The sequence below is a fragment of the Balaenoptera acutorostrata genome, chromosome 17, assembly GCF_949987535.1.
Source record: "Balaenoptera acutorostrata chromosome 17, mBalAcu1.1, whole genome shotgun sequence".
NCBI lineage: Eukaryota > Metazoa > Chordata > Mammalia > Artiodactyla > Balaenopteridae > Balaenoptera > Balaenoptera acutorostrata.
The window spans coordinates 21,695,758-21,767,846 of record NC_080080.1 but is presented as its reverse complement, the minus strand read 5'-3'; the positions used below and the strand labels follow the sequence as shown (position 1 = coordinate 21,767,846).

General features: G+C 39.7%; 1 protein-coding gene across 1 annotated transcript; it reads left to right on the top strand.

Annotated features, from left to right (window-relative positions):
• Window positions 1-28,695: 28,695 nt before the first annotated feature.
• SLC30A8 (solute carrier family 30 member 8) lies at window positions 28,696-65,416 on the top strand. Its single transcript, XM_007188922.3, has 8 exons — window positions 28,696-28,766; window positions 40,192-40,391; window positions 49,938-50,084; window positions 53,189-53,342; window positions 57,227-57,377; window positions 59,027-59,132; window positions 63,851-63,985; window positions 65,271-65,416. Exons 1-8 carry the CDS (start codon window positions 28,696-28,698, stop codon window positions 65,414-65,416), a joined length of 1,110 nt encoding a protein of 369 aa, XP_007188984.2.
• The last annotated feature ends 6,673 nt before the right edge of the window (window positions 65,417-72,089 follow it).

Sequence of the window (72,089 nt, the reverse complement as noted above, 5' to 3'; positions counted from 1 at the left end):
TAATTTAAGGGAAGGAGGCAATACTATCTCTTGGTGCAGAGTTTTATTATTTGGGGCCTGCCTTTCCAATCCACTATCTGTGATTGACACAACAATCCGAGTTCCATCGATCCTCTGAGAGGTGAGTTGTCCATCCATGGCTATCAGAGAACCAAATTTAGATTGGATGTTTGAGCCATAGGCTCAACTCCTCCAAATCTGCTCAGCTAAAAAAAAAAAAAGCAATAACTAACACTGAAAAAAATCTATGGGATAAGTCAAGCCATTACAAAATCAACTACAATTTAAAGATAGCGGTTTGGGGTTAGGATAATTATTTTTTATTTTGTTTTTATAGAAAAGGCTCAAGAGTTATAGTAAGTACAGCAAAACCAAGTTAATTCAAATGACCTCTCCTTCACTCATTCTGTTACTAACCAGCTTGCTCTGAAATAAAGAGTTAGTGAGGTATAGGGTGCCTGACATTTTAGGGAAAAAAGCTTTAAGAGACTTTATTGTTTAATATTTATCAGCATCATTTTATATTTGTATAAAGTTTTATTTTGACGAGTTAAAACTACCTTTCTCCCTAAACCAGCCCTGGGGCACCAGTGGAACAATTACAACATTTAAAATAATCATCAGTAGTAAGCATAAAATATCAGCCACCTCCTAACAATATTTCATGTTTAAAACTTTTAGTAGGGCTTCCCTGGTGGCGCAGTGGTTGAGAATCTGCCTGCCAATGCAGGGGACACGGGTTCGAGCCCTGGTCTGGGAGGATCCCGCATGCTGCGGAGCAACTAGGCCCGTGAGCCACAACTACTGAGCCTGTGTGACTGGAGCCTGTGCTCCGCAACAAGAGAGGCCACGATAGTGAGAGGCCCGCGCACCGCGATGAAGAGTAGCCCCCGCTTGCTGCAACTAGAGAAAGCCCTCGCACAGAAACGAAGACCCAACACAGCCAATAAATAAATAAATTAATTAATTAAAAAAAAAAAAAGAAGTTAATGGGAGCTTCGCCTGCACAAGGACTGCTGGATGGACAATCTATAGAGGCCAATATTTAAACAGGCAAATTAAAATCAGATGCTCCCAGATGACAAGAATAAACAGAATGGTGTTTAGAGTGATATGCAACAATGGCCACAGCAGGTCTAATATGTTATATGCAGACTTTTCCAATTTTATTTGTATAGTAACTCCAGAAATGGCTTCAAGGAGTGAATTGCCAGTGCTGCTTTGGCAAGGGAGTGCAGGATGCTCGGAGGGGGTGCCCAGCTGAACTGATGAATGGAGAATGACTCCTCCCCTCACTGGCTCATGAGATCCTCACAGCTGTCCTAAAAAATGTTTAGAAAACCACCACTACCCCTCCTTCGCAGATGATGAAGCCAAAGCGAAGGTCAGGTATGTAGTCTGCCTCACTCATACAGCTTCTTTGCGACAGATAGAGGATTCCAAAAGTTGCTGAGAAACCTTGAAGTTGGGTGGATAAGCATGGACCTCTGGCTTTTAGTCCTGTTGGCTCCACCGTACAAGATAACCCAATTCTCGGGATGTTGAGCAGAATTTCTAAGAGTTGAGCAACACAAGATTTAAAATGTCCTTATCGACTCCACTAACAAATTGAGTATCTACTGTGAACAATCCTATCTAGGGGATGCTGGGTATCTGAAATCTACATTTCTGGTTTCAGTGTCACCATTTTATTTGATAATTTTCTTTCCTCTGTGTCAGTGTCACTCTCTGGCAGGCCCTCTCCATGAGGTGGCATCCCATGGCTCTAGCCTTCATTCTCCTAAACTGGGTAACGCACGGAAAGAGAATGTGTCTTGACTGATGATTCCAGTAGAAGTCCTGAGGCTGAATGTTACTGGATTGATCTGCATCATATGCTCATACCTGAACCAATCACAGTGGTCAGCGGGATTGAACACTGACTGGTCAGGCCTGTGTCATACACCTATCCTTAAGTGAAGGGTGTATGGGGACAGCCCCATATAAATTTCATTAGCATGGGGAAGGAATGATTCTCCAAAGAAAATTAAGGTATCATTATCAGAAAAAGGAGGATATAATGATGGGCAGGCAATAACTGTCCTCTAGAGGTAAGTTAAAACAGTCTTCATTTTATAAATGAGAAAACTGAGGCTCAGAGGGGTCAAGTAGCTTGACTAAGGACAGTGGTGATCGGTAGAGACAAAGTCCTTAACTTCTAGCTCTTGAGAAAATCTTCCCAGAGCATCCATCACATCACTGATCACTGAGGTTAAGAAAAAGTGTTCTATTCACATTTTTTTTTTAATTTTATTTATTTATTTATTTATTTATGCTGTGTTGGGTCTTCGTTTCTGTGTGAGGGCTTTCTCTAGTTGCGGCAAGCGGGGGCCACTCTTCATCGCGGTGCGCGGGCCTTTCACTATCGCGGCCTTTCTTGTTGCGGAGCACAGGCTCCAGACGCGCAGGCTCAGTAATTGTGGCTCACGGGCCCAGCCGCTCCGCGGCATGTGGGATCCTCCCAGGCCAGGGCTCGAACCCGTGTCCCCTGCATTGGCAGGCGGACTCTCAACCACTGCGCCACCAGGGAAGCCCTCTATTCACATTTTTTTTTTTTTTTTTTGATTTTTTGGCTGTGTTGGGTCTTCGTTTATGTGCGAGGGCTTTCTCCAGTTGTGGCAAGTGGGGGCCACTCTTCATCACGGTGCACGGGCCTCTCACTATCGCGGCCTCTCTTGTTGCAGAGCACAGGCTCCAGACGCGCAGGCTCAGTAGTTGTGGCTCACGGGCCTAGCCGTTCCGCGGCATGTGGGATCTTCCCGGACCGGGGCACGAACCCATGTCCCCTGCATTGGCAAGCGGACTCTCAACCACTGCGCCACCAGGGAAGCCCTCTATTCACATTTTAAACCCATCCACTGCAAATAGGAAAAAACAAGAGAAGTAACTAATCAGATTTTATAAATATTTGATACTCAAATTTATTTTGGCTGAAAAGTTGTTTGTTCACTTGTGTTTAGTGAATGGCCACTTATTTGACAATGCTGAAACACTCATTTAAACTACAACACCTGTATTTACGTTTGCTGCAGACACGCTGTTATTAAGTTGAAAAATTGCTGTCTCCACAGTCTTGTATGCTTTCAACTTTGTCTACCAAGGTAAAAAGTCTTTAACAAAAAGGCTTAGTGCTGTTAAGGACAAATACTGAGAATTCAAAGAAGACATTCTTTTGAGGGGATGATCTAAGAAGAATTACCACCCTGGATACCACTCAGGAAACAGCTTCACAGAAGAGCCAGCTCAGCATTTATAGTGATTAAGATGCTTACAATTACCCTTTCTTTATTGACATTTCCAAGCCCTCTCTGTTCTGAAAAACTAAGCTGAAGTGCAAAGCATTTTGTTCACTTAAAGTGTTTCTGAAAAATTTTATATCCCCATTATAGCTTGTAAGATAGGTATACCTGGTAAGATTATTAGAATAAAAATATGTTGATTAAAAACCCTCCTTGAGAAGATGACAGAAGACCTGGCTGCTATTGATGTTTGGGGTGGGCTCCAGAGGGACATGCTGAGACTTGTCCAAATTCTGTCTACTCCTGTGAATTTTATAGGAATTCAGCAACATTCACTTAAAGAAAAGCCATCAAATAGGTGGAAACTGTAGTCTAACCATGGGCATTCTGTCACTTGCTCATTCAGGGTGACAGACTGAGGACTTCTTTCCAGTCCTATGGGTGTAAATGCCAAAAAGATAACACAAGCAGGAGCAATGGCATAAGGTTACCGTGTGTCCCGGTGCACTGCGGGGTAGAGCACGGTGACCCAGAGAACAGCAAGATGTTCTCCCAGGGGTGGACATCAGACTTGCAGAGCAGGATTGTATGAAAAGCTGAGAGTGGGGGATATTCAGGAGGCGGTGGGACACCAGGACACACATGTGGCATACAATGAATCTCCTCCTCTTAGAGGGATAAAGTACACTGAGTCCCAGAGTATTTGAGAGGATCAGGGAACTGGCTGAAAAGGGTGTGTGTTCTTGGCAAAGCTAGAAGTAAGTGACTATGGGAACTGGTGGGGTGTATGTATTTCTATATTCAAATTTATACCCATATCTGTAATTTTGCTTGATTATATAAGGAATAATCATAATCACAATGCTACATGTACATCACCTTATTGGATCTCACAGTAGCCCTAAGAGATGAGATAGGCAGATCAGGGCAGGTACCACCATTCTCATTTTACAGGTGAGGATGCTAAGGTCTGAGGACATTAAGTGATTTGCCAGCATTTATTGTAGACAAGTCCATGAAAGCATAGCCAGGCAACACAGCACGGTGATTAATTACTTAGACTCTGAAATCAAACAGAACTTTATATCCTGGTTCTCCCATAATTGTCATGTTAGCTTAGGAAAGCTACCTCAGTCTGAGCCCCAGTTTTCCCAACTAAACATGGAGTTATGAAACACACATCTTCAGGTGTTCGTAATGATAAAATTACATATACTATAGAATGCACTTAGCACAAGTTATGGCACAAAGCAAGTATTTGGTAAACATGACTAGCTATTATTACTGTTGTTTGGAGGCAGGTTGCCAAGACGGCACCCAGATACAGGAAAGAGAGGTAGTCAGTTATCAGAAATGGTGTTCAGGTTAGGTACCGGGTTTTGGAACCTAGCAGAAACCTAGTTATCAGAATTCAGACAAAATGTAAGATCAGACTTAGTAGCAGACCTCTCTTGCTTGCCTGTGCACCATCCCTTCCCTCTTCTTTTAGTCACAGCACCCCAAGTATCCTTTGGGGTACTACTCCTTCCAAGGTCTTGGTGGCTGTGCTTCAGTGGGGCTCGACACTCCAGCCCCGGAGGGGGCATTCCCCCAGGCCCAACTAAGTAGAAGCCACGCTCTCTGGCTCTGGTGATGGGTTTAGCCTTGGGCAGCTGGACGAGGCTAACCCAATTAGAGTGAGTCCTGGGACTTCTGTGCAAACTACTAGACAAAGAGGCCCTTTCTCTCCCACTGGGGCTGCCGAGCTAGTACAACATAGGTCTGAGGGGCTGGAGGCCACCTTGCCACCCGAGGGGACACCTTCCTGATAGTGAGGTCAACCTGGAGAAATGTGGAGCTGACAGATGTAGGGAAACTGAGTCCTGATTACACGGTTCGAGGCAGCTAGACAGCAAACCAGCTCTGCTCCTGGTTGAGGCTTTTTTTTTTCCTCTTTATAACTGGAGAGTTTTTGATTCTCAGTTCCAAAATGTCTTTCTTGCTCATCATCTGGAAATGTCCTGGATAATGAGGCTAGTCTGTGTGCCAGGTGGGTGAGAGGAAGACTGCAGGGATCAGCCAAGCAGCAGGAGCACCCACGCTGGGTCCCTCTGTAAAGAGGGGGTGACATTCCGCCCCCTCTCTTCTAGTTATTGTTCGCCCTGACCCTGCCAACCCCATTTCCTGAAAAAAATGTATCTGCTACTAAGAGTTTGTGAAAGTAACACCGTTCCTGGGTTAATTTATAAATGACAAGTGCTTTCATGATCTCCTGAGACAGATTCCAAGTGTGAGAGTGTCTTGTGCCCCAGACCTTGAGAAATGGGATTCCTAGAAAATGGTTTAATGTGCTTTGTATTGTTTTATCTCACCAACTATTAAGAGCATTTTAATTAAGCTCTGTTGTATGCATCCCTTACTCTTACTAAAACCCTTTATTTCATAACTCAGTCCAGAACAATTAAATATTTCATTTGAAGTGCAATCCCGCATTCACCACCCTGCCTTATTGTGCAGATAAAGGAGTTGGGGTATATGAAAAACTCCTTGAGACTCAGCCGAGTGTCATGATCTGGGATGAGAGGCAGAAAGCCAGGGCTCTAATTTCAGCACTGCCTGAGAGGCTGGGACAGCTCAGACTTCTTTTCCAGAGCAAAAATGAGAATGCTGAAATTGGTTTACTTCACTGAGCTTTGGCAGGAAGTATTAGGGAGACAGTGTCTTCAAAGCACAAAACGAACTTGGGAAAAAAAACTTCACATTACTTATGAGGTCAAGAAGATATTCTGATGGATGCAATTACATAAGCAAAATGCGTTATTATGGACTCAAAAGCTAGCACAGGGAGAACACTGGAGTGTGTCCCAAGAATGCTCCTGCTCTAGAAGTACTTTATTTTTCTATCAATTATGATCACATGGAGTTCTACACAGTCAGCACTTTGTTTCATTGACTGCTCCATTAATTCATTAATTCACTACTTATTTCCTGAGTGTTTTACTATTTATGCAGCACTAGAGACACCCAAAGTAGCTCAAGCAAGGTTGGTCATTCATTATTTCATTAAGCCAACAAATATTTATTGAGCATGTACTATGTGCCAAGCAATGGAGAAATGAAGATGTGAAGACCAGAGGCATCAACATCCCCTAGGAGTTTGTCAGAAATACAGAATTTTGGGTACTACCTCAGACATAGTGAATCAGAATTTGTGTATTCACAAGATCCTCAGGCAATCTGTATGCACGTGAAACTATGAAAAGTGCAGCATTAGGAAGGCATATGTCATAATGGAGTTTAGCGGGAAAAGAATGGACTACTAGTCCAGAAGCCTGGGTGCTACTGGCTGCCAACTTTCTGCTCTGATGCTTGCTATGGAACTGAAACAAGTCACTTATTTATGTTATGACTCATCATATTATCTTCAAAATGGAGATAATAATATCTGCCCTTCCTCTCTCAGGTGCTATTGTGAAGATCAGATGAGAAAATAGTTGCAAAAGTGTTAGTGCCATCCAAAAGCAAGGTATTGTTATTGTATATGACATTGAAGGTTTGGAGAAATTTCTGTGTATCGTGCCTGGCTTATTGCCAGGAACTGGGATTTGATTCTGATTTAACAATTTCCTGCATTATGACTCTATGTTAAAGCATTCTTATTTCTAGGATTCAGAGATGTGAATAATGGGTTTGTTAAGGTGCCAGCGTGCTGTCAGGTTCTAGTGCTTTTTAACAAACATATACAGAGATTGTCGTGGTAGACATTTTATGTATTCAACTCATTTTTGTAAAACTTATTATGGGCTTGACTACTGGGAAAAACTGTTGGGTATGGCAGGCTTGGTTTCCGCCCCCCCGCCACCCCACGGAAAGTTTATTTTAGGATGGTGATGTAATATACAAAATAATTAAAATTCATGGTACAATAATTTAGTTGCTCTGGGAGAGGTTCAGACAATAGGTGAGGACACCAGTAGATGAATAAAGCAAAGAGATTTGTAAAACCAGAACATGACAGATTTTAGAGACTATATTTTTCTCACTTGCTTCTTTAGCAAGCTCTCAGGGCAGATGGGGCATAGGACATCCACAGGTGCTGGAGAAAACCATCACTAGATCACTAGAAAGTGATGACCCAGCTCCAGGTGGGAACGGATACCTTGTCTTAGCCATCATTAAATTAGAGAATTCAAACACATATCACTTAAAAACAGGGGCTCTTTTCTTTCCTATGATTTATAAAGTTTCTGCAGAAAAAGTGCTGTCATACTGCCTGTCTACAGCTAGAAATGATTGTTAGGGGAAATTAGATTAGGATTTGGATGAGAAAAACAATGCTCATGTTCAACTGAAAGGACTGTCGGGGAACCCCTGCATTCCTGGTTCATAGCCCCCTTCCCCCTTGCCCTTCTTCTGAATTGCTAATCAGATTCCACAGCAGGGCATTGGAACCCAAGGGAGTATACTTGGTGGAGTAGCAATGATCTGGTGATGATAGAGCCTGGAAAATCAATCTGGAGGAATTAAGTTTTGTGACTGAACACTTAAGCTGTGGGGTAATCAACTAGAGCGAATTCCCCCATCAAAGGTTAAGCTGAACCCTGTCAGCTTTAAATCCCTAGCCCTCCTATTACACAGTGTTTTGTTTTAAAAAAGTGAATTAATTAGCTGTTTCATGAGCCAGAGGCTCATGATTCCTACTTCAGCAGATTCTCAGCCATGTGAGACCCAGAGACTGGAGGATACTGAGAAAATAAGTGGGGATGGGGGTGACAGAAAGCCATCCTTTTGTAGGCTATGCTTCTCCGGCCATAGACTATCCCATAGCTGTGTGAAAAATGACCAAGTCAGCCCTCCACAATGACAGCTAGAGAGACCTCAGAAATAAGAATGAGATCTGAGTTATATTCTAGGCTGTATGAGATAACCACCTTCTTTGTTTCTCTAAATGGAAAACCAGCAAGAGGAACTGCTCTAGTGAGCATGTGTTGAACGCAAACTTGTAAACAGCTAAAGGTTATCTTTGCCAAGTATTATCCCTACCTGCCACTCTGCCGTCCCATCAGTCTTCCGTTCCAGTTCTCTTGGTTCATTCTAGGGTACTTACTTCTTCCCCTGTGCACCCTTCACCCTGGATCCTCCTGGTCACACCCCGAAGTCCTCCAAGAGCTTTGCACTATTTTTTAATAGAAGTAAGTATTCGTGTTACAAGCATTCTTTCGTGACTGTAGTTTTCTTTTACTCCACAAGTAGGCATTGAGCACCTACTAAGTGTTAGAAGACAAGGTCCTTTCTCTCCCTGAGATTCTTTCTGGGCAAGGGAGGCAGATGCCAAATAAATCGACAGATGAAATCAGTTCATTTCATTAGCAACAAGTGGAAGAAAGACAGTTCTTTTGACTGAAGATGGGGTATGGGTTGGGAGCCAGTTTCTAGAGCATTGGGTAAATGCTCATTGAGGCTGTGGGAGATGAGCTGAGAAGTAAATGATGAGAAGGGGCCAGTCATCCTGAGACCTGGAGAAAACCATTCCAGACAGAGGAATGGCAGATGCAAAGCCATTGGCTGGTTTTAATACAGAAAGTGCTTGGGTGTAGGCTGATAGGAAGGGGGGTTTCAGGATTTACTGGAAGCTGCATTTGCAGAGTAAACACATTCTTTTTGCTTATATTGTGTTGATTGTGTGCTTTTATTGTGAGTGGCTTGGGGAAGATTTATAGAGATTTTTATGAGCAGGGAAGAGCTCTCTTGTCAGTGACACATGTGTGACTTCTGCTCAGAAGGGCTATGGCTTAGATATACTACAGGGTAGAATATGGGCCATTCCAAGTGTCCAAGCTATAAAGTCCGCTCTTTTCTGATCTGCTCCAAAAAAATACCAGAATGCATGAGTGGCATAATTATGGGTATTACTTTCAAGTGTGCCTCTAATTTTTTTACATAAAAAATTAGAATTATTAATTACACATTATTCCCAGCATACCTCACAAACCGGTAGGTAGTCTGGCTGTCCTCTAGATCACTCTTTTTTCTTGCCGCCATTAAAATTTCTTCTCAGGTAGCTATTACAGTGAAACTGGAAAAATTCTGATGGCTTAGTTTGCACTCAGGTGTCCTGGGAAATAGTGACTGAAGATGTTCATTCTCCAAATATATGTATTTGAAGAGGGACAATGGTTTGACCAGCAGAAAGTGTTTGGACATGGGTGAGTTCACACATAAGTCAGGATTGTAGAAGACCAATATTCGGGCAAGAGTCCTTCCTAGAACTCCTGAAACTACGTCCTGTAGCTCTTTTCCATCCATACAGTGTTGCCTACGATGCTAACGTTTTAGAACACTGCTCCTTCCCCCTACTACTTTGTGGGCTTTAGGCTCTTGAAGATTAATGTTGTGTCATTCTAGAAATGCTTAAGATTCATAAAGTAATGAAAAACAATTTTTTAGCTATCATCATTTTTGTCCTCCTACAAGGGCTTTTCCTTTGGAGAATTTCTCATTTGTGTGAAGTAAAAAGGTTCTGCTGAATAACGCAAAAACATAACAATGATAACAATAGCCAGCACGTGTAGTGTTTTCTGTTTGCCAGGCTCTATTCTGAGCACTTCATTCATATTGACTCGTTTAATCCTGTGTAGTGGGTACTACTGCCCATCTCCATTTTATGAATGAAAAAATAGAGACACTTATGCTAAATTCCAACACTTGTAAATGGGTGGATAATTTGGGAACTCTGAATATGTAATGTCACCTCCATGAGAGCTTCAACCATGGAGTCACATGCTGGAGGATAGGATTTACTAATCACTAAACTCATTCCTGCAGAATATGCCAACGGCTCCTCCCATCCTGGGAGGAGGATGCCTTATCAAGAAAATGTATTCTCGATAGAGAGTGCTATAAAGCTACAGAGAGGTTTTTGACTTTTAATTATTAACCAGTGACATAGAATTTCAGATGACTCCCTCAGATGTAGTTTATATTGTAATGTTTTATATTGCTTTATGTACAGAAGTCAGGAAAGATGGCTCTCAATGAGCTTTATAGGACTAAGGGAGAGCTAGAGGTCTCAGCTTAGCGATGAAGGCCCTCTGGCTTCATCTCAGCAGGGAGCCACCAGCATCTCAAGAACCAAGATGATGAAATCTTCATTGAAACCTGAAAAGGTCAGAGGTACAAGGCCTTTCAACCTAAATATTTGGCTTTTAAGGGAAAATTGCAAGTTAATGCTAACAGCAAGGTATGTCTCATTTCTTTTCTTTTTATATTTGCCCTTTCTTATGAACATGACCAAGAATTCATTTCCTAGAGGTTACCAAAATTGTGTAATTGCTTTTATACTACCTTTGTAAAGACTTTTAACTCTTGCAAATGTAACTCAGAAACCTTCTGGGTCCAGATATTGTACCCGCTCTCCCTTTTTCTCTCTCTCTCTCAAAAAAAAAGGAAAAAAAGCCTTTCAAAACAACAGTTGCTCACAAATAAAATAAAAGCAACTGCCCATCTGTCATTATTAGTCTTTTAAAACTATAAGTTGTCTTTCTAATTTCTCTTCAACTTTTGACATACAACTCAAAACATCTTTTCACAGACAGGTTACGTGGTTATTTCAAATACTGTCTAAAAACTCTATAAGGAGATTTAATTAAATTCAAAGCACAGATGACTGATACTCTTAAAATAACTGCTGTCTTACTGATTCAACACAGGAACCTGCTGTTTATTGCACTTTTAAGTGAACTAATCTAAATTAAAATCTTCTAAGATCAATAGATCATTTTTTTAAAACCACAGAGTATTCTCAATGCATTACCAGACTGGGTAAGTCATATTTTCAGAACTTGAAAGCCTACAGCAATCCAAAGCTAATGTAGATTTGGGGTAATATTTTACAGCAGGTCCCCCCTTTTTATTATTATTATTATTATTATTATTATTATTATTATTATTATTATTAGGCTGCGCCACGCAGCATGCGGGATCTTAGTTCCCCAATCAGGGATCGAAACTGTGTCCCCTGCAGGGGAAGCGCAGAATCCTAAACACTGGACCACCAGGGAATTCCTCTACTCCCCCATACATTTTTTGCACAAACATATTAAAAGAGATCAGCCGTCCAAAGTGTAAATGTCTCTAAACATTCCTGTTCATTCTCTAAGCATACCTCCTCACTTGAAAGACATCATCTCCTTCTGATGTATGAAAGTACTCATCAGCCTGGTCTTTTATTACCTGAATAATAATTTGAGTCATTCATCTTCTCACTGCTGTTAGGTGAAGGTAAAATTTTGCTGAATTTATAGAGAGAAAATAGTGGAAACCATTCAGTTAAAGTTGAAAGTCACTCAGAGTTTGGAAATCAGGCAAATACTTCTGAGCCTCTGAGACAGGCCCAACGTCCACAGAGACTCAGAGTTGGTAGAAGTCAAGTATAGCAGCCCCCTTTTCTTGGCTTCCATGGCAAGCAATATTGAAGCCTTAATTTGGAAAGGACAGATCCAAGTTTTGATCACCTTTGTCAGTAAGAGTGTTCTGAAAAGTCTCCAGCCAGGTTCTATTTACAAGCTAAGAGAAACTTGAATGTATAATAAACTGTGAGATTAGCAGCTAAGAGTGTTTTCTAAACAATAATCTCAGAGTTCCACCGTATTCACAAAGCACTTCACAGCATTAGCTATTGTCTCTCACCCCCTTAGTTCATTCACTTTGTGTTAAGGAAACATTTGAGACCAGCTCTGAGCTAGAATTCTTTGGGAGTCAGTCCATGCTGCCTCTTTTCCATGTTCATAATTTAGACAGAGTTTGCAAACAAGAAAGAAGACTCCTGGCCAATGCCTGGGTTCTGGCTGCTGAAGTAACCCTCTTCATTTGCAACATTCACTTTAGTCAAAGAGGAAGCTAAGGGAAATGTGAGAAGAATACATTCTCTTAAGAATTATTCTACTATCTTAACCTGACCACCCATTCAGCCCTTCTTCCTTCCTCTGTACTGCAACCTTCCCTGCCCCCCAGTGTTATTTCACATCATCTGGTCATAAGTGTGGTCATTAAGCCTAAGTTTCATTCTGCGTGGCTTACACCCCATCCTTAAGATGCTCTCAGGAGGCCTAGTGTCTTGAGAAGTGGTAGAAGCTATAGTACTGGGAAGGCACAGTGCTATATGAACGTAAAATGTCAAGTGTTCTTACAGCATCATCTATGGCATGTGGACTTTTACTGAAATGGAAAGCAGGGTATCAGAGTTGTCATTTACATTTGATGTGAGTCATTGGGTATTTATACTCAAGCTGATTACTTATTAGTAAATAAGGTTTAGAAGCAATGATAAGACTAGCTTTTGTCTGGCCTGTAGACTCACTCTAATTGGTTTACAGTAGGATCTTAATGTGGGGAAATGAGATCAAGAGATCTATTTGCTGCTGCAAAGATTGGGCCCTGGCATCTTTAATAATAGGCAACACATTAAGAGTTTGTGGAGGGTTAGGCAATATTCTAAGCACTGTTCATATATTATCTCATTTAATAATCACAACAATCCAATAAATTAGATTCTATTATAATCATTGACATTTTACACCTAAAGACACTGATTACACCACTTGCCCAAAGTTGCCTAGCTCACGCGTGGCAGAGCTGGGATTCCAACCCAGGTTTTCTGCCGCCAGGGCTCATACCCTTCACCACTGCCATACAGACCCTCCTTGTCTGTACTCATCACAGCCTCCAACAGCTAGGCTCACCATCTATAAGGACTCTACATCTGAGGTCTGACATCCAGAGGGCCCCAGATGAAGTCACAGTTGAGGCAGGAGAATTCAAAGATTCTCACACTCTCATGTAGTAGGACTTGGTACTAGGATCTACACCACGCTCAATCTCTGTGTGTTCCACTGAAGACCTCTGAGCTGCCTGATCCCTGCCTGATCCTTCATCGAAGTCTAAGTTTCCCTTCTGACAAGTGAGGACCACAGAGTCTTGTGTTCTTGTTGAGGATCACGCTCTGCCTTTATTCCACAGAGGACCTCAGTCTCCCTTCCCCTCCATGGGGCTCTGCTCCTCTGTATGGGAATCCTTGAATCAATTGCTCCTTAAATCATGACTAAGTTTGCATGGTTTTTGACATTGTCCTGGGCATTCCTCTTTACCATGAGAATACACACTCCATAGGAGAGAGACCTGCTGGGCTTGGTTACCATTGCAGGCAGCAATGAGCACATTTCTTGGCATAGAGTAGGCATGCAACAGACATTTGTCAAATGAACGAAAGGGAAGCTTCTGCATCTTCTGTCTCAAGTTAGAGGGCAGGCTTCAGGCCAGGCTCTGTCTCCTCTACCTACACTATTTGCTTCTTGCCACTGAGAAATTAACCATCCTCTCCTGGGCCTAAGTTTTAAAACGTGACAATAGACAGAATGTGCCAACATTTAAGCTTTCCCATGTTTTAAAAAAATTTTTATGTATTTATTTTATTTTTGGTTGCAGTGGGTCTTCATTGCTGCGCGCGGGCTTTACCTAGTTGCGGTGAGCAGGGCTACTCTTCATTGCGGTGAGGTGGTGTCTCTTGTTGCGGAGCCCAGGCTCTAGGCATGTGGGCTTCAGTAGTTGTGGCACGTGGGCTCAGTAGTTGTGGCTCATGGGCTCTAGAGCGCAGGCTCAGTAGTTGTGGTGCATGGGCTTAGCTGCTCTGCGGCATGTGGGATCTTCCCGGACCAGGGCTCAAACCTGTGTCCCCTGCATTGGCAGGCAGATTCTTAACCACTGCGCCACCAGGGAAGCCCAAGCTTTTCCATTTTACTCAGATGACACAGAGACTAAAGGTCTATTCCCCTGACCACAAGCCTTCATATTTTACAAATGTGACCTCCCTGATTTTATGCAACGAATAAACAAACGTCGGAATAAGACTAACGATGACATTTACATAAATAGGCCATCAATATTAAAATAACACACGATGGATGGAATCTTTAAATGTAAATTATTTAGAAACCTGAACTAATTTCATTACTAGTCATTAAAACCTGGGGGAGGGGCTTCCCTGGTGGCACAGTGGTTGGGAATCTGCCTGCCAATGCAGGGGACATGGGTTCGAGCCCTGGTCTGGGAAGATCCCACATGCCACGGAGCAACTGGGCCCGTGAGCCACAATTACTGAGCCTGCGCGTCTGGAGCCTGTGCTCCGCAACAAGAGAGGCCGCGATAGTGAGAGGCCCGCGCACCGCGATGAAGAGTGGTCCCCACTTGCCGCAACTAGAGAAAGCCCTCGCACAGAAGCGAAGACTCAACACAGTCATAAATAAATAAATAAATAAATAAATAAATAAATAAATAAAAGAACGTGAATTAAAAAAAAAAAAAACCTGGGGGATATGAGCATACTTCTTGAAATACTGAAATGAAAGTTTATGGTATCTTTTGTGTGTAAAGTAATATGAAAGTTTCATAACATAAAGAAGTATTTGGTTTTTAAAATTATAATTTTTTTAAAGAAATCATATATTTCACTTTGTCATTTTTAAGATATTTGAGCTTTGATTTACCACTTGTTTTATGTAGTCACTTCAAGGCTTTTTAGTACATCTATACAGATATGCAATATCGTCACTTTCTAATTAGAACATAACATGTCATTCTTAATATACCTTACATACAAGATAGTTGCTTATTTTAATTTCTCAATTCACTTTGAGATGTGGTGGTACAGAAAGGACACTAAGACATTGGGAACTACTGATGAAGAAAATGAGCAAAGACTCTGCACTGGGTGTTACTGGCCAGTAAAAATGTATATTGACTTGCTGTGGGGAAACCTCCCTTCTGTTCACAGTTGAGAAGCAAGTGCTTGGTTAGTTGCAACTTGATAGGCTCTTGGTAGGCAATGTCCAAAGCAGAGGCAAAGCTCCAGCGGGGAGTGGATGGGCAAAAAGATCCACTAATCCCCGTGAGCAAATTCTCCAAAAATGATGCCTTTTCAGGCCTTAAGACTCAAAGAAAACATTGTCAAAAGGTAGAAACTGTTTTAAAGTGCTCATTCCCCTGAGAGTAAAATCTGGTTTAAGGGGATGCAGTCTTTTACTGCAGGGAGAGGTGAGTGAGGTTTGTGTCAAGCCTTTGTGATAAGAACACTGTATAAGTCAGAAGAGGCTAGGTTATGCTGTAAAAACAAACAAGCCACAGATCCTAGATGCTCACAGTAGCAAAGATTTGTTTCTCTTTGTTTTACAAGTCCAGTGCAGGTCAGTAGGGAGGCTCTGCTGATTCACTGTTGTCATTCAGGTACCCAGGATGAGGCAGACTCAACTTCTACGCAGATTTTTGTGGTTGTCAAAATCACGGGGCAAAATCAGTACTGGGGGATCTCACATTGACATTTCAATACCTCAAACAGAGAGTAATTCATGTAACTTTCACTCTCAGCCCATTGGGCTGAATTAGCATCCAGTCTCAAGAGGGCAGAGAAGTCCTCCCCTGTGTCCAGAAAGAGAGGAGAATAAAAATCAGGGAATGGCAGTAAAGACTGCCGCATATATAGCACTATTTAATGAAATGGGGAGGGGGGAGTTGTGATCCTAAAATTCTAGCATCAGAATTATATTCAGTGAGAAAACTCTTCTCATTTGGGAAAATATCTTGATAGGCATCTCAGTGTGAGGGTTGAGAGCTGACTAATCAGGCAATAGAAGATTATCCCTGAATTACTCTGAGTGTGATAAATTTAAGAATTTGCTGTGATTCCAAGAGGAAGAAGAGAAAAGAAAAGAAAAAGAATAAAGAGATAGATGTCAGCAAGATGCAGAGATTGAGACAAGATGAGTAAAAGATCATGGAAAACCTTAAGTCCTTTAGTAAGATAACTGATGTATCTTTTCAGAACAATGATGACTACAGGTCCAGTTTAGATTTTTTACATGGCTGCAATTTAACGTCTTCATTTTAGCCTGCAGTCTTCAATAAGTCTGCTACATTCATCAATGCACTGTGTGCACAGATTTCTTCTGTGAAAAAATGACGGAAAGTTTCTTTTCTGGTTTAATACATGGCTACATAGAAACAGAAGCTGAAGGCAGACACCCTCCTACTCCTTATGCCCAAGAAAGTTGCCAAAATACAGGGAAGACTTTGGATGCCCATAGGCCATGGAATTTGGGGTTAAAGCCAAATCTTTCAAGGAGCCAGGAGATCCCAAATTGGTTATATCAGTATATACCCAGGATTTTGTCAGGATAAGAAATGTAGGTGTCTAAGAAAGTTCTTTCTTGCATTTATTGAGATTCTTGAATCTAGTCCCCAAATTTGGGTATGTAACTTTGTCTTATGGGTTTTGGTTCTTTCCTTTAAATTTTTCCATTCTCCTATACTTTCATTATTCCTTCTCTACTTCACATGAAGAGACACCAGCCCAGATTTGCATGACTCTAATGTGGTCAGTGGAGGAACCAGGAGTTTATGCCACCAATATTCATTTCTACTTCTGGAGTCTTAGATAAGTATATTTTAGGAATTTCTTTTCAGCTCAAAAAAAATTCAGCAAATGCTGGTATAATTGGAGATGCACATGGAAAACTGGCGCCGTCAATGGAGTGACATTATGGAGAGCAATGACTTCTATCACAGTGGTTCTTGAGGCCTGGGAAGCCAATGTGGCTAGGATGCTGGGAAGTGCAAAGCTTCCTGCTCCAGATTTTGCCAGGTGGTTGTGCCCTCTTTTAATTTCAACTGCAATTATAAGGATGATAAAATGGAAAAACAAATATTTGTGCAACGAATGGGAAAAGCCAATTAGTTTTGCACCAATGAGAAATAACGCAGAACTCCTCGCGTCTTATCATAAAATTGGCTCTTTCCACATACATTTTTAAAATGCATATATACTGTCCAAATGTACTTAGAAATTTAAATAGCACGGGGATAAAATATATTCTGCAAGTTTTATTAAAAGAAATCAGCAATAAAGTTTCTGAATTTTAAGAAAAATAATTATAATAGGATCTAGGTGTATAATAATTTAGTAAATGTCAGGGTTGTGTTTTTTTGCTTCCATAATATGTTCTTGCATGATCTTCTCTTCCCTCTTGCTGTCTCCACCCGCATCCAAAGGAAGCATAGATATATCTAAGACTTAACCAGTTAGCAGTACAATTTCAAGCTTAATACCCCTGCCAGCTCCAATTTTTTTTTTTAAGGTAGAGAAGTCCAGTCTATTATAGCTTTTTCTCCGACTTAGTTGAAACTTGACAACTAGATCTGAAAGTACTTTGTGATTTTTTTTCATATTTGATAAGACAAAAATTTCCTGTGTGACTACAGGCTGGTTTTATATATGAAGTATTAATATGGATATCCTTTATTTACTAAGCAGTTACTATTAGCTTTATATGTGAAATTCATTTTATATAAATTATTGCATTTAATCTTTATAACAGTTCTGTGAGAAAAATCTAATTATCCCCATTTTACAGATAACAAAACAGGTTAAGAAATGTTATGATAACCCAGCTACTGAGGAGATACACAAGCCTACATGAGTGCAAAAGGTTTACTCTGAATCACTAGTAAGTACATTACTCTGAATGTAGTTCTTACTAGTATCTTCTATCCACCCATCCATCCAATCATCCATTCAATCAATCATTCCTTCATTTATTGATTTCTAAAAATTGTATTATTCACCCACGATATACCAGATGCTGTGTACCAAGAACTGGGGATACAACAGTGTGAAACAGCAAAGCCCCTTCCCCCAAGAGCTTACATTCTTATAGGAATGGATGAGGCCAGAAACAAAAAACAAAGAAGGTAACACAGATAGTGATGAGGGCTCTGAAGGGAATGAAGAGTGCACTGTGGAGGAGAGAAACTGGATATGGCTGAGACCCCACTGCTTTTCACAAAAAGATCTGAGAAGGACTCTCTGAGGAGGGGATATCTGAGCTGAGACCCTCAAGATGAGAAGGTGGCATCCACATTCATGGCCAGAAGGAGGAGTGTCCCAAGAAGAGGATGCAGTATCGGGGAGGTGTCTAACAGGGCCAATTCCAGGTAATGGAAGCTTCTCTTTTAAGTGCCTATTTAAAAAACCAGGTACCTAGTTCAGTGGAAATGATCCACAATCAATACCACACCATGCTGCTTTCTAGAAGAGAGGTCACTGGACTACTCCTCTGGTTTCTGTTGATTACATTAAGGCCAGTATTACATCTTCAGGTGTTCATTTTAGATAACTCTCAAGTCTATTTATTGTATGTACCACATTTATTTTTGAAACTTAGGAGAAAGGAGTCTCATGTGGAAGTTCTTGGGGAAAATGATGGGCAAGTCACACTTCTAATTAGTCTTTTCACATTACTTAATGTCTTAGTTAAATTACTTTTTTTTGGTATCCTTCCCATTTCCTCTAATCCACTGAATAATAATTTGCTGAGTGTTTGTAAACACTATGCTGAAGAGTAATAACTGAAATTCTCCATAAAAGAGATGTGCAATGTAGAGTGACAAGGATAATTTGGCCCTTAGGGTGTTGGAAGAGATATTATATCTTGTGCACTACCATTACTTCTGCAATAAGACTAAGCCAGACGAGATTCACCTTCTTGTGACATTTCCCTGAAAGACAGGAAAATATCTGGACTCATATGACAAAGTAAACGTTTCATTTTAAGTTGTCTAACTCTTCAGAACAATGTTATAAGTGTCAGTGTCTGTAACTTCAGGCTCTAGAGAGTGAGATTTTCTTTGAAAGCCCTGAGCAACTGTAAGATAACGCATGATGTGTGATACTGTTTTTGATTGACAGAGCCAGATCTGATTAATCCAAGGGGCTAAGATAGGAGTTCTAATTTTTAATGTTGGCATGGAAAGTGACCGGGGCTGGTGATATTCACTTTAATATTCACTCTGTTCAGGTTTTGTGAACAAATGCTATATATATTCTTCAAGTATAAATATGTTGGCAGTCCTGGGACATGTTTGCTGGTTTGTGATGACCTATAGTATGTCACCCAGTACTGTACCGAATGGATTGCTTTGCAAAGGCAGTTCTACCCTCGATTATACATTCTCAGAGAGCAGTAATTTGTCTGTATAATTCACTAGAGCTTAGGATAAGGTTGGAGCTTAGCTATTAGCAGCAGGAATTTCATCAAGGCTTGGGAGGAAGGGGAGGATGAGATGGATGCCAAATGTTGGGTTGAACAAAAAGCTGAGGTATCTCCGAGGGCTTCTTGCTTTCTTCTTTAACTTTCCTCCCAATGAAAAGCAACTGCTGGGAATTTTAGACTGTTCAATTTGCTGGTAAACAAGACATGAGGTGGGACATGGACCTGGACTTGCTGACTTGTGGAGGTCGTGGGACAGGAGCCACAACCATCAAATCATCTTGGTCCAGAAGGTGGTGGACAGGCCTGGGAGTCTCCCGGCAAGAGCAGAAGGAAAGAAAAGACCTTTATTTTGATGCTACCTTAGGATTCACCAGACAGCAACCTCATAAAAATAGGGCAAATTTGGTGGATAAAGGTGTGTGTGAAAGAGTTTTTAGGTCAGTGCAACTACTGTGTATGTTACTATAAGAGTGGACACATGTCATTATACGTCTGTCCAAACCCACAGAACATACAACACCAAGAGCGAGCCCTAATGGAAACTATGGACTTTGGGTGTACTACAGATGTATCACTCCGGTGGGGATGTTGATAATGGGGGAGGCTACAGGTATGTGGGAGCAGGGGGTATATGGGAAATCTGTACCTTCCACTCAATTTCTCTGTGAACCTAAAACTGATGTAAAAAAGAAAGTCTATTAATAATTAAGAAATGACGCGTAAATAATTAACTGCTGACAGGCTTATAAGTCATTCCTAAAATATACATTAAGTTGGACTGTAAAAAAAAGTTCATGTATGTCTGCCCATAAATGCACAAAGAATTCCATGAAGATATTCATGATACTCTTAAAAATGGTTTATTCCCTGTATCTTAGCCTAGGATCTTAGGTAGGAGGACTTACTGTCCATGTCTACCTTCTTAAATTGTAAAGATATTTTGCTGTGGATATATGTTACTTTTTAAATTAAAAAATAGGCTAAAATTTTTGTGTAGGTGATATTTACCTTAAGGTATGTTTCTTTGATTTTTTTTACGTAAACGACTTCTCAATATTTAATTTGAGTATTCAACAATATTAAATACTTCGGAAGTGCTTTTTTTTATCTCTGAAAGAGGAAGGGGATTATTTTTACTCAGAAGAGTCTTCTGAAGTAGCTTAGTACTGTCATTCAGCATTTTCTGGTTAGGAAATTGGGGCAGAAAGAAGCAAACGTATTCACTGACGCACTGAAAATCTGTAAAAAGGACAGAATTAGAACTCGCAGCAGCCAAATCACAAACTGGGTGCATTCAGCATGACAGCGTGGTCAGTGCAGCAGCAGCGTCAGTTAAAACTGGGTGGCTACAGATGAACCGGTTTGCAGGACAGAAATAGAGACACAGATGTAGAGAACTAACGTATGGACCCCAAGGGGGGAAAGCAGCAGGGGGGTGGGGGTGGTGGTGTGATGAATTGGGAGATTGGGATTGACATGTATACACTAATATGTATAAAATGGATAACTAATAAGAACCTGGTGTATAAAAAAATTAAATTAAATTAAATTAAAAAAAAAACAAAACAAAAACAAAAACAAAAAAACTGGGTGGCTAGGCTGGATCCAGGTGTCAAAGAAGCCAGCCCTGAGGAGCAATATCCTCAGAGAAGAGTTCAACACAGGGGAAGTATACCATGCTGTCTAAGCCATTAGGTAGAAATTAAATAATTGCATCTTCCTAGCAAAGAGTTTGAATTAGTAGCAAATGACCATGTGGATTAGAGTGGAATGCCTGAGGCCTGTAATCTGGCCAGCCAATAGTGGAAAGGGTATATCTGAGCAGACAATGAATCCAGTGTGTTCAGATACTAGGTCTAACCAGTATACCTCAATCTAGTTGGGGGCCTGGTCTTTATTAAAAAGGAGAAATGACTATGTATTATAAAGCAGATTAAAAAGAACTATTCCTGATATATTTTGGATAGTAACCCCTTATTGGATATATCATTTGCAAATATCTTCTTCCATGTGGTAGGTTGTCTCTTTGTTTTGTTGATGGTTCCCTAGGCTGTGCAAAAGTTTTTTAGTTTGATATAGTCCCATTTGTTTATATTTGCTTTTGTTTCCCTTGCCTGAGGAGACATAGCTAGAAAGATATTGCTAAGACATGTCAAAGAGTTTACTGCCTGTGCTTTCTTCTAGGTGTTTTATGGTTTCAGATCTTACTGTAGCATTGTTTACAATAGCTAGGATATGGAAATAACCTAAGTGCTCATCAGTGGATGAATGGATAAAAAGGATGTGGTACATGTACACAATGGAATACTACTCAGCCATAAAAAGATGAAATCTTGCCATTTGTGACAACATGGATGGAAATAAGGGAAATAAGTCAGATGGAGAAAGAAAAATACTACATGATTTCACTTTATATGGCATATAAAACACAAGCAAACAAACAAACAAATGAACAAACCAAACAAAAGCAAACATGTAAATACAGAGAACAGAGTATTGATTACCAGAAGGAAAAGGGGGCAAGGGGAGGACGGAATGGATAAACGGGAATCAACTATATGGTGCTGAATGGAAACTAAATTTTTGGTGGTAAGCATGCTGTAGGGTATACAGAAATAAAAATATAATATTGTACACATAAAACTATATAATGTTTAAACCAATGTTACGTCAATGAAAAATAAATTTAAAAAAGAACTATTCCCCATCTGCTGACAGCAACATCCATAATAACAATGATTCTAAGAAGTGATGGAGAATTAGTACTCATTGGGACATTACATTAATCATAGAATGGATTTCTCCTTCTGTTTCCTTCAACTGAAAATGGCCAAGGGGCATCTGAGTTTATTATTTACCAGCTTTCTCGGAAACTAACTTGTGACTAGGAAATGCAGGTTATGACAAATCCCATTCTAGCGAACTTGTATCAAAAACTGTTCATACTGTTTTGTCATGTTGATTCTTGTTGCATAAATAATATTTAAAATATAGGAGGACACTGATTGCCATTGTCTGTGTCTTGGGTATCATTTCTGTAGCAGTTTAATCTGAATGTTTATAATGTTTAAAATGAAATGCTTATTCAGTGAATGATGAAGTATCACAATTCTGGTGAAGACTCAGAAGAATCTTAGTTTCAGATTCTGAAGGGTAAAGGGGAATATTAGGCACATAAAAAATCTGTTGCCAAATATAATATTTTCAATGATGTGTTATGTGTTAGCTTGTTATAATTAAATATTTTTCTTCTCTTTCAGAGTTAGCTGACTGTGAAGGAAATGGAAATTCCCATCTTTTTCTCACTGACCAATATCTGGGTGACTGAGAGTCTTGGGGTGCAAAAGGTAATATGATGCCTCACTTGTCTTACTGGATGCAAATTCAAAGAACTCATCCCCTGGCGGTGGTGGTGAAATTTGCTACAGTTGGATTAGCAGCATTTAAAAATGTGGCCTCGGGCTTCCCTGGTGGCGCAGTGGTTGGGAATCCGCCTGCCAATGCAGGGGACATGGGTTCGTGCCCCAGTCCGGGAAGATCCCACATGCCGTGGAGCGGCTAGGCCCGTGAGCCACAACTGCTGAGCCTGCGCATCTGGAGCCTGTGCTCCGCAACGGGAGAGGCCGCGACAGTGAGAGGCCCGCGCACCGCGATGAAGAGTGGCCCCCACTCACCGCAACTGGAGAAAGCCCTTGCACAGAGAAGAAGACCCAACACAGCCAAAAATAAATAAATAAATAAATTTATAAAAAAAAAAAAAAAATGTGGCCTCACTGGATGCAAATTCACTGATACCGAAAGAAGAGGTGAGTTAGTTGTGATGTCTTGTGGTTGTGCTTCCAAGCAGAAAACCCTGCTGCTGTCCTCTGATGCCCTTTGGGTTTGACATAAAAAGTGATGGCCCAGCCTTTCAGAGGAAAGCTTCGAGGCAGCTTTTGTCTTATCTCCTGGGCTATCTCCTGAGAGGCAGGCTTGTCAGCTTCGAGTCAAATAAATCCAGGCTTTGAGATTCGGAGGAGAAGATGAGCTATGCCTTTGCTCTCTTGGCAGTCATCTGGGGACTTGCTGTGAAAATCCTTTGCCTAAGATGAATCATCAGCCCCTCAAGACTTTCACTAAAGGAAAGGAAACTGTACTCATGAAAATTAAATGGTGGCATTCCAGATAATGACAAGAGGGTGCTCTCTCTCTCTCTCTCTTTTATTTTTATTTTTTTTATTTTTTAGTTATCATTTATTTATTTATTTATCTTTATATTTATTTATGGCTGTGTTGGGTCTTCGTTTCTGTGCAAGGGCTTTCTCTAGTTGTGGCAAGCGGGGGCCACTCTTCATCACAGTGCGCGGGCCTCTCACTATCGCGGCCTCTCTTGTTGCGGAGCACAGGCTCCAGACGCGCAGGCTCAGTAGCTGTGGCTCACGGGCCCAGCTGCTCCGTGGCATGTGGGATCTTCCCAGACCAGGGCTTGAACCCGTGTCCCCTGAATTAGCAGGCAGATTCTCAACCACTGCGCCACCAGGGAAGCCCTCTCTCTTTTAAATTCAGGAATTCAGTGCTTTGGTTTTCAGGGATGCTCTGTGCATTTATAGATCAAGGAGCTGGAATATTAGGAAGCGTGTTCTTGTCTGCCTTTCTTATTCCAATGCCTTAAAATCATGGCTTAGGTCCTTGGAGCCTTTTCTTGCTTGCCAATGTAAATAAAATAAAGAAGAGAGACACATACTGTGGTGAGAATATGAAGTCAGCAGAAAACTGCTTTGGAGTTTGCAAGACACAGTCAACTATATCTAGCTCAGAAGGTGCATTTAAGGGTTAATTAGCTTAAGTTGCAGAATATTTGGAAAAGGAAGCATGAGGCATGGAGACTAATCAATAAAATATACACTTTGTAAACATTTTAACCACCTAGCCCCAATATTTCTCCCCACCAAAACACTGTTTATTTTTATATTATTTATTTGCATCTATCAGCCTTAATAAAATATTTCTTTTATTGTTTTAGTATCGATATTTTATCAAGTCTTTCTTTTCTCAACAAATACAAGCTGTATTTGCACTGGAACATTTCTATAGCTCAATCTCTTTAAAAATAAAAATGCCCCCCCCCCCGCAAAAAAAAGAGTTAGTGCCAATTTATCAAGAAGAAAATAAAACTCAGATGGCTTTCAGTCCATTTTCAAGTAAAGTATGAAATATCAGGAGATGGTTTGTTTTATACATGTTCACTTTAGATTAAAATGAAATTTTCATAATGTTCTTTAAAATACAATCCAATTAAATTTCCAGTGTCTTTGTTTACAAGTTCCTAGGTGGAACTTTTGAAAAGCTCATACTGTAGTAATAACCATAAAGCCACCTTGCTAAGAAAATGTTACCCAACTTAGAAATAATGTCTTTATAGTCTGTGTGGGAATACGTAAGTCCAGAATCTTTAGTAGGTGATTATACTGGTTGAGTCTGCATTTTCTCTCCTGTTGTGTCCTCTTTATTGAGGACACATTCTGAATGGCACTCTACTACCAAGTGGGGAGCATAAGGCAGGCACAAATCTATTATTTGAGAAAGTTGAGCCCTGAGAATTTGAGGCAGCTACTCAAAGTCATACAGCTGATGGCGGGTTCAAGTTCCCAGGTCTTGTTTTCAGAAACCTCTACTTCCATTCCTTGAGTAATTCTTAGCCTCTACTAAGGCTGGGGTCAATTTCTCAGGGACAGCCAAGGTATTATACTTAGACATGGCCAAGTACATAGCAACTCACATCTAGATAAAATTGGTTACATGGCAGATACTACGCTGAGAACTTTTATACACAATATCTCTTCTACTCTTCACAAGAAGTCTGTAAGATGGATTCTATTAATGTCCCCATTTTACAGATGAGAAATTGAAAACAATAGAGGTCAGGCAACTTGTTCAAGGTCATATATGTAAGAAAATGGCCAAACCAGAAACTGAAACTAAGTCTGTCTGTACATTTGAAAGTCCATACATTAAACCACTTCACTCCATGGCCTCTACACATAAACAAGAAAGATACAAACAGGATGAGAATCCACACTTATTACTTAAAACAAGCACATTTTCAAATGTCTTTTTAAGGAATAGTCATATGCAAACAATGACAAGATGAAGTATTCCTGAAATATGAGTTTAAATTTTGGGAATGCAAATAGTGAGAACTCAGTACTTTAGTGTGTAGGGATGATTACAATGGTTCTGCATAAATACACACATCCTTTCTGCAAGTGAAATAGCAAACTATGTGTAAGACATGTGTGTAAATTATTTTTGCACACGTATTAGCTACCACTTGTAAAATCCTATTAAGAAATTGTTGTCGACAATAGTCAGCACTGGGGAGCAGAACGAGATCTTTGGTTGTGTCAGTTATGTTCTTGTGGCTGACAGAATATTTCTTCCCAGAGTTAACTATTATAAATTGTGTTGCCCCTTCAGTTGCTACAAGCTTGTGATGGAGAGTGGGCAGAGAGGACAACCTGTAATTCAGGACGGTTTGGAAGCTGGTTGCCTAGGAAACGGGGATGAGCAGCAAATGCCCACCAAAACTGACTTGTCAACAAGATAGGGGATTTTCTTTTTTGATCTGCATTGCTTTCTGAATACATATTTTGTGACTCATGTGGAGTCTGATTTGGGCCAGTAGCCCTTGGTGGGCTGTGTATGCCAAAGTGGGCCAAAGGTTAGTCAGGGAGGATGGGTAATTTTTCATAAACATTGTGCTGACAAAATACTGGAGGGAAAGGGCATGATGGTGCAGTTAAAAAGGGGTTTATAAGATAAGCTAATCAACAGATGAGTATCTTACATAACATAACATACTTACAATTCTTATCGTAACTTTACATTTAAATTTGTAGTAGCAAAACTTACTTTTCTTTAACATAAAGGTTTTATTTGTTGTAATTCATTGTTCCCTGCTCTTACACCAGAAGCTTTGATTTATAGTAAAGTAGTTATCTCCAAGGGTAGCACTTGGAAATTCACAAAGCTTTGAGGAAAATAGTACCTAATTTCCCTATAGTTTTAAAGCATGCACACTTAATTTTTTATTTTTAAATATATCACACATGTACACATATACATTTTATAAGTATGTATACATGTGTGCATATATATTTAAGTAGAATCATATGAAATTGCTGATTTTAGACTATATTGGGTCTACAAAAATGGCAATTTTATACATATATATACTTCAACTTATAAACAGGAGAGATCATAGAATACATTTTTTTTCTTGTCCTTTTTTGCTTGGGTTCCCATTTCCTCTTTTCCCATCTCCACCTTACCCTGTCTATATCAGCCCTACCCTGCCCTTCTCATATATCCTCACTCTATCCTCGTCTCACAAACAATTCACATTAACAAACTATCAATAGTATATATCTTCATAGTTATAGAATCATAAACATATGTGCAGCTATATATGGGCTGGCGACCAAACTTGTGGTGTGGAACCTCAAACTTCCAGATTGCTTTTCCCCTGTTGAAATCTATAGCCAAATATTCTCTTTCCTGCATTTAAATAATACTTATCTCCTCTGCTTTGCACTAATCTTTAATGGATTTCAGCCTGGTTTTACGTAGTTTCTTCACTTTTTGACACTCATTCACTTGAATTCTTTTTCTCTTATTATGTGCTAGAAACTACTCACAATTGATTCAAGCTGTAAAGTATGGCAACACGTCACACGATAGATTAGTAATTCTTTTCTGGTTTCTTACTTTTGCCTCCACAGAATAGCTTATTATTTTGCGAAGTTAAGAGTAAGAATATAAGAGAAGGAAATACTTTACTAGACCCAGAATTTCTCCTGCAAAGAAAAATGGCCTCCCAGAGCCATTTCTCCAGTTTCCATCTGTCAGAACAAAGTTAATGACCAGGTAGGCAATAGGCCCATATGAAAAGACCTAAGAATTTATGTTCCAGAGGACAGAGTTTGAAATGTTAAAATCGACAAGAGGTACAGCTTCACGACGGATGTGATAGAAGACCTGGTGTTCTCACGCTCAGCCAAAGGTGACTTCTCGCCTCACTGCCTACAGCCATTGCCATTGAACCCCACTTTCCTTCCAGGAGACAATATTTATTCTACTAGGTCATTGTGGGTGATCTCTGCTCAGCAGTATGGGCAGATTTCCAAGATGCTGGGCCACTGGGCTACTCCAGGACTACACCACTCTGAGTACTCTCCCTAGGGAGTTAGTGTCAACAGATGAAGAAGGAAATGAGGACTCAGAGGTGGAGGGTCTACACCCTCTTCTCCTCTCTGCACTCGCCTGCCCCTGCATACATCTCTATAGGTCTTGGATGCTCTTTGGCCCACATGTAAATGCCTGCCGTGTGTCGAGGCTGTTGTCCTTGGACTACAGTCCTTTCTCTTATTTGGAAAGGAAAGTTCTTTGTAATGAAATAAAATTCATAGGAGTCTGGGGGTTGAAGGTCTCTTGGGATCAACTCAGAAGAGCCCACTTCTAAGAGTTGTGATGGGTTTGCCTGGTAGGGGTTCCTTGGGCTGGTCTTTTGTCCTCAGCAGAGGGTACCCTGGCCAGGGAGAACACAGCTCATTCTGGTTCTTTTGTGCTTGAGGGCTCTCATTTATTTAGAAGCTGAGACTGCCCTTCTCCTGTCTGTCAAAAGGGTTTCAAAGCTGCTGCACCAGGAACTGTTTCAGATTAGAGACTTCAGTAACTAATGATCCATGTCCTCTCTTCAGTAGTGAAACCCCCAAATGGTCCTAGGAGAAGAGAAGTAAATCTTGACAGCTGCTTAGAGGGCATTTTAGAACTAAATCCTAGGAGAAATGCTTTTAGGTTCAGAGACCTCCCCACCCACTGCCAAAAAAAAAAAAAAAAAAAAAGGGAGGGAAAAAATATTAGTGTACAGAAAGGCAGCTGTTTGAGCTCGCCCAGGTGTGCTCTGAAGACCAAACCCCTACATCAGCAATTAGCGGGTAACCCTTGAGCTCCTCTACCTCCTAGACAGCACAGTGGAATCAGATGGCGTGGGAAGCGCGCGCGTACACACACACGTCATGTGATCCTACCTGCAGGAAGGTAGTTCCTGTGGGTGAGAGAATGAAGCCAGGTAACGTTCCAAACAGACTGTAGTTTTAGCAGATCTATCAAGAGCATTGACGTGGGAGGCTTGTTAATGTAATCCCAGAAGCCTTTTCATTTTTTCTTTGGAAAGTGTGTGAATAATCGTAATGCTGTTTTGCTTCCAAAACTGGACAGTGAGTTAAAGAGCAGCAGCTGTCGTCACAGTAACAGCACCACCATCACCAACACCAACACCAACATCTTCTATCCTGGCCACCATGGAGTTTCTTGAAAGAACTTGTCTTGTGAATGACAAAGCCACCAAGATGTACGCCTTCACACTAGACAGGTAACAGACGTCTGATGCTGCTTCACAATTCTCTGTGTCTTGAGTATTCACTAAGTCCCTAGAGCCTACTGCTTCAGAATTGGAAACTTTTGCTGTTGCAACTTGGGGGCGTTTTGTAAAATTTTATAAACTGTTGGCCAACTTACATAATTCTTATCCTGAAAAAGGCAATACTCTGTATAGTTGATTTGCTTCCTTAAATATCCTGAGTGTACGAAGGACATATTTTATTAGTATATTTTTCATCTGTAGATTTTCTTCTAAAAAACAGACATACACAATCTGATGTGTTTCCCTTTCTTTTCCTCAATTATTCACACTTTTAAGATAGATAGTAAATTTTATTAAATTATATTTAGAAAGAATTAAAGGCTTTTCAACTATGTGCAAATTGTGGTCACACTGATCTTAAGTTAATTGCTATTTTCTTAATTATATAATATTATTATCACATATATACACCTATAATAAATATAGCTGAGCTTAGTGTTCTACATAGCTCTAGTTCTTTTTACTATCTCCTACAGTGCCATGTGCAATATATTCATTCATTTCCCCCTTATTTAACAATAATTGATTGAACATGTGTATATATACTGGAGACTAAAATATTCCTAGTCCTATATCTCTGTCCTCTTGAAAGCCTGAGTCTAATGTGGAATGCATATAAGAAACAGGCAATTACAAAATAGCATGTGTGTTATTCTGGGGGTATACAGTAAGAATACCTCAAGGGAACCTAGGTCTTTGCTGGACTTTGGGAGTCAGAGAAAGCTTTTCAGAAGTGATAGGCTGAGAACTGAAAAAATAAAAAGGAGTTAGAATAGGGTTAGGGAAACCCTACATAGGTAGTAGCGTTAGGAAAGTTTTCCTGACTGAGATAATTTCCTGGTAAAGACAGAGACAAATAAGAATGAGACTTTGGTGCATCTGGGGAATTCAATCCAAGTGGGGAGCAAAGAGAAACACACTCAGAATACATAGATAAATGAATGAGAATCTGAAATAAATTCATGTTAGAAGCAGAATTTAAGAGAATACTTACCCATTAATAATATGTGTAATGTTTTTGTGTGTTTCATGAAAACAAATTAATATTCCAAAGAGTAGCGGCATTGTGTTTGACAGCATCGAATGTTTAAGCAACTGCAAAGGGACTTTTTCTTAGGATATTTATAACTTTGCTTAAAAAATATATATGACAAAGAGTCTAGCACATCTATTATCTCACACTGTAAGAATTATTTTTCTAAAAAAATAATATTAGATGTGACTTATTGAGATCATAAACGACAAAGCCTCACGTTAGGTCAGGCAGAAATTTTGAACAACAAATTGTTAACCCTGTGGACACTATTAACAGAGCATCTCTACATTATTAAAATAGCAGTATTTCCCTTCTCATGAAACTAGACCATTAGCACTCTGTTATGCAAATAAAGCCAACTGTTTATGGTTATAGGGTTTCATTCACCTTATGAATTGGTATGGTTTTCAGGATACAGTGATGATTAAAAACTGTCAAACTCATTTTTATTTTCTTTCCAAATAAAAACAATTGAACCTAGATGGGATTATTTATCCTGATCCCTCATTTCACCAGTTAGGAAAGTGAATTCCAGAGAGAATAAATGCCATTTTTAAGGTTGGATGTCTAATTATGGCAGAGTTGGGATGTGGACCATGCCTCCTGTTTGGGAATTTTGCTCCCCTCCCCCTCTCCTGCACACACACTTTCACCATGTGGCCTCCTGGGTCCTTAATCTCTTTCCTCCTGAGCTCATATGAACCTTGATCCCCTCACTAATTCACTTTTCCTCACCTCTCCCAATCTCCTTTCTCATATATTTTGTTCTATCTCTATTTCAGAGGTAACTTTGTCCCCTGAAGGTCCTTCTCTTTTCTCCTTCCTTCTCTTTTTTTCTACTTATCATCAGCTTTCTATTTAAGTTGTTATCACCTGTTAAGAAACTTATCTAGAAGGAATATGTATTCTCTAATTACACAAGAAGAGTGCTTCAGTTATCTATTGTTGTGCAAGAAACTACCCCCAAAATGTAGTGGCTTCAACAACAATCATTTTATTAATCACAGTTCTCGCTCCATGTGGAGTTATCGAGGTTTGCTTGTGAGGCTGCATTCTGCTGGTGTCTGGGATGTGCTAGAAGGTCAAGGACGGCTTCACTTACTTGTCTGGGGTCTTTGTGTTAGCTTTGACTGGTCTTCTTTCTCCTTCCCATGGCTTCTCTCTCTGTGTGGTGTCTCATTTTATCAGATTAGCTTGGACTTTTTTATATGGCAGTTCAGGGGAGCAAGAGCGCAGCAGTGGAAGCTGACAGGTGTCAGACAGCCTAAGACCAGAACTGGCACAGCACCATTTTTACCACATTTGATGGGTTAAAGCAAGTCCCAAGTCTGAGATTCAAGGGGTGGCACAGTGGATTCCATCTCTTGCTGGCATGTGCATATAAGATGACAGGAATTGTTGGACATAATTTTAGAGACATTTTACCACAGGAAGTAGTAATATTAGGCCCTGTAGGTATTATTGTGTAATCTCTCCCCCACCAGTCCCTCCAATTCTCTTTCCAGTGATGTGATTCCCTATGCTTGGGCTCATGGTAGCAAAGAGATAGTTGTATAAAGTTGACCTACATACTCAATATGGTTTTCTTGGTGCTGGAAACAAGCTTTTCTTTTTCCCAAGTTGTATATTAAAGAAGTGCAGGGAATGTGAGGGCAGGGCCAGATGGTAGGGACAAAGTACTGGAATCTTTTCAATGTGAAGCCTTAAAGTGTGTGTGTGTGTGTGTGTGTGTGTGTGTGTGTGTGTGTGTTTGGGATGGCAGGACTTCTGGAATGGTGGTGTAAGTAGCTCAATGGACCTCCTTCCCCAGTGAAACATTTTTACCATTTTACTGGTAAAAATAATATTAAAAAAACTCCAACAGTTTAGTCTCTGGAAATTGTCTTAAGGGCATACAGCAAACTGAGATTTATTCAAGAAAATCTACTAAATCTCAGTAAAAAGCAAGAGTCTGTGGCATTTGAGCCATGATCTGCCCCACTAACCTCTTTCCCCTCCAAGCTTGTTGTGATGGAAGTTCTACTCTGGTTGGATGTGGCCAAAAGACAGGGCTCTCTCTCTCCCAGCTTCTAGAGTAAAATATTACAGACTGGGTAGCTTAAACAACAGAAATTTATTTTTGCTCCCAGCTTCCAACTGGGGCTACAGTTCACCCCTAGAGCAAAGGGCTGCTGGAATCTCTAATGGCCCCAGCTCCATATTATAGAACCTGTATTCAATGCAGACATGGCCAAGAGGACTGGGGCCCCCCCCTTCCTTCACCCAATCCCTGCTCACGGTCCAGGAGCGGCAAGCTCCTGAACACCCCTGCCCTGGCTCACACACAGGGTGAGGTTCTTCACCACCCACTTATGGAGCAGAGGTGGCACTCCAGGATAAGTGGGTCACTGTTCCTTCTCTCAGTTTTGGGGCAGTGATGCAGAGGTTCTGCCCATGGGAGAATCAGGCTATAAGAACAGAGAGCTATGCATCTTTCCCTTAGAGGACTGATGATACATCAGCTAAAAGTTTATTTGGAACAGAACATGGGATATTTCAAGCATAAGGGCACTGTCAAAAACAATGAGGATTTTGCTGTTGAGCAATCAAGAGCAGGCTGGTTGCTTCATCAGAGCAACAAGCTAAATGGTAGACCAGTTAGAAGTTTAACAGAAACAGCTAGGGAAAGACAGGTAAAATGAGCCCTCCTGGAGTTGGCACAAGCCACAAAGATTAGCCTCAAATACTATCCCTGTAAGGAGGCTCTTATGGACTGAATGTTTTTGTCATTCCACAATTCATATACTAAAACCCTAGCTCCCATGTGACTATATTGGAAACAGGACCTTTAAGATGATTAAGGTTAAATGAGGTCATTAGGGTGAAGTCCTGATAGATAGAACTGCTATCTTTATAAAAGAGGAAGAGATACCAGAGATCTCTCTCTTTCTACCATGTGAGAACATAGCAAGAAGACAGCCATCTACAATCCAGGACCACCAAAACCAGAAACCAAATGTTCCAGCACCTTAATAATGGATTTCTAGCCTCTAGAACTATGAAAAAATAAATCTCTGTTGTTTAAGCTACCCAGTCTGTAGTATTTTACTATAGAAGCTAGAGTAGACTAATACATGGACCAACTTTAATTGGATAATATTGTAATTTATGCCTCAGGATACTGTTGAAAACATTAGAGCAATCAGCAAGTGATTAAGGAGGACAAGAGCTGAGTGTGATACCAACACAGGCAGAGCAGCCAGAAGCTTAACAGTGAGAGCATGGAAAAAGACAGTCAAAGCAAACATGATGAAAATGATCACCATCCCTGGGAAAGGGGGTAGGGGGAGGTAAGGATAACTGTGCACATGTCCAAGGCTGCACTCTCTGAGGAATGGCAATAGAGGCTACACAGCAGGGAAGGTCAAAGAAAATACTCCACTAAACTAGACAAGCCAATTCACTAAGCAAATAAAAAAGCAAACAAGTAAGCAGCAACAATAACAGGCCCACTGGGGATCAGTATTCAGAATTGCTACAATATATTACCTAAAACATCCAGTTTCCAGAAAAATATGACAACCTATGCAAAGGAACAGGAAAGAATAACCTATAAACAGTAAAAAGAGCAGGTTATAGAAACTGCCTTTGAAAGGGCCCCCATGTTGAACTTAGCATTCAAAGAGTTAAAGCAGCTATTATAAATATGTTCAAAGAATTAAAGAAAATCATGTTTAAAGAATTAAAGAAAGGCAGGATGACAATGTCTCATCACATAGAGAATACCAGTAATAATAGATAGAAATTATAAAAAAGAACCAAATTCTGAAGTTGAAAAGTACAATAAATGGAACAAAGGGACTCAGCAGTAGATATGAGCTGGCAGAAGAAAGAATCAGTGACTGTGAAGACAGGTCAATAGTTATGCAACATAGAGTACAGAGAGAAAAAGGAATGAATAAAAATTAACAGAGCCTCAGAGAAATGTGGTACATAGTTAAATGTCCTACCATATACATAATGGGACTACCAGAAAGAGAGGAGGCAGAAAAGGAGCAGAAAAACATTCAAAGGAACAAATTTCAAAATTTGGTGAAAATATTAATTTATACATCCATGATAGTCAACAAACTCTAAGAAGAATCAAGGCAAACAGATCTATACTCTGACACACACATCATAGTTAAAATATTGAAAGCAAAACACACAGAAAAATCTTGAAAGCAGTAAGAGGAAAAAAGACTCATCGTGAGCAAGAGTTTCTCAGTAAGATTAACAGCTGACTTCTATCAGAAACAAAGGAGGCTGGAAGGCAGTGGGACAGCATATTTAAAGTACTGAAAGAAAAAACAAACCCTGCCTATCAATCAACTTTTATCCAACAGAACTATCTTTCTAAAATGAAGGTGAAATAAAGAAATTCCCAAATGAATAAAAATTGAGAGAACTTTTTGCTACCAGATTCATTTTACAAGTAATAGTAAAGGAAATTCTTCAGGCTTAAAACAAATGACACCAGCCATTAACTGGAGTCAACACACAAAAAATCAAACAGCATCAGTAAAGGTAATTATGTAGATAATTATAAAAGACAGTATATTTACTCTCTTTTTTTCTCTTAATTGATTTAAAGATAAATCACATAAAATAAAATGCATGTAATCTTTGATGAAATGGAAAAATTCATATAAAGATATCAGCTACCAAACTCGAGAGGAAATAGAAATCTGAGTAGACCAATAACAAGTAAAGAGATTGTATTAGCTTCACACAAAGAAAGCCCAGATGTCTCACTGATGACTTCTACCAAAGATGTAAAATAGAATTAATATCAATTCTTCCAAAAAATAAAAGAGTGAACATTTTCCAACTTATTCTATGAGTTCAATACTCCACAGATAGAAGAACAATAGAAATGAAAACATACAATAGAAATGAACACATACTTCCACAAAACCTTGTATACAAATTTTCAAAGCAGCATTATTCATAATAGCTGAAAAAATGTAAACAACCTAAATGTCCATCAGATGTATATCCGTACAACTGAGTACTATCTGGAAATAAAAAGTAATAAAGTACTGACGTACTGATATTTGCTATAACATGGATGAACCTTGAAAACACTATACTAAGTGAAAGAAACTAGTCACAAAATCTACATAATGTATGATTCCATTTATAGAAAATGTCCACAATTGGCAAATTTATAAAGACAGAAATAAGATTAGCGATTTCCTGAGGTAGGATTGTGTGTAAGGAGACTGGGGATTTACTGGGTATGGAATTTCTTTTTGGGGTGATGAAAATGTTCTAAATTAGATTGTGGTGATGGTTGTGTGACTTTGTAAATATGCTAACATCCATTAATTGCATACATTAAATGGGATTGTGGTATATGAATTATATTTTAATAAAGCTGTTTAAAAAAGGGGTGGAACATTGGATAGCTGGTCTGGGACAAGAAATTGCACCTGTTAGGTGAACATTTCTATTCCCCACTCCCTCATAACATTTAATCAAATAAACGGTCTCCATATTTTGCTCACTATACTCTAGCCTTCCAAGCAACACCCAAAATGATCATTTTAGAAATATGAACCACATAATGTTACTTCCCTAGTCAAAACTTTCCAACTTCCTCCATTTACATTTTGAAGAAAATGAAACCCTTTACAATGGCCCACAGAGTTCTGCATGATCTGACTTCTGCCTACTTCTTTGACTTCATCCAATTTCACTCTCTCTTCATGCTACAGTGGCCACTATGTAGCTTCCTTTCTGTTCAAGACAAGCTTCTGAACAAGACAAGTTCTTTCTTGCCTTTGGGCTTTTGCACCAGCAATGCCCACTGCTTGTGATGTTCCTCCTTCATGTGGGTCTGCTCCTGGTTATCTTTTAAGTTACTGCTGAGATATCATCTACAAAGGTGCCTTCCCCTACCACTCTATTGCAGGTAGCATCACCTTTCCTCTCCCAGTCACTGCCCATGATACTACACAGCCTCTGTTACTATCAGCGGGTTTGCTGTGTTCCCCTCTGCTAGGATATAAGCTTCTTAGGTCAAGAACTCTGCTTGTCTCAAAGGCATGGTATCATTAGCACCTCTGATGGTGCAGGCATGCAATACGTTTGTTGAACGAATGAATACATGAAGTGTTGGAAATGCATGGCGGGACCTAAGATTTTATCTCCTCTCCCAACAGGAGGAGTGATTTAAGGCTCTTGGGAAAGGTAATGTGAAAGTACAAAAACTAAGTGATTTTATATAGTCAACATGTAAAGTAAGAGTGTGAAAAATATTACCAGCTCCACTTAAGAGATATAGAACCAAAGGGGTTTGACTTCTACGAACAGACAAAAATAAGATACAAAATTTGAAAAAAAAATGTTTCTCCAAGACCACAAAATAAAGCTCCATTTTCTAATTCTTATTTTAAGAGAGGAACTCTAAGTTCTAGGCTATTGACATCAACTTTTGTAATATTTCCCTATTTTTCTTCTCTGTTTCTCCTCGTTTTTTCTTTTTGATGCTACAGTAAGTTTCTTTGCTCTGGCCTGTTGTTCCTACTCTTCAAAGTGTCAGCCATATTTGAATGAGTGGTGACCTCTGGTGATTTATTCTTTGAAAGTAAATTCACATTTCATATTTTGATGCATTCTAGCATTTGCTTTTTAGTACCTTCGTTTTAAAATTCTTTAGAATTTGCATCACTTTTCAGATCAAGAGCCTCTACTGCATCTAGAGACACTTAAACCACTTTGCTCTTATGAGATGATGAGGAATATATTTTAACTTCAGTTTTTTAACTTCTTTTGGAATCACAGACCCTTTGGGGAGCCCAGCGAAGATGGTGGACTCCCACCTCCCCTCATAAAACACATACATACACACATGTGAACACACTATCCAATTTCAGTCCTGTTTTGGATTTCTGGCTTAGTGCTTCAAGGAACAATCTCAGTTCAAAATGTATCCAAATTGGTTAATCTTAGGTCTAGGACAAGGTAGCAGTATTTAAAAGTAAAAACTGGCCAGGTTTCTTGCACTTTTCCTCTTGCGGCATTGCTCACAGGCTGTTCCCCTGGTGGAATTCCTGCCTTGGTCTGCCTTCTAAACTGTTCCAGGATAAGTTCTCTCTCAGTCACTCACCACCTGGTTTTCTCTGCCCACAAGATTCACGAAAAATAGAAAATAAAGTAAAGCTTCATATGGCCAGAGTGGTCATATGAACAATGCCAGAATATTTGGTGACCCTGTCCTGCTCATACTGCCTTCTCAGCACAAGGAAAAAGGAAACCTCTACCATGTTTTCTTATTAGTTCTCTGGCTCCTCTGAGTTGTTGACCATTGGTGACTAACACTACTACCTTATATATGTTGTTTATTATCAGGGTATGTATCACATTACAAAGGTGAAAATTTATAGGTATGAGTACTCTATGTGCCTCTTGCCCAATAGTTCTTATTCCAATATGAAGATTACTTGGAATTGCTCAAAATCCTGAGTGCTATTAACATCATCGGCAAAAACATTCTGAAGCCAATTTGGCAATATACATCAAAATCCTTAAAAATGCAGATACTCTTTTTTTAAAAATAAATTTATTTATTTATTTATTTTTGGCTGTGTTGGGTCTTCGTTGCTGCACGCGGCCTTTCTCTAGTTGCGGCGAGTGGGGGCTGCTCTTTGTTGCTGTGCGCAGACTTCTCACTGCAGTGGCTTCTCTTGTTGCAGAGCACAGGCTCTAGGTGCTCGGGCTTCAGTAGTTGCGGCACGGGGGCTCAGTAGTTGTGGCACGCAGGCTCAGTAGTTGTGGCGCACGGGCTTAGTTGCTCCGCGGCATGTGGGATATTTCCGGACCTGGGCTCGAGCCCATGTCCCCTGCATTGGCAGGCAGATTCTTAACCACTGTGCCACCAGGGAAGCCCAAAATGTAGATACTGTTTAGCCAAGTAATTCCCCTTTCAGGATTGCATTTTAAGGAGATAATAATATATTTAGCAAAGGATAACTATAAGGATATGTATCACAGTGGTGCCAAATAATTGGAAAAGAGTCAATTGTTCAATAATAGAAAATAGTTACTTATGTTGTGACATATCTATACTAAATATAATGCTCTATGTATGTTAAACTAATGATATAGAATATTTAATAAATTGAGAAAATGTTAACAATATATACAGCTAAAAATTAGGTTCCAGGGGCTTCCCTGGTGGCGCAGTGGTTGAGAATCTGCCTGCCAATGCAGGGGATGCGGGTTCGAGCCCTGGTCTGGGAAGATCCCACATGCCGCGGAGCAACGAGGCCCGTGAGCCACAATTACTGAGCCTGCGCGTCTGGAGCCTGTGCTCCGCAACAAGAGAGGCCGCGATAGTGAGAGGCCCGCGCACCGCGATGAAGAGTGGCCCCCGCTTGCCACAACTAGAGAAAGCCCTCGCACAGAAACGAAGACCCAAGACAGCCAAAAAAATAAATAAAATAAAAAAAAATAGTAAAAAAAAAAAAAAAAAAAAAAATTAGGTTCCAAAGCTGTATCTTTGGTGGAATCCTATTGTGACACTGTCATTTCATCCACAATCTATTCCAGCCCATCCCCACTGAGTTGCAGTCATGTGATTTGGGTAGCATTTACCCCACTCTCAGCTCCAGGGGTCAGCGTTGTTGGGTTTAGCCAATCTTCTGGCTGTAACAAGGTCTAAGCCAATTAGCACATCCATAGTCCTCTGGCTACAGAGGCTGGCCAAATCAGCATGCAACTCAGGACCCCTGTTTTGCAGTTGGGAGAATGAACACTCTTTCTCGCTGTATAAGAAAAAACAAGTACACAGTCCTGATTATCTTGGGCAACTATTCCACTACATGAGGAAAACCAGCCTGGGGTTGAAGAGTAGTTGAGAACTGCAGAGCAATGGATCTGGAGCTTTGATAAATCAGGCTGAAGCCTGATACTTCTAGATGTTTTCAGTTGCAGAACCAATAATTCCCATTTGTTAATTTACCTAGCATGAGCTTTGTTTTCTGTACTTGCTATCAAAAACATCCTAATTAATATGGACTCTAAGTAAAAACAGTATTTATTTATTACAAAGCTAAACAAAAAACTATCAATAATAGTTGTCTCTTGGTGGTAATTTATTAGTGATTTTTTTCCCTCTGCTTTGTGCCTTTCTGTAATTCCAGGTTTTCTATAATGAATATGTATGTTATTTTATTCAGGAAAACCCCCCAAATATAAGGATAATTAGAATTGTAATAATAATCATCATTTAAACCAAAACCATCAGATCTTTTTGTGGATGGTGATAAGATAAAGTAACTCTTCAAGTGGAGGAAAGTAATTTATTTCCATTTTTATACCTTTCAAAGTCATGAATGTAAAGTTCTTACTCCTAAGAATCTTATTAATGTCTTCTTATAAGTTTATTAAAAAATACAGATCTAATTAGTTCAAGATCATGGCTCAGTAAAAATTGGTTTTAGGTGTACCGATGTTCAGGTAGAGAGGCAGTGTGGGCATAGTGGAAAAAACACTAGGCTTGGAGTCCCAGCTCTCCCATTTCCTGGCTATTTGACCTCAGGCAATTACTTAACCTCTCTGAATCTTAATTACTTCAGGTAAGAAACTGTGGGTTGGACTAAATGTTATCTACAATCTTTGCATTTGTGAAATTCTATATTTTTACAAATGGCTCTATATTTCTATAAATGCTTTATATTTGAATAGAACTGATAGGCACTGCCTGCTTTTGGAAGTATAAGTAGGTTTAACTCTCATTACAACTTTGATAGATTGGTAGAGATTTCTGCAAAGCTGTGTTAAGAAGGTTTCTGAGGGTTCATATGGACTCAGCAGGAAAAAGTGCTATGATCTATTAACAATGTTGTTGTGCAGAAGAAAGGGAGAGTGTTGCCATGCAATAGTGAGTGTCTGAATCACCACGCTGACTCGTACACACATTATTCGTTAATAATAATAACCTCATTACTGCCCCTTTTAAAATTTATAGCAGTGTCCAAAATGTTTTCAAAGTGAAGTGACTGTGAAGGAAATGCATCAAAATGTATCTGCTTCCTTTCTCCTTTTCCTTTACTTTCTTTTAATCACTGGTAGTATAGACTGAATAAGAGCTTGCCTAAATAAAAGCAAAACTCTGTTTGTAGTTGAGAATTCAGAAGGAAATTTCTCGCTTGTTCCTTACATTTGATATTTCTTGTAGAAGGAGCCATGAATTATAAGTTCCTAGCTAGTCAGCAAATGTCCTCATAGCAGTTCTGATAATGGGTAGGGCTGTCAGTGAGAGGTTTGTTTGCAACCATGTTCACTTCTTGCTTCTGTCAAACTCATCCTCAGCATGGAACTCCAGCAGAAACCCTTGAATAAAGATCAACGTCCTGGAGAGAAGCCAGAGGAGCCAGAGTCAGGAGCCATGTATCACTGCCACAGTAACTCCAAGGCCACAGAGAACAGGGCAAAGGAGCAAGTCTATGCCAAGTGGAAACTCTGTGCTGCTTCAGGAACATGCTTAGTTTTCATGATTGCAGAGGTCATTGGTGAGTATTTCTCAAGACTTCTCTGATTAAACAAGCAAACAAACAAAACCCTGCATCATTACAGGAGAGTTGCCTAAGTTCTTTTAAAAAAAGACTGAATATTTTCTGTAAATATAAAGTAACAATATGCTCATTGTAGATAAGTTGGAAAGCAGAAGGAAACAAAATAAAATTCATCACAATCCCCTTTTGAGTGATAATCTTCAATAACATTATGGAGTATTTTTCTACAGTATATTTTCTATTCATAGCTCACAATTTTTTTTTAACATAACTGAGAGCACACAATGCTTTTGGCCATGCCATCAAATACTCTTCAAAAACATTTCTATGCCTGAACAATATTCTATAATATGCTCTACTGTGATTTACATAACCATCTCTCTATTGTTAGAAATTCTGGGAGTTTTTTCCTGCTTATGGACAATGCTGCAATGAAAAATCTGGAATAAAACTCTGCTTTCTTTTCTGGATAATTCCTTCAAAGAGATTCCTAAAAGTGGAAATAACTAGTTGAAGGACATGAATACTTTTATTACTACTTTATGCACATTGCCAAACTGCTATCCAGAAAGCTTGAAACAATTCCTATGTCTGCCAGCTCTACGTGAGAATGATTCTCTCTCCAAATCTTTCCCAGAACTTATTTTAATCTTTCAAAAATCTTTGCTAATGTATAGATGAATATGTTTTATTTTAATATGCATTCCTTTGTTACTATTAATATTATCTGCATGTTTATTAACGATCCGTATTTCCCTCTGTTAATGCATTTCCTATTTACCTCTTAATATCTGTGGCTCACTTGTTTTTTCAGATAATTTGTAATTCTTTATATTGATCTCTGGGAGCTCTTTACATAGTTATTAAACTTTTGTTATATCTGTTATAAGTACTATTCTAGTTTGTTGTTTACTTTTTAGTTTTTGTTTAATTTTTGGTTTGACTTAGAGAAGTTTCAAATTTTATAGAGGTAATTGTATCAAACATTTCATTTTGAGCTGATTTCTTTTACTACTCTTTCACTATTTGAGTGCTTAGTAAGCCTTTCCTATCTACTGAGAAGATAAATATCATTTTGTTGTTGTTCAATATTTTGCATTTAATTTTAAATCAATGTGAAATTATCTATGCTCTTAGCATTGAAAATTCTCTTTCTAAAGAGCTAACAAAGATTTACACATCATTTATGGAATAATTCATTATTTCCTCCATTGATTTTTCTCCATATTACTTTTATCATTTATCAAATTTCTATAAATAATAGAGTTAGGTTCTAAGGTGTTTTATCTGTGCTGCCGATCTCTGTCAGTAGTTACATATTTAATGTAGATTTACATGTTATAATATCTGTTGTTCTTTCCTCATTATCCTTTGTTTAACAGAAAAAAGGTAAAGGCTGTTCATTCCTGTTTATTACTCTAATTAAACATGAGAATAATTTTGTTCAGTTTCCTCCAAAATCTAATTTTGATTTTATTGGTATATAAATTAATTTGGGAACACAAATCTTCTTAAAATACTCAGTTTTCCCCTCCAGGATTACAGTATGTTTCTCCATTTATCCAGATATTCTACATCTCTCATCAAGTTAAGGTTTTATGTTTTTAGTTTGCTTGTTTTAACACAAGGACAACCTACTTCTTGCTAGAGTTATTTATAGTTATTTTGTGTGTTTGGTTTATTCTTTCCAGAGGTGAGTAGGGTCTTCCTTTTCTCATGTCCTGCTTTCTAAATGGTTACTTTTTGGATTTTGGAAAGTTTTCATTTTGTATATTCATTTTGTACTCAACAGTGTATTTGAACTATCGTCATTCTAAATGTATCTCAGTTAATTTTCCTTGTTCCTCTCTCATCTCTCCTCCTAGGAGATAATCATCTCTTGTTCAAAAAAATTATATTTCTCCTTGCTTTCAATAGTTATGTCTCTTCTGTATGTTTCATATTTTTATCATGTTAAATAATATGCTAAATCAAATCATATGTTCAACTATTTAGCTGTTAAGTGAAATGTTTCCTGAGGGGTTAAGTATTTTTATTATGTTAATGAAGTATTCTCCTTGTCCTAGTTTTTTAATGGTTAACGGATAATCAAGGATGAGTGTTGACTTTTATCAAAAACCTTATCTTTTAAATTCATTCTGTTTTAAAACTTTTTTACCCATTGTTGATGTGTATTATATTAAGAGATCATGATGCATTTCTGGTATTATGATGACAACAGCTAATATTTGTTTAATGCTTACTATGTGCTGGGAACTGTGATGAGTGCTTTCTACGTATCACCTTACTTAATCCTGATGAAATTCCTGAGAGGTAGGTCCTATTACGAATTGCACTTTATAGACCATAAACCTGAAGTACAAAGAGTAGAGTACTCGACTTTAACAACATACCTATCAGTGAGCAGGCGGTCTGAATTCCAGAGCTCATGTTCTTAGGCTCTCACTATGGTGACTAGACCTTGGTGGACCATTCTTTCAAGGCATTGCTCAATCTGAGTCACTAATATTTTTGTTAGGATTTTTACATTGAAAAATCATTGTAATTTTTTTGATCATTGAAATTTAACTATAGTTTTCTGTTTTGGAGCTATTTTTCTTGGTTTTTGAATCTGAGTTATGCATATTAAAATGAAAAGTTTAGTTTTAATAATTTCCTTTTTATATACTGGGTTGGCCAAAAAGTTCATTCGGGTTTTTCCATAAGATGTTAAGGAGAATCCAGAACGAACTTTTTGGCCAACTCTATAAAAAAACTAAAACAATTTCTATGACATTGTAATTATTCTTTCTTTTTAAGAACTCCCTGATAAATTGTCTGACTTCAGAGACATTCTTGGAGATAATCTTTTCATATATTTTAGCTTCTTCCTCATTCATGGACATACTCAAAATTTCTACTTCTTGAGTAAATTTTGGTTATTTATAAATCTCCCAAGTCATTCATCTCACTGAAATTGTCAAATTTATTATCATACAATGGAACATGATAGTCTTATATTGGTATTCTCTTATTTATTCCAGCTCCTTTCTCATTTTAATATTGTTTGTATATTTTTACTTCTTTTCCTTGATAAAACTTTCCTTTACTTTATTGATATATATATTTTTTATTGAATATATTATTATTTTAATTTTCCTTCTGTTTTCTAATTCATAATTTTGGCTTTAAAAATATTTTTATTTCCTCTTTCTTTTCTCAGAGTTGTAGTCTTATTGCATATTTTAATATCTTAAGTTATATCTTTATTTAATACATTTGTATCCTTTCTTCTTATTAATAATAAAGCTATGTAGAGCTTTAAACTTAATCTAAAGGTTTTGGTATGCTGTGGTATCTTATTTATAATTTTTTTACCAAAAAATTAACAAGAACACTATAAGCTACCTATATAAGTACCATAGGCTACTACCACTCTTACCACTATAACTTGTTACACTCTGTTACCAATATTTTGGCTTCATTTTCTCTTTATTACCCCAAAAGAGTGCTAAATTAATGATAATCTGATAGTGGAGGAGAATCTGTTAAGCTTTTTTTCTTTTTTAGCACTATAATAGCAAGCAATTAGAATTAGTTTCTTCAAGTTATGGAGTCTTCTGACCTATACACGTATACTTTTATAGCTTTTGGAAACTGGAAGAGAGCTTAGACCCAATCCAGTCCAAGATGAATCCAGAGTTGGTAAATAACCTTCCAGTTAAAATTTTTTTTAAAAATTGATACCACACAATTTCTAGAGCCAGGGTGAGTCTTTTGAATGAATGACTTAATAGCTTGATAGAGCTGCAAAGAATTTACTTTTAGCAGCTCCAATCTGGAAAACTCCCTCTGGAAATCCATTGATATCTATACTAGAGGGGCATTCTTTTTTATTATTGAAAGTCACGAGACTATGGACAATTTTCAATTGCTCACATAGGAGATCAACAAAACAGAAAATCTAAAAAACATAATCCATTTGAAACATGATTTGAAAGCTGATGTTCTGGACCTTCATAGCCTTCCAAATAAAGTACTGGCACAACCCCATGCAAACACAGCTCAGCAGGATGTATAAACTGGCTTGTTTTCTGCACAACTTTCTTCTCTTGCTTTTCCCGGAAAACATGTGGATGCTGAGAATAGACGCATATTCTCCCCAGCTGATATCTAATTAATATTCTGAAATGAGATGGCCTCCCATTCACAAAACTCAGTTTTCTCCTTGTACCTTTCCATATGCCCTGTCAATTTGTTTCTAAAATTTTTAGAGGGGAAATGGGAAGCTATTCACTTGGAGTGAGCAAATCAATCTCCTCCTTTCCTTCTCATTCCTAATAATTAGTCTATGAGTTCAAATCTGGCTTTAGGGTCAGAAAAAAGTGATGTTGTCAGTAAAGGAATTAAGTGGATACTGACAGAAAATCATTTGGAATTTGAGCTGTATTGATGTTGAGCTAATTTTCCTGAAACATTGCTCTCATCGTGTTAATTCTGTTTTCAAAATTCTTCAGTGGCTCACCTTTGCCATTTCAGTCCTTCACAACCTTTTCCCCATCATGTCAAGCACAGGAAATTTTACTGAGCACAGGGGCAAACTGACAAGTATTCTTGTAACAGAAAGAGGCTGGTTCAGGGGCCCTCTCTGTGGTAGGCCCTACTCAGCTGCACCAAGTGAAGAGAGATCAATATACTGGAAAATGCTGGCATCCTGCACAAAATGAAAAATTCTTACTCTGTCTTTCAAGTTATTCCACCATTTGCCTGCCAAACTGACTATCAATCTTTTTCTTTTACTACTTCCCTATATGACTCTTCTTCTGTTTCAGCTATTTATTCATTCTATGCAAAATAATCATTGCACCTTAAGGTCTCTGTAACTTTTGCTTATGCCTTTTGATTTACATGGAAAACACTCTCATTCTCCATAGCCATCAAAACCCTGACCATCATTCAAGACCCCAACCCACAACTCACGTCCTTCCTAAAACCATTTTTGACCATGTCAGAGAAAGCAAGTAGTATTCTCAGATGACTTTTAGGAATCTGGGAGGTCCTCTTGCAGGATATGGGATCTGAGCAAAGCCTTGAAGGATGAGTAGGAATGGAGAGGTGACTAAGAGGGAGATGAGAAGGGCCTTTCAGATGGAGGGGCTTGAATGCGGTCCAGGAGTTAGTAAATATCAGCCTTACCTGGAAAGATTTTGAGTTCTTAGGTCAGCAATAGGACAAGAAATCTGTATTCTTAGAAGGAAATTCAAGTGATTCTGATGTGTCAGCCACATTTGGGTGGCACCGTTTGCAGTGGACTGGCATTGCCTGCCCAGCAAGCTTTCTCATACTTACTGTCCTGGCTGCAGCTCTGGTCCTCCTGGCCCAAGTCCCTCATGCTCACAGGCACGGCTGGCTGTGAGACAGCAAGCTGGATTAATCGGAGTCTCTGGGTCTTTATATAGGGAGACTGGGAAAAAAGCTCTCTCTCTTTCCTTTAAAATACTATGCTGAAATGATATAAACCCAGAGGCCCACCTTTTTTTTTTGCTGAGGGGGAGGAAGCCTGTCTTCAGCAGAACAAGAAATAGCAATAGTTGGAGACAGAGCAGAGCCCCAACAAAATTTTTTGAACCTTACGATTAGGCTGTACCCGATCCAACCCCACCCAGATTTGTTCTCAGTTATTTGAGCCAATAAATGATCATTTTGTTGTTGTTTAAGCTAGTTTGAGTTGTGCATTTATGACTTACAACTGAAAGAACCTAAGGCAGTGGTGTGGGGTAAAACATGGTTAGTGAGGAATGAAACTAGAATGGTGGCTGAGGGTTCTAGGAGGCTGTGAGGCCCGGCTGGGGAAGCTGGATTTATTCTGTAGGCTTTGGGGAGTAAGTGGCATTTAGAACAGGGGAGAACCAGGTCACAGAGCTGTGTTTAGAGAAAGAACTGGCCACAGGGTGCAGAGCAGATAGGAAGAGGGAATTAAAGAAGGCTAAGGCTTTGAACCTACTGAATTGGGATACTTTCTGATTGAATGTGAAAATTCCTATTGTAGCAAGGCCATAAAGAGGAGTTACACTACATATGTAAACATGCATCCCTTTTTAAGAAGACAGACATACAGAAACTGAGAACTCACAAAAACAAGCTCAAGTATGGCCATTTCTGGAAGAAAATGAGAGTAGTCAGGAAAAGACATCCTGAAGCAGGACTATTTAGAGTTAAGCAAGAATGGAGGAAGCATTGGTTTGCTGGAAAGGCGTATAGATCTGGGAGCAGGCTGGGGAAGATGGTAAGTATCTCAGAGTAAAAAAAAAAAAAACCTCTCTCGTAGTAAGAGAAAGCTAAAGCTGAGTGATGTGATAACCACAAGCTTCATTGCTAAGGGTGCTTATTTTGTACTAGAGCCAGGGCATCTCAGTGGCTTAGGCTACTTATTTTTTTGAGGTTGTTGGTATTAAAAATTTAAGAAATGTCAAAACGTGCCAATGCAAACTGTGGTGTGTTTTAAATACATGTTAAATAATGACTTCATGAGTTTTTGACATAACATCATATGTAGTGTAATAATGCTATTCATAAAACAAAGAATTTTTAAAATATGAATTAATAGCATACACTGGGGTTGTCTAGAAATGGGACACGAGACTACAATTGTCAGATGAATATTTACTTCTCCCAATCCTGTTAGCATGTCTGTTCTCCACAGAAAACGTCACATGTACTTAACAGCAACGCTCCAAAGCTGGGGTGAATATGAGACCCAGGGCCAGTGACTCCCCTGCTTTCCTACTGTCCTCTTCATCCCACAGACCCTAGAAGAGTCTGTTTCCAGTCCTTAGCGCCTCTCCTATCTTGTTCTAACTGCATGACTCTCTGCATTTTGCCATGTAATCCAGGAGCATGTCTGTTACTGCCTTACTTCATGCCTTTATCTCAATTTCCTTTGGCTATTTCTGCTGTGTCTTAACCTCCAGCTTCTCCCTCCCCCGCCCCCAGCCCAAGTCATCCTCCCTATTGCTGGCAAAGATCTCCCGCTTAAATACAGATCTGAACATGTCACAACCTTGCCTCAAAATCACAAAAAGATCCCTTTGTCCCACAGGATAACATTCAAATCCTTCAGCATTACGTGTGACACCGTACACAAGGGTCCCCAAGCCACCTTTCCAGTCTCATTTCCCGTTATTTCTCCAACACACCACACCTCCTACTTTTCCACAAAGGTGCCCTGTGCTTTCACTTCTCTCTGTTTTTGTTCTTGCTCTTATCTCTTTCTGAAACACTCTTCCTTTCTAGCTAATTCTTACCCCTCCCTCCTGTGGAAAGTTCTTCAGGGCTCCCAGTGAGAGTGGCTTTCTGATCCCCTAGACCCCTAGACCATGATGCCTGTTTTCTATACAGTGAGTGTTAGACAATGGGATCACTGAAGAGAGGAACTGTGCTTTGTTTAACTTTGTTTATTTTTGTGTACCCTATCCCTGTGATGTGCACAGTAAGGTCTCAATACATCCTGGCTGGATGATTGAATTAATTGTCGATAATACCCCATGCTTTCAGAAGCAAATGCAAATTCATTCACAGACTACCACTTGCAAACAGTTTACTCCATAGGATTCAGCATGATTGCCCACAGATTTTTGGATTGTTCTTATAAGCAGCTTGGATGGTTGCAGAATGGTTCTCAGTTCCCGGGTCTCCATATAAACATGCTTCTTCCAAAGCAAGCCGTTTTTCTTTCCCAGTTACCTCCTGACTCAGCTAAGCCTGTTGAAGAACCCCTGTAAGATTTCATTTCCTTGACTTCAGCTAAAATTTTAGCCCAGCATACCATCATTCATCACCATCATTCATTGCTAAGATTGCGGCATGCTGCTTATCTGCATGTAGTCATTCCCCGGGCAAGAAATAATGCATTATTAACACAGCTTTATTATCAGGCCCAAGTTTGGCAGACAGAGCAACATTAGAGGATAATTGGAAGGACAGCTGATTTGTTAGCAAAATGTTGCTTTTTGGCTAATGAATCATTCTGATTTTTGCCCTGACAGCTCAGTAACAAGCTTGAAGACTACTTTGCTTCAGACCATTAAACTTTGACAAACCAGATATTAACTATAGCTAGAGCCAGTGATCTGTGGGGCTTATTGCAATTATGAACCTTATATGCAATTTTTTTAAATCATTCGTTGAGACAAGGTGAGTCTGATGATGGAGGGGCTGATGACTGACAGTCTCTGTCGCTTTGTTGCACACAAGGCAATAAACAGCTTCTGGGAGGACTAATCAGTCAGCGGAAGCTCTTTGCTGGGAGATTGTAGTAAGAACAATAAAGGTTATTGCACTCAAACAACAAGCCCTGTTCGAGAAGGAAAAGACAAGGTTGTCCTTTTGACTTCTATTTTAGAGGTTGGAGGTCTTTTCACAAAGAAGAACTAGACAGAAGTACAGGTAACACACCAAATGGAGAGAAAAACAAGGCAGGTGTCCCATGGCTTGGGTTCTCTTTCTGTGCTTTATTGGACTGTTGATGCATTCAAGATTATCATACTAAGTGAAGTAAGTCAGACAGAGAAAGACAAATATCATGATATCGCTTATCTGTGGAATCTAAAAAAATGATACAAATGAATGTATTTACTAAACAGAAACAGACTCACAGACATAGAAAATAAATTTATGGTTACCAAAGGGAAAGGGGGTGGGATAAATTAGGAGTATGGGGTTAACATATACACACTACTATATATAACATATACACCCTACTATATATAACATATACACACTACTATATATAAAATAGATAATTAACCAGGGCCTACTGTATAACACAGGGAATGCTACTCAGTGTTCTGCAATAACCTATATGGAAAAGGAATCTGAAAAAGAACAGATATATGTATATGTACAACTAAATCACTTAGCTGTACACCTGAAGCTAACACAACATTGTAAATCAACTCTACTCCAATATAAAATAGAAATTAAAAAAAAAGAATCTCATTGGAAGGTACCTGCCCTTTCTTCTTACTCCTCCCCACTATTCATAACAGTGATCTCAAAACCAGGTGGATAACATAAATTAGCGGAACAGAAGGAAGCGGTAAAGACTATGGTAAAATTACAAGTCAAATAACAGCACATCGGTGGGCCAGATTGTGTCATTTGGTTTACAGACCAAAGTCCAGGTCCTCAGTCTGGAGACCCTTTCAATCTGGCCTGCACCTCTCCAGCCTCCTCTTTTTATATTTCTTTTGCATCCTCATGCCCCAGTCTAACTGGGATGTTCTTCAAATGTTCCCCACATTTTCTTATCTCTGTACCTTAGCTCTCCCAGGAATGGCCTCTCTTGTGCAATTCACTTCTACATGTTCAAATCCTACTCACTCTCTGGATCGTGGTTTCTCTACTTGTCAAATTGGGAAAAAGAGGTGGATTAAATCAAAGTTAAGACCCTTCCTCGCCTTCAGTTCTGTGAGTCTGTGGCATTTTCACCAGCTGCGGTTAGTATGTATATGATCTAGTTGCACTCTGGGGCCCTAACCCCATATCCTATTCTGCATCCCCGAGGTGGACACATTGCTGGGAGTCTTGCTGTCATCACAGACGCTGCCCATCTCTTAATTGACCTGACCAGTTTCCTGCTCAGTCTCTTCTCCTTGTGGTTGTCATCGAAACCCCCCTCCAAGCGGCTAACATTTGGATGGCACCGAGCAGGTACAGTTCATCAACTGACACTGACGCAGAGTAACGCTGCACAGTCAAACCGAGGACAAAAATGGAAGGGACAGTGCAAAGCCTTGTTTGAAAATCCCTTGGAGGCACATCTCTGGTTCACGGAGTGAAATAGATGTGTACGTGGTAATGTGTGTTCTCAACGCTAATTCCGCTAAGAGCCCGATTAATGGCGCTACCTCTACTCCAATGCGACAACAGGAACACATACCTCACTTTAGCAACCACCCCAGTCCAAGAATCTCAGCGTGTGGTAACAGCCATGATATTATTCATTAAATGACTCGGCATCTGGGAGAGAGGGTGGGGTGAAGCTTCCACCATTTTGCAAAGTAAAGCACAGAGAGCCCAAGAGAGTTGGAGAGATTGAAGAACTTCTTATAGGGGGGGTTGGGAATAGAATATGGACTTTCCTGCTCACACAGCATTTAGCCATTCAGTGAATGGCTCAGCTGGATATCTTGTTCAATCAGCCATCAACAACAATAAGAAAAGGAGAAGGAAGAGGAGGAAGAGGAAATGAAAGTTTATTTTTCCTCTTTCTTAGATCTGGTTCTTTGACGAGTTATGGCTTGCTCTTGTCTAGGAATGGGCCCAGGTATGATGAGGGTTTACTACCTGGGAAGATTTTACTTTGGCTCATTTTTACAATCCACCCCTCTCTCCAACACATCCTGTCACTCCACTTCTCCTCCTCTGTATTATTCCTTATATCAGCTGGAGGAGCTACTGGCTGAATGTACAAATCATGTGTACAAAGAGTTACAATTCTGTATTTTCACACCAGTTGAGAAAATCAATGTGGAGGAGATCTGAGGGCAGAGCTTTGGGCAACATGCTAACATGGCCAGCCTTCACCGAAAGGTGCCAATAGACAGAGACCACAGCTTGTAGGCTGACAATTGTGGATTGTGGTTTTTCAAGTTTAGAATGATAGGAAGTTCTAATTTCATGTCAAACAACTTATCAACAGAGGTGTTTTGGATTGCCTTTCCTTTAACACTGAGAGAGAGAGAGAGAGAGAGAGAAAGAGAGGGGTGAGGCAATAAACATCAATAAAAAGACTTGGTGACAATGTGATTTAAGATGCTTTTCAGTCCCTGAATAGGGCTACACTTGGAAAACATGTACCTTTGGCTGAGCACCCATCATTTATCTGCATAAATTTTTACATGTATTTTACCCTTTCTGATACCATTGGTCAAAGCTGCTTTGTAAACACAGGGAAGACTCAGAATTTAGACTGCTGCTTGAACTTTCTCATCCTGGTGATGGAAGTCCATGAGCATTGACACTGTAGAAGACCAGGGCTGTTCAATAGGGCTTTCTGCTTCAAGGGAAATGTTGTATAATAGATAATACAATGTGGTCATGGAGCACTTTAGATGTGGCTAGTTCTACTGAAGAACTGGATTTTTAATTATACTTATTTTAAATTTAAATAGCCACATGTGATTGATGGCTACCATATTAGGCAGCACCTCCATAGACATATAGGTGAAAATCAACTAGCACATCAAACATGTAAATTCACGGTTAACATTGTTTAGGAAGAAGCTAAGTACAAAAAGTGAGTTTATGTAAAGATAATGCTAATACATGCACCCCAATGTTCACAGCAACATTATTTACAATTTCCAAGATATGGAAGTAACCTAACTGCCCACCAACAGATGAGGGGATAAAGATGTAGTATATATATACACATATATACATACGTATACATACACATACAGTGGAATCCTACTTGGCCATAACAAGAATGAAATTTTGCCATTTGCAACAACATGGATGGACTTGGAAGGCATTATGCTAAGTGAAATAAGTCAGACAGAGAAAGACAAATACTATGTGATATCACTTATATGTGTAATATAAAAAATACAACAAACTAGTAAATATAACAAAACAGAAGCAGACTCACAGATTTAGAGAACAAACTAGTGGTTACCAGTGGGGAGAGGGAAGCGGGGAGGGGCATGATAGGGGTAGGAGATTAAGAGCTACAAGCTATTATATATAAAATAAATAAGCTACAAGGATATATTGTACAACACAGGGAATCTAGCCAATATTTTATAATAACTATAAATGGAATATAGCCTTTAAAAATTTTGAATCACTATCTCATACACCTGAAATTTACATAACATTGTACATCAACCACACCTCAATAAAAAAAAAAAAAAGAGTGTTAAGTGGCCAATGAGACAGGGGGCATGTGAATATGATAAAAATCATGAAAGTGTATGTAAATGACTGAAGTCTGGGAAATAATATGTTACATTGCTCTGCTTTAAAAGGGGGAAGGTCAGAATTATGAAATGTGCCTGACTACTGACTCACAGAATGTTTCTAGAGCCTTGTAGGCTTTTAGAACCTATTTACAAGGTTGAGTGAAAGATCAAGGTGAGGTGTAAGGAACTTCTAAGTGAGCAAACACACTTCACTTAGTGGGAAGCTTGAACACTATCTTATCTTTAAATGTTCATGTAAATGTCTCCATTCTGACACTTCTTTTCCTTACTCTTGCTTGTAAAATGCAGTTAGAGCGTTGATATACCTTGGAGTTTGCCTCTGTGTTTATAATATGTTGGGTTGGCATATGAAACTCATTTTCATTAAGTCTCTGAAGGCTTCCCTTTTTACTATTTTACAGTGCTGGCAAGTTGTAAATGTTTTATGGCAAAATTAAGAGTTTCTAAACACATTTTACTCTTTGTGTCCCATTATTTCATCTCCTAATAAGTTTCAATCATTTTAGCACCTGTTTAAATTAAAATCCCTCAGGAAAACAGCAAGGGCAGGCAGCCATTAATATGCTTTAAAAATTTGCTGAAAATTACTTAGTAATATGGAGCATAATGAACTCAGACACTGGTGTTTTATGAATACAACATTAAAGTGTCTCATCTTAGTGCTAAAATCCATCCACACTTTTGCTTTGCGAATCACCGAGTGAGCTAGTGTGAAGCCTCTCTTTTTTTGGGGCGGGGGATGGAGCATTAATATCTTATGACTCTTGGGGAAGTTAAGGTGATTCACAAATTCTTTGTTTATGCGTGTCTGTGTGCTTGAATCCCTAGAGATCCTTGGTGCCCTGCTGTCCATCCTATGTGTCTGGGTGGTGACTGGTGTGTTGGTGTACCTAGCGTGTGAACGCCTGCTGTACTCCAATTACCAGATCCAGGCGACCGTGATGATCATTGTTTCGAGCTGTGCGGTGGCAGTGAACATTATGTAAGTCACCCCACACACTGCCCATGAAGCTTGTCTGGACATAGATTTGTGGGTTTGTTGTTGCTGTTATTGTTTGTTTTTAATTCCTCCACTTGTGAGGATGGTAGCGACCTGACAGAGTGTTCAAATGGCTCTAAGACTGAAAATAGGGCTGGTTGTGCTAGTTTAAGTTACAGTGTGTTTTAATATTGGCTTCTAATAGCTACCATTTTGAATGCTTCCTATGTGTCAGAGACTGCGCTGAGATCTTTTGATCTATTTACATTATCAAGCTCAATGTTCACAACACTCATACCATACAGATTAGGAAACTGAAGCTCAGTGAGGTTAAATAAACTGCCAATGAGACAGTGCAGAGCAGGATTTGAAAATAGACCCACCAAACCCAGAATTGAGCTTCTAGCCGTTCTACTCTCTCACACAAATTGATGGTTCCATGTGGGATGTGACTTACTCCTATTCTTTTTGTTACATGAACACATTATGAGTTCCCAGAGACCTGGGCTGGAAGAGATCATAAATTTTATTTACTTCAGTCCCCTTTCTACTTTTGAATTCTCTTTTGTAATATCCCCATAAAGTGATCATTAGTTTCATATATTTTAACAGAATAATAGGGAATTTATTTCTCTCAAAAGCAGTCTATCTTATCTTTGCATCATTATGACTGCATGAAAACTCTTAAGCTGTGCTAGCTAAACTCTCTCTTTAGTTTCTATCTCTTGGTCCATTCTCTCATCCAAGCAGTCTTAAATCATTCTTAGAGGAAATGTGATCATGCCCTGCTGGACATGTGATCATTGCCATACTGGTCTGGTCTTCCCAAATGAACTATTTGATTGCTCATGACAATGCGGAGTTGAAGCCAGGGCTTTGATCCTTTTTGGTTGATTTGATCTTTCCTATTTGATAGTCTGATTTTGGGCAACGTTACTTAAAACTCTATCTATCCATCCATCCATCCATCCACCCACCCATCCATCCATCCATTCATCCATCCATCCATCCATCCATCCATCCATCTACCTACCTACCTATCATCTGTGGTAGACACAATAATGGCCCCTCAAAGATTTCCACATTCTAATCCTTGGAACCTCTGAATACGTCAACTTACATGGTAAGAGGAACTTTGCAAATGTGGTTAAGGATGGATCTTGTGAAGGGGAGACTATCCTGAATTATCCAGATAGGCCCAATGTAACCACAAAAGTCCTTATAAGAGGGAAGCATGAGGTCAGAGGGGAGAGAAGATGCTGCATTGCCAGCTTTGAAGATGGAGGAACGGGCCTGGAGCTAGGGAATGTAAGTGACCTCTAGAAGCTGGAAAAGGTAAGAATATGAATTCTCCCCTAGAGTCTCCAGAAGGAATGCAGTCCTGCACACTCATTTTAGACTTCCGACTTCCAGAACTATAAGATAATAAACTTATGTTGTTCTAAGCCACAAAGGCTTTGTGGTCATTTGTTACAGCAGCAATAGAAAACCATCTATGTATCACCTGTCTGTCTATGTTGCAATGTAACATGATACATTCAATGAGGTAGGTTCACGAATGAAAGTGAAGAAGATAGTGATGAAGAATGGCATTTTAAACAGCGTTTTTTTGTTTTTGTTTTTTGAGAGTGGGCACAAAGGAACCCCTGGAATTAGAGGGTAGTCTGAGCGTGTGTACTTTGAATAAGTTCCTCCAGGCACTTTCATGTCCTTAGCTTGTACCTGCCTCAGTTCCTCATCCCTTAGTTTGGGACCCATTGCTCAAAATCTCTAAGCTAAACAATTAGAAGAGTGGTATCTGATCTGCTGTCACTGACTAGATCACTATTTCTACCCAGTTAACTTGAAAATGTGTTTCATGTTGGCCCTGGGAGAAAAAGTATGGGAAGATCAATGCAAATCTATCACTACTAGGAGACAAATAAGCCAGACCACATGTCCTGCTGACTGGGAGTCAATATCATCATCTTTGCATAAGAAGAACAATATGTCCCCAGGGCAGCAGGAACGATAAAAATGTTAATAATTTCCCAAGTCATATGTCACATAGGTTGTGTGTACGCTGCATAAACATGAAGAATGCACCCAGCTAACTACCACATAAATCTGGCACCTTGATGATCGAGTGTGACTTTCTAAATAGATACACCATCCAAATTTTCTTTTTACTGCAACTGCTTTTGAACTTCGACCCTAATATTGCATGTGCTTTTCATACTTACAAAGACCAGGGAATTGAAAAGCATTGACTTCCCTGTGCAAGCAGGCAGTTATTTATGGATAAGGATACTGAGTGACTTAAATGTTTACTCCCAGAACTGGGATTACAGGTTTCAAGTGCTGCTAGATGCTGTATTGTCTGACCACAGAGATATCAGAACCATAATTCGGGAATAAATCTATTCCTTGGGAGCCCAAAATCAAGGCAGAAAGTTCTAACAGAAGTTGCTAAGGGATTCTCGGATGAAGATTATTGACAGCGCCTTAAGGCTAAGTTTTTCTCTGCCTGCAACATTTCCTAGCCTATTTAACTCTAGTATATCCTTTCAAATCCAACTCAATTGCCTTGTCTGTCTAACTAAATCAGAGTCCCCTGTTGTACTATCTGTAGCACCAGTTCTTAATAGACTTAGTATAATTAGAATTTTCCATTTATGTGTGTCTTTCTAAAATCTCTGCCATCTCCATCATACTTAAAGCTACAATGGGGGAGGGACTACGTCTATTTTCACCTTCATGCCCCAAGCATTTAATAGTGCCTGGCATATAAGAATACCTAAGTAAGTTTTTTTTTTAATATAAAATGAGGAAAAGAATGAATAACAATGTGATGAGCATACATGGCAGACCTAGAAAGAAAGTCTATTAACTGCCAGGCATGTTAGGTTGTCTGAAGAACTTCAAATGGTAACTCCTAATTGAGGGTGAATTTTTGCCCAAACACTGACAATCTAAAAACTGTAAATTATGTAATGTTCACATCTTGGTGGATAGCAGTCTCTCCGCTTTGTGATGATGGCCTGAGATTTAACAGACACTTTACCTGCAAATAGACTGGGATACATGGTACTAAAAAATTATTTTTTTAAACCTTTGTTCCAAAATGTACAGACAGCGTTTCTAGGCAAAACATAAGAGATATTACTCCTAAAGTTGTGGGTAAATAGAATCAGGTACATAATTTATAGGGCCCACTATTAGTCTCTTTGACTTGGATTGGAGCTGTTAAATTTTGCAATATGTTACATATACACATAACATTTATATACATTATAATACATTAATATATTTCAGTCTCTTGATAAATAGCTACATATACATTAGCACAGTACTCTCATCATTGGCCATTAGGGAATTATTCAAATTTCCAATTCTCATGGAAATGAACAAAATTAAGTAAAATAAAAGATTAAAAAATCCAACTTTGATGAAATTCACTACTTATTTTGTTTTATTGTTTTCTGCTGCTTTTTTTGCATTTGAAACCAGCACATTTAATTAAGCTCCCACCAAAGCTCAGCTTTAAGCCTAGCTCAGTGCCTGACATTCAGTAGACCCTCAATAAATGATATTTCCCCTCCTCATTGTCAAATACTTGGCATTTACTTAAGAGGTGATGGTTTCCAGTTTTAAAATGAAACAGAGTAACATTAATTAGATGGAAAAGAAAACTGAGGTGAATCTTCATTGTCTATCCTTGTGTGAAATTTTTTAAATTCCATGATACCCTTGTGTTCAAAATTAGTTCAAAATAGTCCACTATAAAGCATTAATGTTTCAACTCTTTGCCATTTTGGGTAATACATGCTGTTGTCAACTCCCCCATTATGCTGCATAGATTTTTAAGGGTTAATCTCGTGGGCCAAGGACATTGTTTTTTCTTCCAGACTAAGTGTGATTTTGCACCAGAGACACCCTGGCCACAATCACAAAGAAGTGCAAGCTAATGCCAGTGTCAGAGCTGCTTCTGTACATGCCCTTGGAGATCTATTTCAGAGCATCAGTGTGTTAATCAGTGCACTTATTATCTACTTTAAGGTGAGTATGTTTGAGTTTACTCACTGTCTTAGTGATTTTATAGATTAGGTGGTACAGAAGCTGACCCTCCATTATTAACTTAAATGAGGGTGGACAGCCGGTTTGCCTACACAAACTACTTTACAAGGTTTAAACAAAGAAACTTTCAAAGCTTGAAACCTTAGACTTTCCAAATTCCTAAGAGCTATGTCTTTAACTGTAGGGCTGCCAGTCTTTCAAGAAAGTAGTTCCTTCTGTTCTGCGGTTAAGATGGATTGCAATGGAACCATGAATAACTTAGGGTTCTTGGGTTGTAAGCAACAGAAAAGATCTGTAGCTCACTTAAGCAAAAAGTAGACTCATTGGCTGAAATTTATTGGATGTACTCCTCTACAGAAATCAAGGTAGAATAAAGAGCAACTTTTGGTATCTAGATTTCAGAAACTATCCAACTTCTGTCCTAGGCACCATGCTGAAATGAATGTGACTCAACTAATTTTTTTCCTGTTCTTGTCACTCTGCTGAAGATTCATATTTCTGGGAAATGGAGCCCAATTGACATAGGTTGGGTCTTGTATCTGCTGTTTGGCTGGGGACGGTAGAGCACCTGATTGACTCTCCCACCATGGGAGACAGGTAACTTATTTCCAAAAAGTCAGGGTGTCAGTTGAAACTTGGAGTAGATCCTGAGTGGGCCTCTGACCCCAAACAAATATTCACTACAGATCTCTATTTGGTAATACCAAGAACCAACAGAGTTGGGTGAGCGTGGAGGTAGGGGGGTAATGGAGGAGAGGAGCGTATAGCTCTGTCTGTTCGCATCACGACTGCCCAGTTAGCAAGGACTCTATTATTTTTACTGGAAAATGAAAACATGTAAATAAAAATTACAAAGACATTTCTGAATTCAATTGAGCAAATCCTCACTAAAACCTTTAAGTTTAAGACAAAATCCTTCAAAATTGTAGGGTGAGTGAAGTTTGAGAGTACTCTTACCAAGGTTACTCTTCCCGGGTTTCTTAGAAGTAATGAGGCACAAATTTTTCTGTGGCACAAAACTTCATCAAGGGCAGAAGAGCAGGTGTTTCACCCTGAGGCCAAGGGCTCCAGTGGTGAGAGAGCATGAGAATGAGGCCTCAGTACATATTCTTTGGACTGTATCAAAGATGCCTGCCTTGAGTATGTGTCATATTTAAGAGGGAAAGAAGTAAACTAACCCAGTCTGCCAAGACCAAGCTCTGGCTATACCTTGGTTACATGCAACCTCTGAACAAATGATATCCTTTCTTTTCATCATAATTAAGGCTGAAAAGTCATTGAATGTTGTACAAATGTGTGCGTATTTTCATCACATTCTCTGTACTTCTATTAATTTGAGAGAAGTTAAATCAGGCCTTTTGAGAGAGCACTCAAGGATATCTCTCTTTTTACTTCTTAAATTGTGGGGAGAGCATGTCCTATGGTCTCCCTTTCTTGAGTCACTGAGAGTTGAAAGCTTAGAAGAAGGACTGAGTCTTCAGGAAGTCTTGCCTCTGAGTTGGATGTTCGGTGTCAGGAGGGTGAATGGGTGACAGGGAGGGAAGGAAGCGTGAAGGTTTACTTATTTTATCAATCAGACTTTCCGCATGGGAGGCCTGGATTCAATTAACTGAAATCCCCATATTTTCTAGCCAGACTATAAAATGGCTGACCCGATCTGCACATTTGTCTTTTCCATCCTGGTTCTGGCCAGCACCATCACTATCTTAAAGGACTTCTCCATCTTACTCATGGAAGGTAGGAATGATTTTCCTATTATTCCCAGCATCTGTGTTTTCTCTTCCTTGTAATCACAAAAGGCAATGGCCTCAAGGCATGCTCACTGTAAGTTTGCATTATAGGGAAAATGTAAACTTACAAGAAATTTTTGTGAAAAAAATTATGATTTTTATTCAAATGGGAATACATAAATAAAAAGGATTGGCTTCTGTTTTCTTCAGCAACTGTTAAATGATATGGCATAGTATAAAAACAATACTTACAAACACTAGAATGAGTGATTCAGTGAGGGAGATACAGCAAAAATATAAATTTATCCCTAAATATGTGGCAAATACCTAAGAAATATTGAATAAATCTATCCCTCAGGCAGCATTATAGCTACTATGAAAGACTTGCCTAAAATGCTCATTAGACTAGGCCAGCAGTTCTCAGACAGTGGCATCAGAACCACTTGGAGGGTCTGTTAAAACACAGACTGCTGGGCCCACCCAACAGTTCCTGAGACAGCAGGCCTGGGGTGAGACCTGAGAATCTGAATTTTAACAAGACGTTGCCACTGCTGGGCAGGGGCCCATACTTTGAGAACCACTGGACTAGTCTCTTCATATCCCTGAAAGGGTTCTTCCATGAGGGCACTGGGAGCGGCACTTAGAAAATTCAATCACAACCAGAGGTTTGCATCTTATCAAACATTCAGATGATCAAAAATAGCCATACGTCGGCTGAGCTTCTCTTTCCTGTCCAGCACATTTTGACCGAAGGTAGACACAGTCTCAAGAGTACAGTTGCCTTCACGACAGGTCACCCTTCCCTAGCTTAGCGTTCACTGCCCAGTACACGTTTAAAGGTTTTGTTCTCAGAGGGCATGATAATCGTTGGTAGGTGATAATGTTGATTGACCACAGTGAAACAGAAAACGGAGTCAAACATCACAGAGTAACAAGTGAATGTCCTCGCTCAGAAGGGGACAATATTTGGTTTGTCAAGTCACAGATGCATCCATTTCCTTTTCTGAGGGCCAAGTGCTAAGCTGCAGCTGTCACTGCTGTTACGGAACTTACTGACTTGAAGGTGGAGAAAAGACAAATGTGTGTACAATGTGAGATGACCATATTCCACTTTATCTCTCAGTACAGCCCTTCTCTCATGATTATCTTTTTCTTATTTAAGCAAAAATGTAGCTAATTATTGAAACTGGCAGGTAACTCCTATCTGGAAGATGCTTAATTTTTAAATTAGGTTTTCAAATTAGGTTAGCATAAAATAATACTTGTACTTGGTAAAATTTTAAAAAAAAATGGAAAGGTATAAAATGATAAGAAAAAGTCTCTCCATTTTTCCACCTTTGAATTCTCAGTCCCATTATTCAGGAGTAACACCTACTAATAAGTTGACATATATCTTTCCAAAAATATCTATGCATTTACACATATATGTACATGTAATATACATATATACATGTGTGTATATGTGTGTATATATATAGTGCATGTGTGTATGTCTTTTTTATACAAACTGGGATTACATACATATTTTGTTCTGTACCTTGCTTTTTTCAACTGGAGATCTTTCCATATTAGTACATACATAGATACACCTCATTCTTTTTCATGGATACAAAGTATTCTATTCTACTGTAAGCATGTATCGCAATACCTGCTTATTGACAGACATTACAAATAATACTGCAATTACATTTTTAGCACTTGTATATCTGTGGAATAATTCCTAGAAGTATACTGCTGTTTCAGAAGTTATGTGCATTTTAAAATTTGATAGATATTGCCCTTTCTACCAAAGATACCATATCAATATCTTTTTTTTTTTTTATAAATTTATTTATTTATTTTTGGCTGTGTTGGGTCTTCGTTTCTGTGCGAGGGCTTCCTGCAGTTGCGGCGAGCGGGGGCCACTCTTCATCACGGTGCGCGGGCCTCTCACTGTCGCGGCCTCTCCCGTTGCGGAGCACAGGCTCCAGACGCACAGGCTCAGTAGTTGTGGCTCACAGGCCTGGTTGCTCCGTGGCATGTGGGATCTTCCCAGACCAGGGCTCGAACCCATGTCCCCTGCATTGGCAGGCGGATTCCCAACCACTGCGCCACCAGGGAAGCCCTCAATATCTTTTTTACTGACAGCATATGAGAGTGCTTATTTCCTCACATCCTCACCATCACTGGGTATTGTCAAACTGCTGATTCTCCTCTAATCTGATAGGTGAATATTATCTTATTGATTCCATACACAAGTCTTGAATTATGAAGAATACTGAGTGGTTTTTCATATACTTATTAGCCTGGGTAATTATTTTTTTGAAAACGAATCTGGGTATTTTCCTGGATGCATTAATATTTTTGCAGGCTCTCCCCCAGAAAGAAAAAGTTTTCTAAGGTGTGATGAAACATTGAGGCCAATGGGAACATATCCTTTTGCTTGTCAATATTATTTCATAGAGTAAAATAAGTAACAGTGGACTTGCATTCTCCATAAAAGTCAAGTGATAAAGGAGGCAAGAGAAAAAGAGTTAGTGGGATCATGACTTCATCTCAAGGGTCCTAGATGAATGACAGCAGGTCTTCAAAGGGTCAAATGAAACTCTCCAGAGATGACACATTGGGCATAGTAGTCAACTTTGGGTTACAGTACATGGAGTCTAGCATTTGCATGACACTCCACACCCAGAGCACATACCTTAGAATCTGACATCCCACTTACCTATGTGGCCATAGCAATTCTTCTTAACCTCTCTGACTCCCACTTTCTTCTCCAGTCAAACAGGAGTTGTAACACTCATTAACTAGCTCTTAAAGTTCTTATAACTATTAAATAAAATAATCACTATAAATAAAGTGCTCAATACAAACCTTGACATGTACCTTCTCAATAAAGGTGTTATTATTATTATGATGTAACGTTTTCACCCATGACTCCATGCACATTCTATGGCTAATCTGAGACAAGAACTTCTTTGTTTCTAGTACCCTGAGCTTTGTGCAGCTCATAGAGTAAAAAGCCATGTTGACCAGTTCTATGAAATATGAAGTGGGACTAAACTAAACTCAAACTGTAGTGAACTTTAAGTTAGTCTCAAGGAGGAAATCCCCATGAGCAAGGTTCTTAAATCCTGAAAAAGGAGAGCTAAGGATTCCCTATTCCTTTTAAGTAAGTGGTTCCCTACTAGCTGCTCATTACAGTCATCTGGGAAGCTTTTAAAAAATACTTATACCCAGGCCCTAGACCCAGAGATTTTGATTTAATAGGGGCTGGCTTTGATGTTTTTCAACATGCAGCCAAGCTTGAGAACCACTGCAAGGTAGAGCTGCCCAGTAGCTGGTAAATATTAGTGTAATGGTCCTCTACCTTGACTCAGTTAGAATCACTAAATGAGCTAAGAAAATACTGGTGCTGGGTCTTATCCCCAGAGAATCTGACTTAATTGGTCTTGGGTATAACCCAACAAATCATTTTAGAAATTTCTAAATTTCCTGATCATTTTAGAAATCATCAGGATTTCTAAAATCCCCGGTGACACTAATGTGCATCCAAGGTCAAGAACCACTATGAAAGCATATAGATTTCAGAGCCTCATCCATAGACATTTTCTTCAGGAGCATTTTAATGGAGCCAAGGCATATTTATGTTTAACAAACACACCAGGTGTTTGTGATGTATGTATACAATTGAAGTGGAAGCTAAAAAGTGTTTATCCTTAGAAATCTCTTCTACAGCATCCTCTTTGGATCACCTTTAGTTGACAAGGATTTACCTATTGCATCAAATGGCTTTACCATGGTTGTACTAGTTGAGTTGATTTTTTTTTTTAATTCTTATATCAAACTGATGTCTTCTATGATTTTAACCAACCATTGACTCAGGCCCTTACACTTTCATATCCTGTCATATTCTATGTAACAATCCTTGCAATGTTTGAAAACAGTGATCCTACTGCCCTTAGCCTTCTCACCTCGAGGCTAGAGACACCTCAGTTCCTTCAGCCCCAAAGAATAGCTGATTGGCTGCCAGACTTCCCACCTTCCTGTGTGTCCCACACTGTTCCTTTAGAAACAAGGATGAAAGTCAAACTACTGCATTCTGTGGCCCAAATATTAAACCCTAAGATACCTAAAATAATAGAAATTCTACAGACTGAATAATGAGATGGTACTAAAACATTAGGATTCCCCTATTAACACCGTTCACTAAGTGACCTGCTGGATAACTAACATTTGTATAGCAGTAGAGTTTACAAAGGACAGATATTTTCTGAGATATTTTCAGAGTCCCCAAAGGACTCTGTTAACTACATATTGTTCTTATCATCCTTATTTTACTACAAATGTTCTAAGGATTAGACAAGTTCCAAGAGTTGGGTAAATTCACAATAGTTGTAGTCAGAATGCCAACCCAGGATAATCTGATACCAAATCCCATGTGATTTCCTTTTGCTTTCCAGATAATTTCAAAGATAACTGGGTAAACCATACACTCTGAAAATGAAGGGTGATGACTGTTGTTGATGATTGCCTAGTAAAATCTGCAAATATTCTTTGTGAACCTGTGATTGATGGTAAAACCTCTGAAATAGGTGAATCTGCTTTGTAAACATTCGAAATAAGAAACCATAAATGGAGAGGGGAAGTTAATATTTTACTAAGGACTTTGCATCCTCGATTGGCCATTGCACTGAGCTGTATTTAGTGAAATAACAACAGCCTCCCACTCTGTCCTCTTGGCAGGTGTACCAAAGAACCTGAGTTACAATGGTGTGAAAGAGCTCATTTTAGCGGTGGATGGGGTGGTGTCTGTGCACAGCTTGCACGTCTGGTCGCTAACAATGAACCAGGTGATCCTCTCAGCTCACGTTACTGCAGGTCAGTGAGTTTTGTAAACACCCTGCACGAAATTCAGTCCTTGTCCTGTAAAGTCCGTAGTTTCCCTCCTTTTGGTAGAGTAGCCCTTAGTGTCTGTTGCCCCTGACAAAACAACTGTAAAGTGTTTTGTGTGACCAAGGGCCTGTGAAAATCATCCCCCTTGCCAGTGTCGTCATGGCAACAGTGATACTTATGACAACCCTGGAGGCCAACTGCAGAGGGTTACAGAGTAGAACAAAAGGCTAAAATGCCACCCAAACTTCAAGGCCTTAAACTCTGTTTGACTTGATGTCCTATCGGTTAAATAAGAGGAAGAATTTAAGAAGAAATCTTCATTGAGTATCTTTGGTGTGTAAGATGCTTCGCCTATCACCAAAGACAGAAAGATGGTCCCATCCTTAAGGTTCTAAAAAGTTAAAAGATATTCTAGTCAGAATTAATTGTGGTTCCTTTACTGAATGGTTAGAAATTCTGTAACCATGTGAGATAACTCTTAGGATTTGCGGTTTATCCTAAAAACTACTTTTTCAAGTAGAAGGTGATTTTGTTCGTGATACGTCCTAGGGCTGAGAAAATGGGCACTGCCTCGGGAGATAGCTCAGGCTAAGGATGACACATTAGGCTGCTAAGAAATAACTCATGAAGTTACTCAGAGGCAGGGAACAGGAAGAGTCATTTGAGGACTGTGCTTTCTCAGACATCCTCATCTTTGCTGAGAGGCATGGATCTGGCTGCAGGGAATTTACAGCCTCTACTACACCAATATTTCACTGCAAATGGAAGAATCTAGTAAACAATCAGGTTACTATGGCGGGAACTTTACAGCCTTCTGATACCTTTTGGGACAAGAGAAAAGATGGCAGTGCGGTTTGCTGCTCTAAATGCTTCCTGGCTCTTGTCACTATCTTTGATATAAATTCTGATTAGCTATAAGGGTGGCAACCCAGAGAACCCAGGCAACTGGTAAGCAGGGCTGTATAAGAAATAATAGTTTTGACTTGGCTTTTTCATGGCTTGTCTCCACTTTCATACTCAGCTCCTAGGAGCGCCAGACTCCAGAGAGGCTGTGGGCGAGAAGAGTTCCCATAGTGACGGGGTGCTTTGCAGCACTAGGATGTCCCCTGTCTTGTCTGTGTGAATGTAGCTGATGGTCAGAGCCATCACGGCTCCTTCTGAGTGCACTGCCTGTGCCCCACCCCACCAGGTCAAAGACAAAAGCTGCAGATGAGACGTCGCCCCTGTGTGTACAATCAGTGCCAATCTCACTGTGGTTCTTTATCAACAGCAGCCAGCCAGGACAGCCAGGTGGTTCGGAGAGAAATTGCGAAAGCCCTCAGCAGTAGCTTTCCTGTGCACTCACTCACCATTCAGATGGAACCTCTAGCCGACCAAGACCCCGACTGCCTTTTCTGTGAAGATCCCCGGGACTAGCTCAGTCGCACTGCCAGCTCCCCAAGTTTGACAGGCCACTATGTGCTGCTCCGCAGTTTCTAAGAAACCAAAGGAAGAAGTTTGAGAAATTCATGATACAGTTCAATGCACATTTTATCCTTCTTTATTTAGCTCCATCCACCATGGATGAAAATGCGTTTAGATTCATCAGTCCATTGGATTATCAACCCATCAGTAGCTGTGTTCAATTCCAGGAATGTGTGTATAGATTATTCCTGACTGGGGCTGAAATAACAGCTGTTTGTAACCACAGGTAATAAAAAGTTCACCTCCCTTCAATAACACATCCCGAGGCTGAGTGGCTAAAGTTGAACTCAGGAAAGCCTTATCAGGAATCAGTGGCAAGGAAAGAGTCACAAATTTTTTCCAAAACACGAAAAGCAAAAATGAGAGGAGCCAAGTCAGGGGTAAAAGAGAATTTGGAGGTCTAATACTCCATTAGAGCTTGACTTTCCCCCCTAAGCGGTAATATAATTTGGGGCATTATCTTTCTACTCCTTATCAATATCACTATTCACTAAATGGGATAGAATTCCCTCTCTTTATCTTGCTTGCACATTATGTTGTGATATGTCTGAAACTGCTGAATTATATTTTACTTCCCTGTATATAAGGCACCTGTACAAATGAAAAATGATGAAACTGCTGCTTTTTGAGTGTTTTCATACGGTGTGGCCTAATAATAAAAGAAAACGAGGAGGCACAGAGAGGCAGAGTATTTACCCCAAGTCACATGGAAAATAACTTAGTCAAAGAATTAAGATAAGAGCTCCCAGGTCTTGAATAATATTTATGGAGCACCAATTATTGTCCTAGTTGGCTCTTTAGATATGTCCTCTTATTTCATTCTAATGATAACTTTAAAAAGTTCAAATTAATACCATCATTGTATAGATATGGGTGTAAATGTTAAGTAAAGTAACCAATGTCATTTATTCATTCATTTAAAAATATTTTTCGATGCAGGCTCTGGGCTGAGCATTGGTTAAACCAAGCTGACATGGCCTTTGCCCTCATAGGACTCTTTCCCCTATGTGGGGAGCCGGGCATTATACTAATAAACACCACCAAGAATGTACTACAGGGGCTTCCCTGGTGGCGCAGTGGTTGAGAGTCTGCCTGCCAATGCAGGGGACACGGGTTCGAGCCCTGGTCTGGGAAGATCCCACACGCCGTGGAGCAACTAGGCCCGTGAGCCACAACTACTGAGCCTGCGCGTCTGGAGCCTGTGCTCCGCAACAAGAGAGGCCGCGATAGTGAGAGGCCCGCGCACCGCGATGAAGAGTGGCCCCCGCTTGCTGCAACTAGAGAAAGCCCTCACACAGAATCGAAGACCCAACACAACCATAAATAAATAAATTAATTAAAAAAAAAAAAAAGAATGTACTACAAATAGCAGCAAGTGATATGAAAGAAGAGGCTGATTGAGATTGGGGGAGGTCAAGGAAGGCCTCTCTGAAGAAATGGCATCCAAGTTGAGACTTGAACGAAAAGACAGGTGATAGCCAAATGCATTGTAGAGGGAAGCACATTCTAGAAGAAGCCAGAGAATGAGTGGACACCCTGAAGAAAGAACTGGGTGCATTTGAGGAATTGAGGAAGGTCCCTGTGGCTGGAGCGTACTAAGTGAAGGATGAGTTAAAGAATATGAAGGACCAGAGCAGGAGGAATAAGCAAGTCCAAGTTAGAAAGCAGCTGAAACCAGATCTAATTTGGCCAAAATCCCACCTACACTTTCTCTTTGAACACTTTTTTTTTGGCTGTTTCTTTTTGACCAAGTAATCTGCATTGACAATCAACCATTATTTCAGAAGTGCCTGCTAAAGACGAGCCTACATTCCTCCAAGAACGGGATGAATATATTGCTGAGTTTAAAAGTAAAGGCATGACAGTGCTTCTGTAATGTATCCTGTCTTAAGTAGCACTAAATTTGTATCTTGTCTATACAAAAGTCTGGCGAAAGAAAGAGGAAACCTAAACTAATGGAAGTGGTTGCAGGCTGACCTACCAAAAGACCTTGTCCCCAGAGACCCTGAATTATACCAGTGACAATGGGGACATGAAAGGGAGAGAGGAGTGACATGGTGGAAACAGGGGACTTTGTGGTGGAGGAATGAACGTGAGAGGGAATTAGAAACCCTGGTGTGAGTCCCTTTCTGCTGCCTTCCAGATCTGGGACCTTCAGGGGCTACTCCATTTCTCTGAGCTTTAGATTCTTCATCTGAAAATGGGGATTATATTTTCATCAATGGGTTTCTGTTAGAATTACATGGGATAATGTAAAGAACAAGGTTCTTGGGACTTCCCTGGTGGTCCAGTGGTTAAGACTCCGAGCTCCCAATGCAGGGGGCCTGGGTTCAATCCCTGCCTGGTCAGGGAACTAGATCCCACGTGCCGCAACTAAGAAGCCCGCATGCCGCAACTAAAAGATCCCACATGTGCCAACAAAGATCCCACGTGCTGCAACTAAGACCCGACCCAGCCAAATAAATAAATAAATATTAAAAAAAGAACAAGGCTCTTTGTGTGGTAAAAAGTGAGTGCTCCATAGATATTCTTTCCAATCCAGGGTTTCTCAACCTTGGCATTATTGATATCTGGGGCTGGATCAACTCTTTGTTGTGGACGAACTGTTCCAACACAACAGCAAAATGTTGTTTCTGTGCATCATAGGATGTTTAGCAGCATCCCTGGGCTCTACCCACTAGCTACTACTAGCACTCTCCAACACACACACACACACACACACACACTTATAGACTAAAAGGGAAAATATAGCAGTTGAGTGGGGCATGGAGGTCTTGGCACTCAGGATGGCTGCCTCTTGACAAGAAGCCAATGGGATAAGAGGAAGTCATTTGAGGCTGCTCCTTACATTCCAGGTCCACTTCTGTTCACTTTCCAGACCCTCCAACAAGGGGAAAGGAGTATTTAACATGATTTGTCTGAGACTAGGATGTTCTTCGGGCTGTGGTTTTCTCCTAGACAGGGTTACTGTGTCTTATAGCCAGGGACACATGATCTCATTTTTTCTCTCCTTGCCTCATGGTAAATAAACCCAGGCACAGTGTGTCTCCTTGGTCCAGGCCAGGCATGCTTCTCTTCTTTTCTTTTCCAACTCCCCTGAGCAGAGAGCTGAGTGGGTAAATTACGCCAAGGCCTTTTGTGCAGATCTGGCCATCCATCTTGCCTTCCCACCCCGTCTTTGCACAGGGAGAATTGAATGTGCTGGTCTCAAGATTTAGATTTAAGTAGTAGGAAGGAAATGGAAGGCTCACTTCAGCCTCCAGCTGGAGCCCTGTGTTCTGAATGTGGAAACATTTCACTGGGTTATTGGATCTTGCCTCAGATATTAAGGACGTACTATTTTGATTTGTATTCTGCTATTATTGTGTGGCTCTCACCTGTGGAGAGTAAAATAAAGATGTGCAGGCCTCAGTGGGTCTGGTTTGGAACCTGAACTTCTGTATTTTTTAACATACCCGGAGATGATTCTAAAGAACAGCCAGAGTCTAGAAGAACCTCAGCCAAAGGAGGTCGCTAAGTGGGGGATTCAGACACATACCCAGATACCTATAATAATTTCTTAAGTTGCAGCCATGTGGATGGGGTACAAAGGGAGCACAGAGTGGTGGGGATTGCAGTGTGGACATGGCCATTGAGACTTCATGTCATTGAGCTGACAGCCATGCTAGACTTTGAATTATATATGGAGGTCCTCCAGGCAGATGAATAAAAGGGCATTTGAGACAAAGGGAAGACTATGAGTAAGTCATGCTTGTGTTTTTCTGCTGGTTTTTAATTTGAAAAGCAGAATATATGTGGCAAAGAAAACGATCAACTCTGTGATGTTTAAAATGATGTAATTTTTGCTACTTTGTCATTATTAATATTGAGGAGAACAGGAGTTCTGCCTTTGATGATTTTTATGTCATTGTCAGCATCTAGCAGGGTGCTGGAAACCTAGCAGGCATCAATAAGTGCTGAGGCAATGACTCTGGGGCTATATGTGGGCCTTGTCATTATTTTTCATTTACATTTGTATTTTTCTGAAATTGTGAGGGCCAAGAAAACACCGACTTTGACTGAGGAGGTCATATCTGTGCCATCTCTGCAAATCAATCAGCACCGCTGAAAGAGCTACTTAGCATTCTGCTGACGGCTCGCCCTCCTCAGTGGAGACAAACAGACCTGTCCCACACCTCAGGAAGCACGCTTAGGCAACCAGAATGAGGGGCACTCAGGTTCCTAGTGGCTCCTGCCTCAGCTGGCTCTCGGAACAGAAGGGATGGTTCACGCCAACTCATGTCTCCTGTCTGAAGGGCCGCTGAATGGTTTCGCTTTTCTATATTTTGTACAGGACAGAGTTCTAAAGGACAGATGACCTGGCAAACACACAAGTTCTAGTGGCACTGTCTGCTCTGCTTTTTTTTGAAATCGTGTTAATCTTCGATTTTATGTCAGAAACACATTGAATGCCAGGTAATCATAGGGAGATGGACTTGTATGTCAACCAAAGGAATGGCCCATGGCTCCAAGCCATTTCTACTGTTCCCCTGAAATTCTACGTCTTTAGTTGACTAGATTGAAAACTCTGGATGGTAGATGTTTTTGCGTTAAAGTCAAGACAATCTGCAATGGGGATTTTAAGGATTTGAGATGAAAGAGCAGCTGCCACCAAGGGACTTCATATGCCAGGCATCACTGTTGAAGGTCTGCTGCTCCCTTTTCCCCCTCCTTGGCGTGGTCAGAACTCCAGGCCATTGAAGTTACTGGAATAGCGTAGTAGAATTCTTTACTTCGTGGCATTGTACTTTCTCAGGCTATTGAAACATTAATGATCTTTCATGACTTTCAAAGCAACATGCTTTATTCAGCAGAATACTAAAATCAGGCCAATTGTACTGCCGCCCCCCTCCATCCTTAATATGCTTCACTGTCATCCAGTAGCCGGTCAAGATTTATCTAGGACTCCATGGTGATGTTAGGGCCCATAAAAGAAATTTATGGGTTCCATATGTTTGGTTAGAGATGGAAAATGGGAATGTTGAAGGACATGAAGGAAAGAATGCTTGTCCTTTGAACAGCAGTTCTGTCAACTGCCTGAGTTTGAATCTTAGTTCTTCCCTTTATTAGCTCTGTGACCTCAAGCTAGTTACTTAAATGCTCTGTCCCTGTTTCCTGATCAGCAAAACTTCCCTATTCAGAGGCATGAGAATTTAAGGAAGTTGCATTTGTGCACAGCAGGTAGTTAGCACTCAGTAAATCTTAACTGTTATTTATTGTCATGTACAAAGTGAGTATGTATGCATGTGTGCACAGAGATTTTTTTTTTAACATCTTTATTGGAGTATAATTGCTTAACAATGGTGTGTTAGTTTGTTTTATAACAAAGTGAATCATCTATACATATACATATATCCCCGTATCTCCTATATCATGCCAACTTTTAAAAGGTTTTGAGTCATCAACACACTCCCACAAGAGAATGGCCCAATTATTGGTGAGAATTAAACAGGGCTTTCTCTCGCAGGGAGCGACTGAGGCTTGCTGAGATGAAGGCTTGTCTGAGAGAGTGTTACCTAGTAAGGGAGTCCTGGATTCATTAAAATAGTTACGTCCCTTTCTGACATGCTTTGAAAACTTCTACTTTTATCTTTGAAGTAAAAGCTGAATGAGTCACTCAAAGTGCTTTTGTTAGCAAAGTCTAACTGTCCAGTTCAATGAAGGCAGAGTCATAGACCCCTTAGACCTTGTACCCTGTTCCTATGAAACATCACTTCCTTGGTTTCTTGGTGTCTCTTTCTCTCATGGAGTTGAGACTTGCTCTAACCAGGTGCATTTCCTTCTGCTGGTCTCTAAATTGTCATTGCCATATTCAGATCATTTACTTACCTGTTAAATTTTGCAAGCCAACAAAGGCCTTTAGCACTCTGGTGTCAAAAAAAAAAAAAAAGTGCTCCTGGGCGTATACATTTTATAGATTCTTGGAGAATGTTGCTCTCCTGCGCCATCCCCACCCAATGAAACAGGAGCCAGAGAACCCCGCAAAGAGACAGACCTCATTTTCTGCAATTAGCTTTCAAGTACCTTAAGGAAATGATTTTCTCAGCTCATCTCCCTGTAGTCCCTGTTTGGGATCACAAGGCAATCTGCTTAAATGACTAATTACAGAAATCATTAAAGGCACCAAGCAAATGTTGTCTTTGAATACCCACCTCCCCAGTTTTACAAGTCCTGCTTGGCCTGAAAGTGATGAAACCACCTAATAGTCCAGCGCAGGCGGATGTTAAGAAAAAAACGGTGACCATATGTGGTTCAGTTTCCTAACTTTCAGATTTCACACTTCATGTTTGTCATTCTGTTACTGGGCATCTGTTTAAATTCTATTTTAAAATGTTAATATATGTTTAAAACAAAATGAGGAAAAAGAGAATTTGGGTTAAGTCATCGTCTTTTGATCACGAAAATCATGACAGAAAATGTTTCTCATGACACCAATCAGGACTGTATTGAGAATACACACATCCACTCTCAGTCTTTTATTGGAGGGAAGAACCCATTTGAGGAGCAGATTGGTCTAAGAGAGATCAAAGGTGACCTAAGAATCAGAGGCACTTCTGAAATCACCCTGGTCATTGCTATGAAACCC

What these genes read in the sequence shown, in the direction of transcription:
- SLC30A8 (XM_007188922.3), top strand. Translation starts at nt 28,696, where the DNA reads ATGGAGTTTCTTGAAAGAACTTGTCTTGTGAATGACAAAGCCACCAAG. An exon ending in ATTTGGATGGCACCGAGCAG is followed by an intron (nt 50,085 to 53,188) that starts GTACAGTTCATC and finishes TTGAATCCCTAG; the next exon opens with AGATCCTTGGTGCCCTGCTG. An exon ending in CTCAGCTCACGTTACTGCAG is followed by an intron (nt 63,986 to 65,270) that starts GTCAGTGAGTTT and finishes CTTTATCAACAG; the next exon opens with CAGCCAGCCAGGACAGCCAG.